The sequence below is a fragment of the Pleurodeles waltl genome, chromosome 11 (assembly GCF_031143425.1).
Source record: "Pleurodeles waltl isolate 20211129_DDA chromosome 11, aPleWal1.hap1.20221129, whole genome shotgun sequence".
Lineage (NCBI taxonomy): Eukaryota > Metazoa > Chordata > Amphibia > Caudata > Salamandridae > Pleurodeles > Pleurodeles waltl.
In genome coordinates, this window is record NC_090450.1 from 793139040 (window position 1) to 793211128 (window position 72089).

The following is a 72089-nucleotide window of genomic DNA, read 5'->3' on the forward strand; positions in this document are numbered from 1 at the left end:
ATGGAGATAGACAAAGGTAAGCTAGATAAAGAAAAACTTTTCTTCCCCAGGGACCTCTTAAAAGGTGAGGGCCCTGGACAAAGGCCCACATTTCACATGCCTTCAAATGTCTGAATGTGTGGCAAGGAATATGCTTTTTTGCTCGTGGATCCAGACGCAAGGACTCATTGAGTACCCAGTAGACAGGGATGCAAGCGGTGCTGGAGATGGGGAGGGCCACGGTGGTCAGGGCTGGACTGGGGAAACAAAAGCAGCTCTGACAAAAATGCTCAAACCAGCCCCACTCCCTTCCTCTCCTTGCTCCATCTCTTTTTTCCATCCATCAATTCTCTCTTTCCTTCTCTCTGCCCTCTCTGATTGCCACCTGTTTCTCCAGTTCTCTATTAACCTCTTTCTATCTTGAAGTTCTCCTGTGCCTGCTCTAATTAATCCAGGAAAAGTAGAAAGTGAGGGAGGTACCAGCAGCTGCCCTGTGCTTTCAGAATCAGACTCAACTGGCTTCAGACCAACGAGGAAATGCCTGATGGAATAAAAGGCCAATCCAGCTCTGACGGTGTTGCACGTCTCTGCTCACCCATGTTGTTCTCCCTCATGTCAAGAAAGAGGAGTGAAGAGTCTGAAGGTGAAGATAAATGGCATGTAGGTTAGGGATTTGGGGTGCAAAAACAATTGCTCTGATTAATCACTTCAAGCTCTCCTCAACTAATGGGAAGAAGAACTTAAGGTGGAGGGAGACAGATGGAACGGAACATGGTGAGCATATCAGTGCAAGGTGGGTCTAAGCTGTAAGGTGCTCTCGACCAGCAATCACTACATTCCAGATTCAGGCGCCAGCAAGTTACCATTTTTAATAACATGATTGATAGTGCATAATAAAAGCTTGTACAAAATGTTCAATATGCAGATATCATCCTGTGAAATTACTTTTTTCACATTACGCAAAAAGTGTTTGAGAATGTACCGTTCATGTGCTTTCTGCCCACAGGAGGCTGGTTTGAAGAGAAAATGTCTTACTGACTTTACTGACATTTTAGGGAAAAAGTACACTAGTTATACACAAGCCTAGTTAACTCCACTTTAGTGCATTTGTCAGCACTAGAAATGTTCTACTTGGCCTCCATTAGACTACGTACAAGATGGTTGTGCTCTCTTCGGTGAGGCCTAAGAATGGTCTGGCCATCTTTAAAAAACTTGAGGTCAGATATCACCACTTTAAAATTCAACTGCAGGGGACTCGTAAAACGTCCCTCCGACCTGCTGGGGTTCATATGCCATTTTATGCCACCTCCTATGGCGTTCCTTTCTTACTATTCTACACTGTTCTTACTACCACAATATCGTCCCTTTGTAGGGTACATACCTCATGCCATGGTTAGTTCAAGAAAAGGTATCAAGTCCTCCAAGGTACTAGAGTTCCGTGTGTTTCATTTTCTTCTGAAAATAACCCGGTGTGAACAGATCTCTGAAGTGGACAAAACATTACTGAAATTATCTCTCAGGCCCTAAAACAAGAGACAGAACAGTGCCTATTCATTCTGAAGGTGCAGGGAGAATGCCATACTTAGCTTAAAATGTCTAGAAATAGGCCCACAAAAAAACAAAAACAAAAGATGTCATTTTACATTAGGTACTACAGCAGTCATTCCCAAAGTTCAACCGCATCTAGGTTTATCTGTACGGTTTGGGAGCAGGGGGCAATTTAGTGGAAGTGTTTCCGTGAAGCGATAACAGAACATGAAAGATGAGATGACTTTGGAGACCTGCATTGGGAAAAATATAATTTAAAAAGGCCTGGTAAAGCAGATAAATCTGTCTGAGTCACTGGCAAGTAAATGCATTGCAGATTCCTTTTAGCATCACTAAAAATAAAAAGCCACGTTTTCCTGGCTTTGTATTTGTTATCCTTCCTTAACGCTTCGTTCCTTGACACTGCATACACCGATGCATACACTCAAATAGCTTTGTTTTTATGCTTTGTACAAATGTTCATGTTATCCAGATGTGTAACTTTCCTTGCTGATACCTAACAAATACTGTGGATTGTTACATCTGATAAGAATCATAGACATATGGGGCCTCATTCTGAGGCCGGCGGGCGGCGGCTGCCGCCCGCCTGGCGGGAACCGCCATATGGCCGCTCCGCGGTCGAAAGACCGCGGAGGCCATTCTGGCTTTCCCGCTGGGCTGGCGGGCAACCGCCAGAAGGCCGCCCGCCAGCCCAGCGGGAAACCCCTTCCCACGAGGAAGCCGGCTCCGAATGGAGCCGGCGGAGTGGGAAGGTGCGACGGGTGCAGTTGCACCCGTCGCGAATTTCAGTGTCTGCTAAGCAGACACTGAAATTCTTTGTGGGGCCCTCTTACGGGGGACCCTGCAGTGCCCATGCCATTGGCATGGGCACTGCAGGGGCCCCCAGGGGCCCCACGACACCCCATACCGCCATCCTGTTCCTGGCGGGCGAACCGCCAGGAACAGGATGGCGGTATGGGGTGTCGGAATCTCCATGGCGGCGCAGCAAGCTGCGCCACCATGGAGGATTCCTGAGGGCAGCGGAAAACTGGCGGGAGACCGCCGGTTTTCCCTTTCTGACCGCGGCCAAACCGGCGCAGTCAGAATGCCCTTGAGAGCACCGCCAGCCTGTTGGCGGTGCTCTCATGGTCGTTGACCCTGGCGGTCAATGACTGCCAGGGTCAGAATGACCCCCATGGTCTTTTCGGGATAGCACGTCAGGGTAGGTTCCCCTGCAGACTGCTGTCATCCACAAATAGTGACCGCTTTCGGCATGCTACGTCCCAAGGGGCCCCCAATGTACCAAGGGATGGGCGCCCATTAGAGGTTTCTGACAATTAGTGAACTTCAATGTAAGTGACTATATGATTTGTTTGACATTTTTACAAACTTTCGGTAATATAGACAGGAGAAGTCTTATTATGTATTGGTCCTGAAGAAGCGTCATAGGATCTTGTTAGACCACTGTACGCGAAACATGTTGACCATGTCCTAGGAGCCCGACGATAATCTCCTTAAGCTCCAGCACCATGCAGAAAGTGGTTGAGCATTATTCCTCATTTTACACTTTCCTTCTGTTTTTAATCTTGGTCCCGGTCTTATTCCATTGATAATTAAATTGACTCGCTCCTATTAAGACTGGGAACCAATTTTAGCTTTCACTCTCCTGCCAGGATTAGCGCCTGACCGAAACACCAGGTCTTGTAGTGTCCGCTACCACGGCTGCTACCTAAAAGATCTCCGGCAAAGAGCCCCCTTACGGGGAGCCCGTCAGACATTGCAGCGCCGGTCTGACGAGGAGCTACCCAATGATGAAGCATGACATCCTCTCGGATGTGTGAGGGCTCTTGCTCCTGAACTTTAATGTTCCCCTAGTGATTATATTTTTCCATTTGGAACAGTGTACACCTTTTTTGTAGAATCATAGACAATCAAGTCTGTCCTTCTAACTTTTTTACTCCATCCCCTCACGTGCCACAGTGATTCTTTTGTTACCTTTACTTTGTAATCTCTGTTGATTCTCACTCAACACTGCGATCTAACTAGAATCAAGTATTTGAATAAAGGCTGTGCGTTAATCCTCCCGCAGTGAATGAGAAGAACATTTTAAAAATTATAGCGTTGCATGAATTCTGCGCCAACATATCGCCAATACTAGAAAACAGAGGAAGAAAGTATAGAAGGTAAGGATATTGTTTTTTATGTATATAATATCGTTTTTAAAAATTGTGTTGTTTATAACATCGTTTATATGTTGTAGCTGCATTACATACCGTTTTTTATTGCCAATTAATGAAATATGTCTTAGGTGTGAGGATTATTCATATAATTTTTTTTTTTTTTTAGTATTGTTTGTAATTTTTAATGTGTAATTAAAATTTGTTTACATGCAACTAACAATTTCTAATTTAGTTTTGAGGTTTGTAGAAAAATAGGGTGGGAAGTTACTTAAATTACAAACGTTTTTTTGTGTTTTTTTTAATGCTTATCAACGATTTAATTGCTAATTAATTAAGTTAATTATTTCATCAAGTCATTGTCAAATATTGGAAATATATTGGTACATTTTATGATATAAAACTAAACATGGACCATTGGTGTTGCATATCAGTAGATGAATGACCCCACCCATTCAAGGATTCTCTGGAAGCAGTACAAATGTACAACAGTTTGTGGAGCAGCCGAGATACCTTCCAGCAACATGTGTGGTTACAAGTGACCCAGGTCGGTTGTCAACATTAAACAAAGGAAAGGAAACATAGATCAATTAGGGGTGGGCCCATGTCTGTTCCCATCCGATCCCGAAAACACAAAGACAGGGTAATCAGGTGCTCAACTGAGAGTATAATTGGAGTAAGGGGGGTGGTGAGTAAGCACCAGAGTGCATGGTCCAAGTTAGAGGTGGCTACGGGATGTGGCCCAAAGACTCTGTTGTTGGTGTCCGTATTAACCCATATGTCCCTGCAGCACATCTGTTGGGGTAAGAAGATCAGATAATCAAAAAGATCAGCGCCCCGAGCCTAGGGGGATTAAAGCATGAGAATCCCAGTTTTAAAAGATCTTCTATTAGAGGTTGCCATAGATAAGTACATTTATTTTCGGTGAATGAGAGGGTGTGGGTCATGAGTTCCATAGCCAATGTATGCCACAGTTTCTGGAACCATGACACTATAGGAGAGGTTTCAGCCTTCTTCCAGAAAATTACAATGAGTTGTTTTGCAGCTCTGGGTATGAGCTGGATCACTGCCCAGTCTGTGTGGGTGTGCCTTCAAGATTATGGTTCACGGATTAGGGTAGCAAGGTAGGCCGGCATGGGCACTGTACCTTTAAAGTGCCCCACAATCTCCTCCCAGTATATCTGGATTAGGGAGCAGGACCACCAAATACAGAGGAACATACCTGTAGCTTTGTGACAGCACCAGCATGTTGTGGGGCGAGTTGGTGTGCTAGGCACCATTGGCTGTTTCTCTGTGGGGAAGGCTTCTGTGCATTTGGGGATTGTAGGAAAGTTCTCCTTTTTGCCCTGTTCACTTCCAATTTTTTTTGACTGATACTGGTGGTTACTGACTCTGACTGTGCCCTGGGCACTGCTAACCAGTCCCTGGGCCAGTGCTCTGTGTAAAATGGATTATGCAAATTAGACTAATTTTAATTGGCTTTGCCTACCTACCTATAAGTCCCTAGCATACAGTAGGGCGTTTAGGGGCTCCAGCATAGGTAGTACACTCATAAGTGCACTGTTGTGGTGCCCAGTGTCATTTTAAAGGCAGTCCTGCCTTGCTGGCTGCTTTAAAGTTAGAGTTAACCCCAACTTTGAAATTAAAAGTACTTCCAAAGTTCTAAGCTACTTTATTTTTACACACGTCACCCCTAAGGTATGCCCTAAGTGCCCCGAGGATTGGGTACACTGTAAGTATAAGCAGAGACTTTATAGAAGGTATTTTATAAGCCCTGGTGAGGCACAAAATAGCCATATTAATTTTCCCCCATTGTACTGAACTGGCTTCATAGGCTAACATGGAAGTCTTTATTTTAAAATAATAAAGTCTTATTTTCAATTGGAAGGAGCTAAATATAGCAAATGTGGTATCAAATTAAAAGTTATAATACACCCAGCAACTTGCCACTGTTGCGTTTAATATTATCTTGAACACAGAAAGAGTTTTAGAACTCTTGCTAAAAGATACCAACTTCAGCCCAATAGTGCCCTTCTCCGATTGGTCAGCCTTTGGCAACATGAGTCAGACTGCCTTGATGAGATGTGAAGTGGCTTGGGCTGAAACAAAGGAAGCATATGGTGGGAGGAAATCTGCCTCAGCAGATGGTAGAACAGGATGGGGGAGATCAGCCAAACTGGACTTCAAAGGAGGAAAGGACATTTGGGATAGCGCCTGGACCTCCCCTATTTCTTGCAGCCCGGACAGCCAGGTGTCCCCTGATTAGATTAAGAGAGGGCTGGATAGGGTTGTCTAAAGGGAAATTTAGCCACAACAGTGGCTCCCTGGGATTGATTTTTGCCACCCTTCCCAGGAAGTGGTCACCCAAGAGAGCGGTGGCCTGCACGTGATTGGACAGGAGCACTCCCCTGCTTGCAACCCCAGGAGCAAGGATAAGTATGGCAGAGATGCCCCACACTTCAGATCCCTACTGGAAAAAGACAAGAAGAAGAGGACTGTCCTGCTGGACCCCTGGCCTGCACCTGGACACTGCACTCAGAAGGACTGTACTCGCTACATATTTTGGGCTTCACCAAGAAAAGGACATTGCCTTGCTTCTACAACTTTAGGAAGGGACTCCCTATAAGCTACACGTAGAAAGGAGCTGTCCAGAGACCTCTGCATCAAGTCCTGTAAAAATAGCCCAGCTGACCAGTGACCAATTGCCATTTAAGGATTTGAACGAGATGCATTCTGTGAGTTGAAGTCCCAACCCCCCAATGAGCAACTCAGAGCTTCCAGAACCTTGGGGTGAGTTGTGGACACATGAAGGACATTACAAATACTTCTGGAAAAAGATCCAGAAGTTTAGAGAAGTTTGGAGCAACTTTGGAAAAAAGCTCCATAAGTTGACCGACCTGACGGCAAGAGTCAAGCTGGCCAACATGTACTGTGACCCGGCCTGACTTGCAGGTTTGTCCCACTGAAAAGCTCCGGAGCCCCAGACTTCCAGGATTTGACTGGGGGTTAGTGAAAAGGCAATCTGACGATGTTGCATCGAAATCGGCTCTTACTGAGGAGGGTTGTCCGACATCAAGTAAGAAAAGCTCCAAAAAAGTTTCTAAGTCCGAAGGTAAAAGTTTGGCTGAGGCCTCCCGTGCAGTATATCCGAGGAGGGCTTCATCGTGGTCGGCCTCAACTATCAACTTGGTCCCAGTCAGAGGATTTCTTCCCCAAAATGTCTCTAAGTCCGAACATAGAAGTTTTGACCAAGGCCTCCCAAGCGGTGTATCCGAAGAGGGCTTTAGCACGGTCGGCCTCAACTTTTGACTTTGTCCCGGTCAGAGAGAAATCGTCAAGAATTTTTCGAAGTGTGAAGGTAAAACTTTAATTGAGGCCTCCGTTCAGTGCAGCTGAGCAGGGCTCCATCGCGGTCAGCCTCAAATTTTGACTTTGCCCCGGTCATGTGCGACCAGATATCCAGAGTGGCACTTTTGATTTCTAGGCGCTAGAAAACATTAAGGTCCTAATTACAACCCTGGTGGCCGGTGATAAAGCGGCGGTAACACCGCCAATAGGCCGGTGGTATAAAAATTGAACTATGACCACGGCGGAAACCGCTCAGACAGACAGCCATTTTAACACACTGACCGCCACGGCGGTAGCAACAAGCACCACAGCGGTAACCGCCAACAGACAGGCGGAAGACAAGGTTCCGTTCACTGTATTACGAGACACCAATCTGCCAGCTTTTCCAGGGCGGTACCAACGCCATCAAACTCACGGTGGAAACATTACACAGAAGGGAAACAACTCACCTCTGGATACTCAAGGAAGACGACGCCATGGAACCCGAACTTAAGGTGTTACCCATGCTGGTTTACCTCCTCAACGGCGGCGAAGATGACCACAGTGAGTACCGCACCTAGCACACAAGGGAGGGGGGGAGGAAAGAGAGAGTGACACACACATGTAACACGCAACAACCCCACCCCCAACAACATACACACAAACAGATGCAACAACATTACATATCCACCCCGTACCCCTCTGGAATAATGCAAGGACAAAAGGAAGTGTGTAAAGTCAGTGTAGTAATATAAAGTTCTAGAAATATGTCCTCAAAGCACAAAACAGTATCTACAATATATACAAATGGAGGGACACTGCCCAGTCCATAATGACTGTGGGCCACAGGGCCATACCATGTAGGACAAGGCCCCACTTGACTCCTGCCTCAATACGGAGAGAACACTGCTGGTGCATCAGGTCAAAAATATACAGGCACTTCAGGGGGAAGGGGAAGGGAGGCACCTCAGCCGGAAAATGGTACAATGCCACTGCTCCTGGAGGGGGCCACATGCTCATCACTCTGTCCTGGGGAGTGCAAAGCTACAGTCTCTCTAGTGGGTGGTCTGCCCACTGCCTGGTCCTGGGGAGTGCAAAGCCACAATATCTCTAGCAGGTGGTCTGCCCACAGCTTGGTCCTGGGGAGTGCAAGGCCACAGTCTCTCTAGTGGGTGGTCTGCCCACTGCCTGGTCCTGGGGAGTGCAAGGCCACAGTCTCTCTAGTGGGTGGTCTGCCCACTGCCTGGTCCTGGGAAGTGCAAAGCCACAGTCTCTCTAGTGGGTGGTCTGCCCACTGCTTGGTCCTCGGGAGTGCAAAGCCACAGTCTCTCTAGTGGGTGGTCTGCTCCCTTCTTGGTCCTGTGGAGTGTAAGGCTACAGTCTCTCAAGTGGATGGCTTCTGGAGGGGGCTTTGTTTCCAGTGTGTTTCATCCTGGCAAGGAGGGGGTGAGTGGATGTCTTGTTCCACTGGTTCTGGACGGGGCTTTGTGCCCAGTGTGGTTCATCCTGGCAAGGAGGAGGTGGGTGGATGCCTTCTTCCACTGGTTCTGGAGGGGTCTTTGTGCCCAGTGTGCTTCATCCTGGCAAGGAGGAGGTAAGTGGATGCCTTCTTCCACTGGTTCCGGAGGGGGCTTTGTGGCCTGTGATGCAAATCTTGGGGAGTGCAAGGTCACAGTCTCTCCTGGGTGTCACGCCTACAGTTTTTGCAGGGGCCAGGACGCACTACAGCACATGGCGGCATGACTACTCACTGCCCACCGGTGGTGATGGCTGCTCAGTGGTGGCAGTGGCGGGGCTGGCGGCGGTTCTGCCAGTGGTGGGGGGAGGCACCAGCCCCTTCCCTGCAGCCTTGGACAGCTGCCCACTGGGGCTGCTGCTGCTGGCAGTGGTGCTGGTGGCAGTGCAGGTGGTGGTGCTGGCAGCGGTGCAGGTGGCAGTGCAGGTGGTGGTGCTGGCGGCGGTGTTGGAGGCAATGCTGTCAGTGGTGGAAGGAGGCTCCAGACCTTCCCCTGCAGCCTCGGACGGCTGCCCACTAAGGCTACTGCTGCTGGCAGTGGTGCTGGTGGCAGTGCAGGTGGCAGTGCTGGCAGTGCTGGGGGGAGGCTCCAGCCCATCCCTTGCAGCCACGGATTGCTGAAGTGCCATGGCTGGTGTTGTTTGCTCAGATGCTGCTCCAGCACCAGGCTCCATATCCATCCTGCCTGCGGCATCTGTGCCTTTGTCATTGCCCTTGGCAGCTGGTGGCCCCTTCTTGCCTTTGCCAGCTGGTAGTGCCTCCTTGCCTTTGCCAGCTGGTGGTGTCTCCTTGCTTTTGCCAGCTGGTGGTGCCTCCATGCTTTTGCCAGCTGGTGGTGCCTCCTTGCTTTTGCCAGCTGGTGGTGCCTCCTTGCTTTTGCCAGTTGGCGGTGCCTCCTTGCATTTTCCAGCTTGTGCTCCCTTTTTGGCTTTGCCAGCTGGTGCTCACTTTTTGCCCTTGGCAGCTGGTGCAGGCACACTGGCTGTGTGGACGGGTGTCTCCTCAGATCGTCTCACAACTGCAGTGGCTGCAGAAACGACAGTGGTCGTGGACTGGGTGGCTGAGGTGCCAGCCTGGGTCCTGACCACCCTAGCTCGAAGTGAAGGACGGGGGAAGGGGCAGGGAATAAGTCAAGGGTGGAGAGGTAAAGCTTTTTAGGGACACTGGGGCTGGAAGAGGGTGAAGGTTTGGGAGTGGAGGAAGAGGGAGTGATGGTAGGATGTGTCTGCTCTGTTTGGGTGAAGGTGCATGGGCTGACTGCTGTTGTGAGGTGGATGGCTGTTGGGTGTCTGAGAGCTTTTGTTTGTGTACTTTGGGAGGAGGGGGCACAGACACAGTGGGAGAGGACACAGGGGACGTGTGCATAGATGTGGGGGTGGTGACTGCCAGTGAGGGGCGTGTAGTGATAGGCCTGATGGTGATGGGGATAGCGGATGAGGACATAGTGCATGCAGGTATGAGGGAGGTGGACGATGAGGAGGAGGGGGACACAGTGGAGGCAGTGGATGTTGATATGTCTGCATCTGAAGGGTGCTTGTGAGTGCCTGTGGGATGAAGTGTGGTGCTTGTGTTTGCCTGAGCCACCTCTGTGTGTTGATTTGGGTGCATGCTGGTCTGGTGGTGTGCTTGGGATAGGCTGGGGTTGAGGGGAATGGGACTGGGTAGAGGAAGATAGAGGGGGGAGGCTAGAGAGAGGCACAATGGCTGCCATCAGGGAGGAGGCCAGAGCCTGGAATGATCTATATTGGGCCGCCACGCCATAGTGAATGCCCTCCAGGAATGCATTTGTTTGTTGCAAATGCCCTGCCAGACCCTGTATGGCATTCACTATGGTTGACTGCCCAACAGAGACGGATCTCAGGAGGTCAATAGACTCCTCACTGAGGGCAGCAGGGCTACCAGGGGCAGGGCCTGAGGTGCCTGGGGCGAAAGAGATGCCAACCCTCCTGGGTGAACGGGCACGGGAAACATGCTGAGGGGCTGTTGGGAGGGCGGTGCTGGTACGGGGGTGGCGGCTGTACCTGTAGTTGGGATGGCCACAGAGCTGTCCACCACCACCAGAGAGCTTCCATCAGAGGAGGTGTCACTGTCTGAATGTCCCCTCCAGTCTCTGACATGGTGCTCCCCTCGCCCTCCGTCCCACTGGTGCCCTCACCGTCTGTGGATTCGGCCTCATGGGCCATGTGGGATGCAGCTCCCTCCGTCGCCGATGCCTCTGCTCCTCCGCCAGATGATGCTAATGCACAGAAGGACAGGGTGACACAACAAAAAGAGGGGGAAGAGACAGAGGATACACTTGGTCAATCCCAGCAACAACACCACTGTTGGTGTACACAACACACAGGGAACAGCCCTATGCAGTAGGCCATGCTCTACCAGTTACAATTCTAGTCACCAGGCCATGGAGGACAATATCTAATGCCAACAGCAGCACACCTGAAACCCACTAGACCCTGCCCAGTAGGAGATGGCCACTAGTCTATTTGGGGCTGGAGTGCATCAGAGCCCAACATGGAACTTACCCTGCCATGTTCGTCCTGGCCTAGGGGCACCCACAGGCCCACATCCCCCACCCAGATAACACCCCATCACGCACAATTTTCTAATTCTGAAACTGTACTCTCCCCCTTATGGCTGCTGTGATGCCTTCAAGCACCCATCTAACTCCGGATAGGCCACCGCCAGGATGCGGAACATCAGGGGCGTCAGGGTTCGATGGGCACCCCTTCCTCGTTGGGAGGCAATCCCCAGCTGGGCCTCCGCCGTCTTCCTTGCCCAGCGGTGCAGGTCCTCCCACCGTTTGCGACAGTGGGTGCTCCACCTGTCAAAGACCCCCCAGGGTCTGCATGTCCTTGGCGATGGCACGCCAAATACTCTTTTTCTGATGTGCGCTGACCTACAGACAATGATACCTAGGAAATGGGATCAGCCATACCGTCTGGCCTCTAATACTCATGGGCCACCATATCCCTCCCATCCCCTTACACACAGACATTGGCCACCATACATGCAGCACTCTGCCCAGGACCCTTCAGCCACCCCACCTTACACGAGGCTTACACAAACAGCACTCCATGCATTCATTCCCCATGCAGCGTACTCACAGTGTACTCACCTGTTGGTCTAGAGGACCATAAAGTAAACGGTTCTGGGGTAGGACCCCATCCACTAGTATCTCCAACTCCTCCAAAGTGAAGGCAGGGGCCCTTTCCACAGACACTCGAGCCATGGTCGCTTCAAGACACAGGTCACAGCAACACTTGCAGTGTAGGTCCTCTCCTGTTGAAGGTCAGGTAGCAAGTGAGTGAACAGATAGAGAATGGCCGTCATATCCGCGGCGGTGCATGCCGTCACTGGCGGCGTACATCACCATTGGCTGCTGGAACCCATAGAGCCCAATGATAACAAGTGAGGTGTTGCACGGCGGTCCTCAACGCCTCCCGCAACGGGCACAACGTCAGCAGAATTACCTCATTTTCACTTGTCCCTCCACACAGGTCAGGCGGCCGCCATTTCATGGGGGAGGAGGCCATGGCACCTAACTGCATCACAGCAGACATAGGCACATTTACGGGACTACACATTAGCATACTGTTTCTGTCACAACATGCAAGGCATTTTACTCTGAGGATATGTTTGAATATGACCATCTGCTCACTTTTTTTCACCCTAGAGTTCAACCGCTGAGGATGATTAGGAGATGGAGACATACCCTTGTGTACAGACCCCTGGTGGACCTCGTAACAATGGAGGACAGGCACATTATCCTCACCTACAGACCTGATACGGACACAATCCAAGAGCTGTGTGCCCCATTGGAGCCCGACCTGATATCTGCTATCCGTCACCCCACTGGGATCCCCCCTCTTGTGCAAGTCCTATCAGTGCTCCATTTCTTGGCAAGTGGCTCTTTCCAAGCGACAGTAGGCATGGCAGCAGGGATGTCACAGCCTATGTTCTCAAACATGCTGACCAGAGTGTTGTCTGCCCTGATGAAACACATGCGCAGCTACATCGTTTTTCCCCAGGTGGAGAATTTGGCTACAGTGAAGGCTGACTTCTATGCAATGGGACACATCCCGAACATCATTGGTGCTATTGATGGTACACATATTGCCTTTGTCTCCCCAGAGAAATGAACAGGTGTACAGATATCGAAAGAGCTTTCACTCTATGAATGTGCAGATAGTGTGCCTGGCGGACCAGTACATCTCCCATGTGAATGCAAAGTATCCTGGGTCTGTGCATGATGCCTATATCCTGAGGAATAGCAGCATCCCATATGTGATGGCTCAACTCCAGAGGCACTGAGTGTGCCTAATAGGTGAGCCCATGGTACCCACCCAGTGTATGTTGGTATATGGGTGTGGGGTTGGCCCTAAGGGTGAGTGTCTGGCTAACAGGTATCCCTCGATATTTGCAGGTGATTCTGGTTATCCCAACCTCTCGTGGCTACTGACCCCAGTGAGGAATGCCAGGACAAGGGCAGAGGAACGTTACAATGAGGCACAGGGGCGAACAAGGAGGATCATTGAGCGCACCTTTGGCCTCCTGAAGGCCAGGTTCAGGTGCCTCCATCTGACAGGTGAATCCCTGTGCTACTAACAGAAGAAGGTCTGCCAGATCATTGTTGCATGTTGCATGTTGCACAACCTAGCCTTGATACGCCAGGTGCCTTTTCTTCAGGAGGATGAAACTGGAGATGGTCGTGTGGCAGTGGTGGAGCCTGTGGACAGTGACGAAGAGGAGGCAGAGGAAGAGGATGTGGACACAAAACAACTATAATACAACAGTACTTCCAGTGATACACAGGTAAGACACTGTAACCTCACCTTCCATTTCTGTTTTGTGAAGTGAACTTTCTCTGGCTGGCTGCTGTTCCCACTACAAAGGCCACTTATTGTACCCTTTAACATGTCTATTTTCAGATATTTGTGCCCTCCTGTGGCTCCTGGTGTATTGACTGCAGCACATTATAGGTCATATCTATGTATACATCACTGTACAGTCTATTTGCACTGACTACAGATTGGTAAACAAACAACAACATCCTTGATTCATTTGACATACTCATAACTTGTTTTTTATCAACAATGTTTATTTTAGTGCTGAGAAGTAAATGGGGATGTGCAATGGGCTTGGGTGATGGTGGAGGAAAGTCCAGGATAGAGTCCAATCTATTGGTATCACAGGTGCATTTTCCAAGGGGGCATAGGAAGGGGAGCAATGTCAGTTCAAGGTGGATAGGGTGACAGAGTGGGACACAAGGGTGACAATCAGGAGAGTCTTATTTCCTGGCGGGGGACTTGGCAATGTTCTCTGGCTTCTGCCTGGATTGCTGGGACTGTTTGTGGGGTGGTGTGCTGGTGGCCTGTTGTTCCTGTGGGGGGGGGCTCCTCTCCACTAGCGTCAGGGGAGGTGGAAGGCTGTTCCTCAGTGTGACTAGTGTCAGGGGCTCGTTGGTGTGCCACCACCTCCCTCATGGTGTTAGCCATGTCTGTCAGCACCCCTGCAAGGGTGACCAGGGTGGTGTGGATGTCCCTCGGGTCCTCCCTGATCCCCAGGTGCTGTCCCTCCCGCAGCCACTGGGTCTCCTGCAACCTGGCCAGTATCTGGGCCATGGTCTCCTGGGAATGGTGGTATGCTCCCAGGATGTTGGTGAGTGCCGCATGGAGAGTCGGTTCCCTGGGCCTGTCCTCCCCCTGTCGCACAGCAGTCCTCCCAGCTTCCTGTTGTCCTGTGCCTCTGTCCCCTGAATCGCGTGCCCACTGCCACTGACACCATGTCCCTGATCGACCTATGTTTGTGGGGTTGCCTGGAGTCCCTGTAGTGGTGGACACACTGCTGATTGACGTGTCCTGGGGACAGTGGTATGGTCCCGCTGGGTGGGTGCTGTGCTGGTGTTTCGTGAGTGGGGAGGCTCTGTGGTGATATGGGACTGGGCCTGGGTAACCGACTGTCCAGAGGTCCCTGATGGGCCAGGTTGGTCATCCTGATCCAGGCATGCTGTCATCACTGTGGGCCTCTTATGTGGGGGGGACTGGATGTTGCTGGCACCTCCTCTCCGGTGACGTTTTGTGGGGGTCCTGTGGGGATGCAAATGCAGTGATATTGTTTCTGTGTATGACATTATCTGCATGGGTATGTTTCCCTCTATTGCTGTTATTACCAAGGCAGCTTTGGCTTGTGTGAATTGTTATTTGGTTGGCTAAGTGATTGTCACTATAGTGTGCATGCTGTGGTGATGGGTGTCCATGCAGGGCTGTGAGTGGTGTCCATGCATTGTTGTTGCATGGAGTGCTGGGTACTGGGATGGGTGGGTTGTGATGGTGGGGTGTATTTGAGGTGGTGGGGTGATGAGGTGAGGGTAGGGGTGAAGGTATGTGATGGCATGCAGTTAGGGGGGGGTGAAAGTAGTAAAGATTTGACTTACCAGAGTCCAGTCCTCCTGCTTCTCCTGACTGACCCTCAGGACGCATGATTGCCACGACTTGCTTCTCCCATGTTGTTAGTTGTGGGGGAGGAGGTGTGGGTCCACCGCCAGTCCTCTGTACAGCTATCTGGTGTCTTGCAACCACGGAATGCCCCTTCCCCCATAGGTCGTTCCACCTCTTCCTGATGTCATCCCTTGTTCTTCGGTGCTGTCCCACGGTGTTGACCCTGTCCACGATCCTCCACCATAGCTCTATCTTCCTTGCAATGGATGTTTGCTGCACTAGTGATCCGAATAGCTGTGGCTCGACCCGGATGATTTCCTCCACCATGACCCCTAGCTCCTCCTCTGAGAACCTGGGGTGTCTTCGTGGTGCCATCGGTGTAGTGTGTGTGGTGTGTGTGAGTGTGTGTGGGGTGATGTGTTGAGGTGTGTGCTGTGAGGTGTGTAAATGGTGTATGAGTGATGGTGTTCTATGGCTCTGGTTATGTGGGTGCTCCTGGTGTGTCTCTCGCTCTCTGTTGTAAATTGTTTGTAGTAGTAAAGGGCTCTGGGTAATGTGTGTGTGTCTGTTTTATAGTGGTGTACGGGTGTGGTGTGTGTATGTGTGATAGGTGTGTGTAGTTTGACTTGTCCAATGTGGTGTTGTTTTGTTAGTGTGTGGGTATTTTGAGCACGGCGGTATGTACCGCCAATGGTTTACCGCGGTTGAATGTCCACTGCGGTGATTCATGGGTCATAATGCTGTGGGCGTAGTTCTGTTGGTGTAACAGTGTGGGTTTTGCTACCGCCAGTTTATCACTGATCTTTGGTCTGGCGGACTTGTGTGTGTCTGTATAGTGGTGGATTTGTATGTGTGGGTCATAATATGGGTAGGGGTATACCAACGCAGTAGTGGTATGTTGGCGGCAGTCAGAATGGCGGTAAGCGGCACTTACCGCCGCTGTCATAATGAGGCCCTTAATCTTTAAAAATTCATATCTCCGATTCCCTATATTGGATGTTTGTCATTTTGGTGTCATTTTAAATATAACAATATAATCTATTGTTATCAATTGGTGTTGGATTTTTATTGTGTTTTGTGTTTTACTTATTAACTATTTTGTTGATATTAAATGCTTAACACATCTGTCTCCTAAGTTAAGCCTTACTGCTCGTGGCCAAGTATCAAAGAGTTGATCTAGAATTAATTTATTTAGAGCTTGACTGGACTTAGTGGGGGTTTGTGACCTATTGCTAAGTGTAGGTACTTACCTGCTCTTACCAATAATCCACTTCCCAATCTGGGATCTACCTCCAGAGACACTCCCCCTGTTTCTCCAGGATTGTTTGTCCCAGATCGTTCTCCCACCGTGTTTGGTATGGGTGTCAGGAATGCAGCTTAGTATAGGTTCTTGAGCTCAATCCTTTTTTGCTCTCAAAAGAGCACATCAGGGATTCGAACAAGGGGAAGGGCATGTGATGCAGCAGCAGAGTTTGCAGTGTACAGCGCCCAGTGATGCAGCTGGCAGCATTGAAGCATGAGATTTCTGAGTCAGTATTGGTACATGCATTGCTCAAAACTTTTGATAGTGGGGACTTGAAAGCAGTTGCTCAGAGATCTACTCAGAGTTCTACAGTCTCTCTAGGTCTACTCAAAGGAAGCTTTGGGGCCAAGAGCTGGTGAAATGTCTTGGTTGTAACCAGGGGACTGTTAGGTGAGGGGAAAATGGTGAAGCCCCTATTAATTGTGATCTAGTCCCAAACATTTGGGACAGTCTTCATGGGGGTGGCTAGGTATGCATTGTTGGGCGACTGTGTTGGGGGAGAGAAACCAAGTCACACAATGATCTGCATGCCACAGCTCAGTCCATGTGTAATCACGTCTTTGCGCTCTCCCAAACCACCTACTCCAAAATGTAATGAAGGTGCACTGCCCAATAGTATTCCACTATATTGGGCAGGGCAGGCCTCCCTGGGAAACCTGCAGCATCAGGAGCCTATCCAACCTACAAGGTTTCATGTCTCACATCCCCCAGATTAAGGTGGATAGTTTAATTTGGAGGGTACTATGGTCAGATTCAGGACTTGGGATAGGCAAATATTAACAGAGATAGTGGATTCGGTGGAGTATATTCATTTTCACAACATTAATTAGCCCTAACTAAGAATGATACAGTGGTCTCCATCTCTAGATCTTCTAGGATGTTGTGGTGAAGAGCTGGCCAGTTGCCTTGGTCCAATCCTTCAAGTGGGTTTAAATTTAAATGGGGCATAACTTCGGGGAGGGGGTGTTTGGGGTGTTACCCCACCCAATAATTGTATTTTATGATAATTAGTTGGGTGCAGGGCTTTCCGTTGGGTATGGTGAGGTGTCTGTTGGATTTCACCAGGAAGTTTTACATACTCACAGACAAAAATGCACACATCCTCTCCCTGTTTTGAATGACTTAAAAAATGCTAGTTATTTTACAAAATATTATGTTTTCTATCACTTACTACTCTGCTCTCCACTCCATCTACACTGCCCCTTAGGCCCTTTTCATGCAGCCTGCTTGTCGCATAAGATATTTCAACATTATATGCCAGTGTGATTGTTAGAAAATCTGATGTTCAGCCCCCCCCAATCTTACTTAAGTTATGCCCTTAGGTCTACATTTTGGATGGAGCAAGGGGCCCAATGGAAGTATGCAAGGGATCTGAGGTGAGGGACCAGGTCCTCAAATATGTAAAGTTAAAAGCCTGAGATTTTGTCTTTGTTGACCTTAAAACCTGCTCAGACTCATCAAGTAGTGTGACCACCTCGGGTAGGGAGTCTGAGGGATTCTTCAGAGTGAGGAGGAGGTCAATGATGAAGAGGATCACCTTAAGAGTGTGGTCACCAAGTGGGATCACTTCAATTCCTGTCAAGGTTCTGCTGCACCACTGCTCCACCAGCAGGAGCGAGAGGAGGGGATACGGGGGCAACACTGTCAGGTATCTCTCTTGATCCTTATGGGTCATTGAGCCATATAAAGGCGGCCAGGAATGGCAGCCTGCCATTATCTTCAAGATCATTTTAGGGCCCACTCCTATCTTGCCCAATACTTCTGTAAGTAAGGCTCAACTAACTGTATCAATTGAATTCTCTGCATCCAATGAGAGGAGCAGATAAGGAATGTAATACATATGTGCCTTTTTTACCAAATATGTAAGGGGTCTGATGCTGTCTTCCCCTTGGCGATTACAAATGAAGCCAACTTGTTTCGGTCAATCAGGCTCAGGAGTAGGTATTCTATTTGCTGCACCAAGTCTTTAGTGTATAATTTAGCATCTGTGTTCAATAGTGTTATGGGGCGGTAAGACACACATTGGGTAGGATCTTTCCCTGATTAAGGGATGAGCATATTTTCTCTTTCGGACATGGTGGGGGTTATTTTCATGTCAGAGGGGAAGTAGTTGAATAGTGTGGAGAGCTGGTCCAGGAATAGTGGCAAGAAAATTGAATAGAAAGTGACCGGTAGGCCATCAGGCTTCGTCCCAAGGGCTTTTTGAAATTCCTCAGGTTAAATTGAGGCTTCTAGGGATTTGCTAAGTGCTGATGAAAGGTGTGCCCAATCTCAATAGGTATCGGTAGGCTGGGATGTCAGTTATGTGTTCATTACCGTGTTTCTATCATGTTTGGTAAAACTTATGGAACACTCTATGGCCCGTATTTATACTCCGTTTGCGCCGAATTAGCGTCGTTTTTTTCAACGCAAATTCGGCGCAAAACTAACGCCATATTTATACTTTGGCGTTAGACGCGTCTAGCGCCAAAGTATGGGCAAATAGCGTCATTTTTTTGCGTGAACGCCTTCCTTACGTTAATGAGATGCAAGGAAGGCGTTCCCGTCTAAAAAAATGACGGCGACGCAAATGCGTCGTATTTATACTCCCGGGCAAAAATCACGCCCGGGAGTGGGCGGGGCAAAAAAAAACCCGCATTTGCGCCACTTTTTAACGCCTGGGTCAGGGTAGGCGTTAAGGGGCCTGTGGGCTCAAAATGAGCCCACAGGTGCCCTCCCCTGCCCCCAGGGACCCCCCCTGCCACCCTTGCCCACCCCAGGAGGACACCCAAGGATGGAGGGACCCATCCCAGGGACATTCAGGTAAGTTCAGGTAAGTATAATTTTTTATTTTTTTTTAATTTTTTTGGTGGCATAGGGGGGCCTTATTTGTGCCCCCCTACATGCCACTATGCCCAATGACCATGCCCAGGGGACATAAGTCCCCTGGGCATGGCCATTGGGCAAGGGGGCATGACTCCTGTCTTTACTAAGACAGGAGTCATTTAAATGGCGTCTGGGCGTCGAAAAAAATGGCGCAAATCGGGTTGAGGCGATTTTTTTGCCTCAACCTGACTTGCCCCATTTTAAGACGCCCTAACGCCATTTTCCCCCTACGCCGGCGCTGCCTGGTCTACGTGGTTTTTTTCCACGCACACCAGGCAGCGCCGGTCTGCTAGCGTCGGCTAACGCCATTCCATAAATACGGCGCCCGCATGGCGCTTCAGAATGGCGTTAGACGGCGCTAAATTTTTTGACGCTAAACTGCGTTAGCGCAGTTTAGCGTCAAAAAGTATAAATATGGGCCTATATTTGTGTAATTCCTTTGTTGCCCATGAGCTGTCCCAGAACTTAACTTGCAAGATAAATGTCTTGGCCTTCTGAGTTAGACTTTACAAGCAAGTATGGTCCCCACCTTGTCTCCCTTATCATTAAAGTGCTGTTTCAGGTATAACAATAAGCATTAAGCACAATTTGACCTGTGTACTTGGAGCAGGCTAAGCAATATGGCTGACTTCTTCTGGATGGTTTAGGAGGGGTCTTCTCATCCTGACTTTACACTGCTTCTATTTTGGTAGTGTTTCTGTGCTCAAGAAGGCAGAATTCCTCTGCTCTTTTTAATTCCAGGGTGAAAAGGGAACCCCTAGTCGTGGTCTTAAATGCATCCATAATGTGTGAGGTGCATTGTCAGACTGGGAGTTCATCAGGAAGTATTCTGAGATGGCAGCGGCTATGGTGTCCCTGTTCACTGTATCCCTTAAGATGTTTTGTTTCAGGCACGAGAGGGAGGTACAAGTGGGCAGTTGGGGGCCATCAGAACAGGGGCCCGATTCACAAAGTAAACTTAGGGGCTGATTTAAGGATAGTGATGCTGCACCCAGTACAGTGCCACTTTCCTTGCACCACTTAGCGCCCCCTACTGCCACTATGGGTGCTCTGTATTTAATATACTGAGCACCTTGGCGCAGGGAAGGAGGCAATAGCATCATTGTTTTTGACGCTATTGATGTTCTCTGCAGGAGTAGTGCCAAAGTGTTGGCGTTACTCCTGCAGAGTACATAGAAGCCCATTGTATGCAATAGCATGCCCCATTTTAACTCCTGCTCTGAGCAGGCATTAAAAGTGCCAAAACAATGGTGCAAGGAAATCTCTTAGATTTTCTTCTGCCATTTTTTTAGCCCCCCCCCCTCCTTAACGGGGGAACGCCCCTTTTCATACATTATGCCTGGCACAGGCATAATGTAGCACAAAGGATTACAAAGCGGCGCAATGCACGCATTGTGCCACTTTGCAAATGTGGAGCAGCATTTTTGGCTATCTAACGCCACATTAGCATAAAAAACAATGACAGTAATGTGTTGTTAGAATGGCGCTACGGGCTCTTAAATCAACCCCTTAGACTTTTGGTCTAATTTTATGAGCTTTCACTAGTCACAAAGGTAAGTTATGAGTAGTATCTTTATGTCCACACTCGGGGCAGATCATTTGCACTCAGAGCAGATTATCTACACTCACGGCAGATTATACACACTTGAGGCAGATCATTCACACTAGGGGCGCATAGTCCGCACTTGTGCCAGAGGACGGTATATTTCATACTGATACAACTGTGTCAGTGCCTACCATCCCGCATCCAGCTCCGGTTGAAACACCTTTGACCCAACAGCCAATCCTAGCTTTGCTGCATTCATAAAAGCAGAGCTGCCACACACAAACCCTTTCAGACCTTTCCACATGTCACTGATGTGTTTGTTGGTTTGCCCCTTGCTGTGCGACAGGGCGATTTGAGGAGAAGGAAAAGGAGGAGGAGGAGAGTAAAGAGGATTTTCAGACAAAGGATAAACCTCTTTGGGATGTTCAGCCAAGATGTCATGGCCAGATACCTGTTTCCCCCTGATGTCATCTTGGAGATGGTTTGTGAGTAGGAGCAGGATCCTCACTCTGCGAATTGCTGTTCCCATGCCATCCCAGTCTATGTCAACATCCTAGCAGCACTCTATTTTTTGCTACAAGGTCTTTCTAGAGGGTCTCCGGTGATCTTGTGGGCATCTCCCAGGCAACCTAGTCCCAATGCCTGCATCAAGTACTGAGCTTCATCAATAGGAGAGTACATCTCCACATAGAGATGCCCCATACACTGGCCAGAAGGCACAGGGTAGCTAGGGATTTCTATCTTATGTCCCGCTTCCCAGGTGTGCTGGGTGAAACTGATAGCACTCGTGGCTTTTCAGCCACCTTACCGCAATACACACATCTTCTGCAGCAGACACCGCTGGCACTCTATCAACGGTAGGGTGTCTGTGATGCCAGTGGTAGCTTTATGGATATGCATTCAGTGTTCCCAGCCAATACCCATGACAGCTATGTAATTCGCAGGTCACCTTTTTCCCAGCGGATGGCAGCAGGAGAATTTGGCAACATATAGAAACTGGGTAAGTACCAAGCACCATACAAGTATGATGTGTATAATTGTTTTTCAATACACACAACCATCATACAGTACTAGTCCTTATGCCACCTACATGCCCCCAACAGCCACAGCATGTACCATTTCATACATCATGTATTGTACAGATGCAAAAGGGACATGTACAAATATTACTCTCTTTCCCTCCTCAGGTCATGCTGCACATGCACTCTACCCTCATCTCCTCACACCATATAGACGTGAAACCACAGTACCTCAGCAGGGGTACAATAGGGCACACAGACATACACAAGCTATCATTGAGCTCAGTTTTGGTTTTCTGACACCAAGATTCAGATGTCTTGACCATACAAGGGAAGTGCTGCTGTACTCCTCTCCAGGTGTGTGAAAAATTATAGTAGCCTGCTGTGTTTTGCACAACATAACATTAAATCATGACTTCCACATACGTCTGGACCCTCATTCAGGTCTGAATCTGGACAGCCAGGCTGTTGTACAAAACAGAAGGCAGGGTATGAAGGCCTGTGACCAGCTGCTGACACTTTTTTCACCTGAGCAACCTCTTGTGTCATGCCCTTCATGTGGTTTGCAGTCTGTTATCAATGAGAATAGTTGGACTTTTAACACTCTGTTCACAAATTCCATCATGAGGCTACTTTGTAAGACATACATGATGTCTGTAAAAAACAGCCGTAGACAAGCGTCAAAAGATCGGTTACATGCACATATCAGGGATTAGTGTTCACAATGTCTCTAACGGCTCCATTGACTCAGGGGATTTAATGTCTGCATGTGTGAGACCTCCCTGGACAGTTTCACAAGAGGGGTCTTATTCAAAAAGGACCTCTGTCCTCGGGGCAGAAGAGCTACATCAGAGAATGAGTTTCTGTACACAAGCGAAATCGCTGCAATGAGATTTAGCAGTGCAGAGAGTGCGTAAAGCCCCCCATAACTGTGGGGCCTCTGTCATGAGAGCAGAGGCACTTTGTGAAACAGGCCCCTTGTATGCGTGTGCTGCAAATAATGTGGCAGTGTGGCCATATGTCTGTCATAAGGGCACCATGATACAAGTGGACCAGTATAAAGATCTGGATAGTGCATGGGCATGGCTGCCATGATTGGCAGCTGCTCATGTGATGTGCCACTCCAGGCCTGTGGTTAAATATAGTGGAATCTGGGACTTTTGGTCCTGTTTTACTATGGAATGACGAAGACTACAAGTGCCACAATTCATCCTGATCACCTGGCCTGGATCAGCACATCATGAATGGACCTGGGAAACTTGTCAGGGCTATGTGATTAGAAAGGGTCTTCCTCGTGAATCAGACTAACACCTACTGGTCACATTCAAAATGGCTAGCCATTTTGTATTGTGTAGAATGGAGAATGCATCACACATGCAGCTCTAATGTACCCCCTATGATGACATGTCACTCTCTTTTGTTAACAGGTACCTTGCGAGATATATGATGGAGTGTCTGAGCTGGTATTGTTGTACTAACACACATCCTGCTTTAATGGCACATCTATACCAATCAAAGACACACTACCCTGCAGCATGCAGTAAATAAACCCCATTGGCAGTAGTCTAAAAAGTGCCCCTGGTTAGCAACGTGAATGTGCACCTGCTCTGCGCACCGACTGAGGGATCTCCACCACTAGTTCAGAGGCCATTTTCAGGGTGGACTGGCCATTGTGTATACCAGGCATTCACCCAGGGAAATGGAGGGGGGCAGTTTTGTTACTGAGGGTTGGTTCTGAAATGGTGCTGAAATATCAACCCCCAGTAACAAAAGCAGCAATCCTGCAAAATCTTTACATTCTCGGTCCTGCCTCTGTGTGGGGACTGGTCTGACAAAATTGCCAGTGCTGCTCTGGTTTCCCAGTATGGCACTACCTGTTTGTGAATCAGCCCCTGTGTGTCCAGGAATAAACATCACTACCTGCCCCAACTTTGGTGAAACACTACAGTCTACTTTGGTGTAAGTGCCAAATGTTGACCGCATGTACCATAATGCAAAGGGCCAAACTGTGCTGTGATATAATGTAGTGTGTACCTACACACTCTTCCCTTCCTGAATTGAACTTCCTACCTTTCTTTCACATGTTTTCATATTTGAAGCTTCTTAGAACTTGTTTTCCATCCCAAGTGTGGAATCTCTGCCCCAAGTACAGAATCTCTCCCCCAAGTGTAGAGTCTAGGCCTCTGGTATGGAGAGTACGTCCTGAGGGCAGGTACTTCGCACTCAGGGCGGAGATTCTGAAAACGGGCCGGAACCCAATGCTTTTATCAAGAAAATGATACAGAGGAAAAACAGGGCAAGAAGTTCATGACAGGAAGTTGCAGGCAGCCATTTTATGGTCATTCTGAGCTATTCCCACCTCCATATAACATCCTCTGCCATCCTGCTGCTCTGTTTCTCCAAACCGCCCCAGCATGGCTGAGGGATCTGATGAGAGGCCACTCCCATTTTAGTGAAGCTGAATTGGAAATATTAGCTGTGGGGGTGCTTAAAAATTACCCTCAGCTTTATGGGATCCAGAAGACCATCTGCACAATGCAGCACATGCCTGCCTCTGGACCAACGTTGTGCAGAGGTACAGTGAAGTTGGCCAGGACATGCCACAAGCGCTTGAAGGACCTGAAACGCTGGGCCCATCTTAGGGCCCAGAAATTATTGGGATAGTTCTCCCCACCCTAACTGCACAGGCCCCACCTTACGTGTCCTGAGGGCAGCCTGACTGACCCTCCATGCCCAGCCTGAGGAGTTTCAGCAGCAGAGACCTGGTAAGTGCATGGCTTTCAATATGTGTCTGGTAGTATGATGTGAGTAGTGACAGAGCTGTACCATCTTGTGTCTAGTGTTACCGTTCATATAATCTGAGCAATTTCTGCAGTAGTCAGAAGGCCAATGCCTCATTGGAGTAATTGGATGCACTAACCAGAAGGCATCCTGGAACTTGTAGTGTTCTGAACACTACTGGGGAAACGAGCCTCACACTTGCGTTTGAATAAATAAATGTAATGCCAACACCATGAGTGGTGAACCAAGGGCCTTATAACTGCTGTGTGCAATGGCAAAGGAATGGGCAAGACAATGCCCAGTGCAAGAAGCCTGTGGGTGTTGGATGCTGCATCATGCATGCTTTTTGTGTGTGGTTTATCAATGTAAAATATTTTTTTAATATGCCTTGGAGTAAAGGCTGATACTTGCCTCACACAAAATGGTACCGACATTTCCAAGGGGGACTAAGTGCACACATCTTCCCAACAGGGGATTGCATGTCATTTGTAATGTATAGCTAGCTGTATTAACTATGCACACATACCTACTAGTGTACAGCTCTAACAAGCAGTCTTGACATGCCAAATGTGGCACTTGACATTATAGATTGTCTGATGTTGTCTGGGTATTCCAATACATAGATTCACATCTTAGCAAAGGTCATATGGCTTGATTTGTATATGTACAACCAATCCAGCATTTGTTATCAGACCATGCTAGACATCAGATGACATTTGACAGTAATTGTAAAACTATCAAGACTGCACATTGCAGGATTATCATAGATATATGCTAATGTGTGGACTCATCCATCCAGGCTGTGTCCCATCTCCACTTGTAGACTGATGTTGGAAGAGGACTGTGTAACACGGACAGGAAACGCTGGGCCCAAATCACAAAGGGTAAACTTAGACATTTGGTTTCAATTTAGAACAAACATCTACGTTTATCTTTGTGAGTTGGGGCCAATGATTACATTAATGCTAAAGGTGAGGGTTTGTCACTACAGAAGTGTGTACTTCCCACAGTTGTGACAGACGTCAATGTGTGAGTTATCACACAGTGATAGCACACATACATTTTTGCTCCGTCACATCTATTTTGTTAATGAGATCAAAGGAGAACAAAGTCAGCACTTGCTTCATGTACTTATGTGCTTTGTCCTGAATTGTACACCAACTATATAATGTTCTTGCTTCTATTTCAGTTCACCCAGCTGGCCAGGAACACCAGGGACAGGACCAGGGGCAGAGCAGGGCATCCTTACGACGCCGGTAGACACTACCTCTTTCATCTACTGAAGAGGAGGAGGAGGGACTTGGTACATCATCAGGCAGCGGTAGTGCGCCCACCCAGACAGATGCTACAACGTCTGCTACAGACTGGGTGGAGGGTGAAGGCACTGTAGAAGTAGTAACAAACTAGACAACTCTGGTCGGGGGAGGGGAGAATGTGAATCTCCCCCTAATATGCAAGAATGAGACACCACTGAGGTGTCCGCAAAGCAGGCCCAATCAACACCTGGGCCTGCCACAGACCCCTCCCTACCTCTTGAGCACCCCAGTCCTTTGTTGCCCACGGCTACACCCCCTGCCACTGGTCCCCCTGCAATGTGCCTGCCCAGTTGACTCTAAGAACATTCCTGTTCCTAACACCCTACACCCCTCATGTGCGGCCCAAACCCCTCCCTATATTGTCACCCCGGTGGATGCATCCCAGGAAGTGATGATGGCATCTGAGGGGGAGGCAGATGTGTCCTCTCAGATTCTACCGTAAATCCATGATGAACTGAGCAGGTTCTAAAAAAAACATACTTGAGACATGGCCACCCTCAATGCCAACCTCACTTCCTTGGGTGCATCGATGTTGTCTGCCCTGTCCCAGCATTCATCCCATGCCACCCTCCATGCCTCTCCTTGTACATCTACCCACACTGTTTCTTCTTGTAACCCTCATGCCCCTGGTACTCCTAATGTGTCAAATTCCCATGGGGTGTATGGTCCTACACTGGTCAGCCAGGAGGAGGCCATAGAGGCAGAGGATATAATCGTCATGCAAAAGGAGGATGACCAGAATGATGAGTGAAAGGACTTTGGTTGGACATAGGACATCTGTTTTACCCATTGTGTATGAACTGATTCCCCTGACGTTTCTTGACGAGTATAATTTATTTTGTCCAACACTCTCCAGGTCCCCGTGCCCATTCTGAATGATAACCACTAATTATTTCCTTTCTCCCTTGCCAATGGATGGTTATTTTATGGCATTATTTTTCTCCATGTTATATAAGAAATAATTTCTTGAATCAAAACTCACTGTCTTGTGTAGTTCATTGTAGTTGCTGGAATCAAAGTATGAGCAATATGTCTGGAGTGGTTTACCAATACTTTCAACATGATACTTTTGCGCATCGATGGTTCTACTAATAAACATGTCTTACCCATGTTCATCAACACATATATGGCCTACAAACACATTAAGCAATTGACCGTCATCAACTATTCCTCAACTCAATTTAAACTAAAGGTGGGTGAAGCTCACAGAGTTCTACTCTGTGGAATTCCGCAGAGTTAGCTAAAAACTCAGCAAAATTCCGCAGTGTTCCGCATGTAGCGGAACAACGTCTGCCCTACATGACATATGCAAATAAATAATGTCCAGGCCCAGTGCCCCCATCCCCCATGCCCATAGGTGAGACTCTTGTCTCAGTTTCTCATCTATGGGCATGGGGTGGGGACACTGGGCCTGGACATTATTTATTTGCATATGTGGGGGGGTGGGTGGATCTGTGCTTTGGAAAAATGAATCTTGCAGTCAGAGCTCCAAGGAAAAGAACTTAACTTCCTTTTCCGTGGAGCTCTGCCTGTTTCCTTTTTTCCGAGCACAGCCACATACCACCCCCTCATATGCAAATTCTGTCCAGGCCCAGTCCCGGCTCCTGGATGCACAAAGAAGAGAAAGCAAAATTAGGGACTGAATGCTGTCTGGGTCCAGGGTCCCTGTTGCCAGCCTGGCTCTCTGCCTCCCTCTGCCCCCTGCCCCCCGGACTGCTGAGGACAGTGAAAGAGGGAGGCCTGGGTCCGGAGCTGGCACTGATGCAGCCCCTCAGCACCAGCTTGCAGCAGCTCCACACCGACCGGCAGAAAGCAAAGCCTTAGCTAGGGGTCCCCATTTCAGGCCTCTTGTGCTAACATAGCCCACCGGCCTGAAGCCTGCTGCTATCAACCACACCTGCACACTTCCATTCATCAACTGCCTTCCTACACAAACTTGCTATGGAGGGCCAAGCACACCCCCGTCTTGCACCAGCCTTGCATTCGCTTCCTCTTCACTTACACACAGGCTCAGACTGCCCTTTCTTTAGGGTCCAGCACTAGCAGCAGCTAACCAGCTCACCATCATCAGCCTGGTATTTTCACAAAATGCCTACATGTGCTTGCCACTGGGCACTAAGGCATGTGGATTGGGGCTACCAGACTACCACTCAGCAGCTAATGCTCCCTGGTTCCTAGCTTTCCCTGCTGGCCTCAGCACCGTATACCATGATACCACTCCCTTTCCCAGGGACTCTGGGAAGACAGGTTTTTTTCAAGTGGAGCTCTGACTACATGTTTCCTTTTTTCCAAGCACAGACCCACCTCATTTGCAAATCCTGTCCATGCCCAGTGCTGAACCACATGTGCACTTAGAAGAGAAAGTGAAATGAGGGTCTGAATGCTGTCTCGGTCCAAGGTCCCAGTTGCCAGTGGCCTGGCTCTCTGCTTCCCTCTGCCCCCTGCTCCCAGGCTGTTGAGGGCAGTGAAAAGTGGAAGGCCTGGATCTAGAGCTGGTGCCTCAGAACTGTCAGCAGCTACTTGCAGCAGCTCCACGTCATCTCCTTGCCTGTTGGAGGGCAAACATTGTCGTCATTTTGGGCTGAGTGTAAAGTGCAGCCCAGTTATGGGCCACACAGTGGCAGTGAGCTCCACTCTACTGCCGGGCTCGCAGAGTATTTTGCTGAACTCTACGCTCTGTTAATTCCTCCAGCGGAACCGAGCTCACCACCAACGCCTAATTTAAATGTGGAATACGTCTGTTATTTGAAATGTTTTGTGAAAACATATTTTACAGGGCTCCTGGGGGATCTCTCTTGCGACTTCTCAATTTTGGTGGTGAGGATCGCTGTGAGTATGTATGTTTTCTGGGTTTCTGAGGTGCAGGTGGGTGTGGTGTCTGTCCCTGTAGATGTGGGGGAGGTGCCTGGACAGTGGATGGTGGCGCCTTTGATCACTTGGTGTCATTGTTAGGATCATCACATATTACCTGGTACTACATTGAGGTCATCACTCACAGGCAGCCCATGGAGTAGGTGGGGGTCTACGGTGGAGAGGACATCCCTCTCAAGTGGGGTAAGTTGGAGGCGGGGTCTGGTTTGTACACCTAGAAGTGCTCTGGCCACCTCTATCCTGCTGTATTTCTCCTTCACCCACCTCTTCACATCCTGCCACTTCTTTTTAATCTTAATATCTGTCACTGTATGGATATCCTCCCCCAGTGCAGTGACAGCCATGGCCAACTGCTGTCACAGGCCTACCTTCTGAGGCACTGCTGCTGTAGGGGGGAAACCAGGCATCTTCTGTAGTGTCTCTGTGTGAATTTGAGGATCATGTTGGTGTCCTCCTGCGTGTTTCTTTCCTCCTGAGGGGTAGTATGTCTTCAGAGCAGAGAGGTGCAGTGTTGATGTGAACAAAACAGAGCCTTGGATGTGTGCTGCTTTTATATGCTTTTTGGTTCAGGGTTGCAGGTAGTATTGATAGTGTGTAGGTGTATGTAATTACAGTGATTACAGCCGGAAGTCAGATTATCCACCCTGAGTGCTGATGATCCACTCTGAGTGCGGATGATGGGCCCTGAGTGCGTTTTCCACCCCGAGTGCGGATAATGCACCCCGAGTGCGGATGATCTGCCCCGAGTGCAGACATAAAGATAGTACCAGTAACTTACCTTTGCCAATACTTAAAAGTCGTAAACTTTGACTTTTGGTCTAAACTTCGACCTAAAATCTAAGTTTACCTTTGTGAAGCAGGCCCATGGTGTGATCTAAGTGACTATGGATAGAGATAAAGATGTCTGAGATCTCTGTCAAGATCACCTGTCTAAAAAGTGAGTGGGGATGAGAATAAAGTCAATTCTAGAACAAGATTGGTGATCACATAATGGGAGTAGTCCCTATGATCTGGGGTGAGGTGGCGCCAGATATCTACCAGGCCTAGCTCGGCTATCTCTTTCTTTAGTAACTCTGACATCACTCCCAGGCCCTGGAATGATCTGCGGCTTAAAGAAGCATCCCTCCCCGTACTTAGACACCAATGACTGTTGCTGGGCTATCGGGTTGTGCACCAGATGGTGACTCTTGCTGTTTTCCCTGTGGTGGAGACCTGAAATTGTAGGGGATATCTCAGGTGGTGCATGTGAGGTGATCCTTCCAAAGAAGGTATGTCTCTGCACAAAAATGATTTTGAGTCATGATGTAATAAAGACCCAGAAGGTTTAGGGGAAACAGTTTAATAAATCATGTCTCCCATCAGCTAAGTCAAGCGGAAAAAGAGGAAGTATTGTAGGACACAGATCCTTGGAAACCTACCCCCCCCATAAAGAGGTTGTGAGGAGTCAGGGGCATAAGGAGAGAAAAATTAAAATCCCAAGTGTGCCAATAGACTCCGTCACTCAACCCAGCCTGGATCAAAGCCCCAATTGGGAAAGAGAATTCCAGTGCTAATGTGTTAATTCAAATGGACAAGAGTCTGGGGACCAAGGGCGAGTTCAGTCTTTATGTTCTAGAGGTGTGCAATAACATTTGCCTTCACTTCCTCAGTTGACCTGGAAGTGGTTTAAATGGAATCTAGAGCAGCGATGTACTGCTTGCCATCCATTGTGCAGATCAGCATGCTCATGGAAGACCAGTTTTGTAGGAGGCCCTCTGCTAGGGAATGATTAGATCTGTTTTTTTTATTCCAGGAGAAGATGAGGCTGAAGGGATGACCCCATTAGTATTGCACATTGTGCTTTCTTACATAGTTTGTGATAGGTCTGAAATCTCTGCTTTTTTGTAAGTGCTATGGTGACTATGGTGATAGGTCTTGGAATAGTTAAATGGTCAAGCCTAGGAAAATAAGATCAGCTTTTCCCCTGTGGCATTGTGCGTTATCATTTACTTGTCCTCAAAGAAATGGACCTTGGCAAGAATGTGGGCATCTCTCTCAAAGCAGAGGGTCTGATTACTAGTGTGGCGAGTGTGGCGGTCCTACGGCAGATGAGGTGGTCCAACTGCTACATAACAACCCTGGCTGTCTGACTGCCAGCTCTGCCAAGGATCTTGGATCAGCTTTCCCCCATGGCAATGTGCACTATCAATTACTTGTCTTCAAAGAAATGGACCTGGGTGAGAATGTGGGCAGCTCTCTCAACGCAGAGGGCCTGATTATGAGTGTGGCGAGTGTGGTGGTCCTACGGCAGATGAGGTGGTCCAACTGCTACATAACAACCCTGGAAGTCCTACTGCCAGCTCCGCCAAGGATCTTGGATCCTGGTGATCTGGTGGTGGTGGAGATCCTAATCCAACTCGTTCTCTGCCAGCCTTTTCATGGCAGTAACACAGCCAAGAAGAGGCTGGTGCAGAACAGGTGCAGGGGCCCCTACTGCCCAGCACCATTGAATGTTCACTGTCTGATTTGCAGACACTGAAAATTACACTTTGCTGGCTACAGCATTGCCACTGGCTTGATTACAAGCCGGAGACAATGCTGTAGCCTGTTTCCCACTAGGCCAGTGGGTGGAAACTTAGGTTTCTGACCACTGACCTAGTGGGAAACCCTTAATAACTCTGGTGAGGAGGTCACCACGTAGGTAGGCGACCACCCTGTCAGTAATTTGGTGGACTGAGGTTTCCATTCGCCAAACTCAAAATGACCCCCAGAGTGTGCTAAACATGATTCCGTGAGCTCTGTCTTCCAGGGGGTCATCCGGTAGACCCCTAATTGTCTGGAGTAGCTCACATGAGCATCTCCTGTTTTAAAGATTATTCTACTTCATCTACTCTATTGCCAAGTTCAGTGACTTCTTTACAGACTTTATGGAGGCAAGATTTAAATTCAGAATTAAGTGAGCCAATCTCAGTCCATATCTCTCTATAATTGTCTCATATACTCTTGAGTAATTGGAGGGTGGACACGGTCTCTTGGGTCTTGGACTGTGTCTCATACTGTTTGGAGGCTGCCCCTGTGGCCCTGCACATCCTGAAATTGGCTACAGAGCCTTCTTTGTGTTGTTTGCCCTTGACCATGTTTTCTTCTAGGCCTTGGTGCTGAGTCGTATCCAAGGATCAGAAATGCAGGGAGAGAAGAGATCCGTAGGTGGGCAGTCAGTGGTCACACCTCCCAAGTCTTGGTCAGGGCAGTGATATGATGCACTACTGGGGTCTAGAATGTTCATTGAGAGGGCAAGACCCTCATGTGTGCAGTATGATAGCGGTCTAAGCTGTGCCCCTCGCCCTGCTGGTAGTTGTAAAGGTGCAAGGGCTGTTCTTGAACTTTTGAGTAGGCTGGGCGGTGGTGTTTGAGGGCTGCTGTGGATGGCAAGGCACTTCAGAGGGGGTCTGTTGTAGTCTGTCAAAACCAGGGCATAGAGAAAGCCCAATCCTGAGGAAATTACTGCTGTGCATAGATAGTTTGGTCTCCCCAAGTCTCTCCTCACCTCTTTTTTGAGGCCACAACGGTCCACCACATGTGCGGGCAGAGCTTGATCTCTATCTGCTGCATCAACCCAGCAGATGGTAGGGAAGAGATGGCCGCAGCTCAGCTGGTGGGGACATTGGCTGTGCTAGTGCCAGGCTTCAAGGCCTGGAGGGGTTAAGACTTGCTCTCTTACCCAACTATCCGTGCCCCAGGCGGTGCAGAGTGGAGGCCCACAAGCTTGGGTAGTTGGGGAACTGGGGCAACCACGGGTTGGGTCCCCGCAATGGCTGGATCCAAGCTCCAGTTGCGTGCCTCCAGGGAAATGCTGTGAGTGCCATTCCATGCCACTGTCAATGTTTTTGGCCCCCAAGTTTATGGGGCCTCGTAATTCCCCAATGTGTCCTCCAGCCCAATCGAGTTACTCCTATCCATTCACTCCTCTCCAGATGGACCTCACTCAGCCAGGCTCGTAGGGTGGGAGCAGAGGATGAAAGATGCCAGCTCAATGGTTTCAACCTTTCTGGCTTCAAGGGAGGTGATGTGTGTCCCTTCAAGTGCCTCCTGCAGGTGGAAAGAGCTTGGATTTATGGGAGCCGGGTTAGCTTCAGTGCCATTAGGTGGCCCGGACCCAAGGAGGGGGTCCGGATTGAGGTGCTTTTTATTGCAAAATGGCTGGGATGGAGTGGAAATGCAAGAGCTTGCAAACTACTCCATTCTCAGCTAGGACACAGTGCTGTAATTTGTGATTTTTAATTTGCAATCTTATTTTTCTATAGTTTAATTACTGGTTTATAATTTAGTAACAAGTTGTACATGTTGTAGAGGAAATAGGATGAGAAGTTATTTAAATTACACATTTTTTGAATTTTAAAATTATTTTAATGTTACTTAAATATTTAATTAGTAATTAATGGTTTACAGTTTATATTGAATACGTGTTATTTTATTTATTTAATTTATTTTCTGATTTTTAAAATATATCTTATTTTTCTATAGTTTAATTACTTATTTATTATTATTTGGCAGCTGGTTTTGAGTTTTATAGGGCAATAGGGTGGGAAGTTATTTACATTATAAATGTTCTTTGGAAAATATTTTTTATGTAAGATAAGTATTTAATTGGCAATTAATTGTGTGAAATTGATTATTTAATATGTAACTTCAGTGGTATGTTTTAAGTTATATTTACTTTATTGATATGTGTATATATTATTAAACTTAGCAAAATGTATTTTATATTTATTATTGTTTTTATTTTAATTGTTTTATTTAATTACTATTTCAATGTTATTATTGTTTTATTTGTAGTTTAGTTTTTTTTGGGGGGGTTGGTAATTTCCTGGGTAGTAGAGACATACAGTCTTTATTGGAAATGCATTTATTTTGTTTCTGTTCATTAAATCATTTTTGTATTACTATTGTTTAAATTACATTTGTGTATTTATTCACAAAGCACTATTTTTTGTTTTGAATATTTTATAATAATTTGATGTTATTAGGTATTTACATTTTTTTTTTAAGTATTAGGAATAGGAATGGTATATCTAACCCTTCCTAACTACAATGCTTTGCCTACTTTTGCTTACATTTGAGTGGACTCTCACTCCTCCAAAGTCTACCAGGTTCCCTCCTGTTGCTTAGGTTTAAGTAGGTATAGTAAATCTAACCCTTAAAAAGTCCAGCATTTTCCCTGATTTTGCATATGTTGTAGTGGGAACTGCAATTCTAACCCCTGAAAAGCCTGACACTTTCCCTACTGGTGTTTAGATTGAAGTGGGACTAGTGAACATAATCTCTCCAAAGTCCAACACTTTCCCTACTGTTGCACAGATTGTAATAAGAAGAGTAACTCTAGCTCATCCAAAGTCAAAAAACTTTTCCTGTATTAGTTTGCATTAGAAGTTGAAATGATAGATGCTAACCCCTTCAAAGTCCAACACTTTTCCTACTTTTGCTTAAATGGGAGTTAGAATAATAGATCTGTCTAGGGCAGGCCTCACTAACCTGATGTGCTTGTTCCATTGGTGCAAGATGGCTTCACAGATGCTAGTTCCCAGATCCCTTTCTGAATTCAGGCCATTGCAGACCCTAAAGTAACAGAAATCACACCAATCCAACAAGAGAAAGGGGAATGATATTGGTATGTCTGCCTTAGGGACTAGTTGGTAGTGCCAGGAAACAAGGCGAGATTTTAAGAAATGCCTGAAAACATATCTGCCCTTCTCTTACTCTTACTTTATTCCCTCTTGTCCACTGTAGAATAGGGTGGGTGTGGTTCAATTTTCAGGGTTTAAGACTATACATATCAGGTAGTGCACAAAATGCAAGACATATGCTTTTATGGAGTTTTGTTTGACAGCTCACACCAAGCAAAAGCACACATAACCACGCTTTTTGCAAGTGGGAGCTGTCAAACAGCTCCTGCTTGCAAAAAGCACAGTTTTCATCTGTTCCCTGCATGCAAATATATGGCATGGTTGCAAAGCGCTTGGACTGTCACTCTGTAGGTTGAAAATTCAAATCCTGGTATCTCATGGAAGTGCCTCTTTTTATTTAGTGATTTTTTAGTATTAAGCATTCCTAGTGATGGAACATTTATGTCTTTTTCCCATAGAAAATCTTTGGTTCGAATGTCATAGTTATGTCCCAAAACTTCATGGTAGGGTGTCACCTGTGACCTAGAGATTTAGGTCTCTGACCTTCACACTAAAGATTGAGGGTTCAAGTATAGGTGTGTCACTTGTCATTACCCTGTGTTCATTTCTTTTCACTCTTTTTACTTGACAATTGTATTTTTCTTTTCAATTTGTCCTAAAATATATCATTCTAACTATATAATCTATTAAAGTTTAGAAAAACTCTCTTGTGGCCAACCCCTGCTGTCCATGGCCGAGGGCTGTGGGCAGCATGGGGCTGGGTGGTTATAGGAGTTGGCCACAAGGCCTAGCCATTGGCTGGCTGCCAGAGGCTGTGCACAGCACAGGGTTGTGTGGTTATAGGGGCCATGTAGCCAATCCCCACTGCACACGGCCAAAGGCAGTGCACAGTGTAGGGTTGGGTGGTTATAGGGGTTGGCCATTATAGTTAGATTTTGAATTTACTCACACAAAACCATACAAATTCCACAGTTATAGTTATGGTTAGTTCAAGTAACTATAACTCGCGCCCGAAAGTAACTCTTACTCGCGCCCCTGCCATGTAGTTTTCATCTCAATAATTTTACTGCACATTTTACATTGATAGTATCAATGAGGTTTTCAAAGATGTCATGAGTGATGTAATTAGCAGTGCATGGTTTGGCAGCAAATAGCTACCTCCAAAGGGTAGGCACCTCCGGAGGTAGCAGGAGCCGCCCCTGAGGTTTGGTGGTCCCCAGGGTCATGCATGGCTCCATGAGAGGGACTGCGCAGCCCCTCTCCATCTTTTAAATTTGGCCCCAGGGAGATGGTGGCCCCAGAGTCCACAACAGAACCCCTCCTTTAATGTTATTGTAGCTCCAGAGAGGTGGCAGTCCCCATTATGTTTTTCCATATATTGCCTACGGGAGGTGGTGATCCCTGGGGTGCGGGGAGCCCACTATGCCACCCGAATATTTTGAACACATAGCCCTGGGGATGTGGTGGTCCATGGGGCCAGGGGGATCCGCTGGACATTCTCTATTATGTTTATATGCTGCACTGGGGAGGTGGTGGTCCCTGGGGTATGAAGGGGCTGCATGGACACCCTGCATACTTTATTAAAAAAGCTCCGGGGAGGTGGTGGTCCCGTGGGCCTGGTGGGGTCCACAGGACCCCTCATTATATTAATATAAATGTAGCCCGAGGGGGGTGGTGGTCATTGAGGAGCAGGGGGCCATGCAGCAACCCGCATATTTTTTGTGCAGAACCCCAGGGAGGTGGTGATCCTGGGGCTTCTATATGCCCTAAAGTCATAGGAAGGGCCCCGTGCAACCACTCCTATTTTTTCCTGCAATGACCCCAGGACCTGGCCCACCCAGGGGGCCAAAGCAAAACGCAGGGGACTGAGGTTTTTTATAAAAATCATGGCAAACTCTGTGGTACCAGCTGCAGATTTCTTTGTGATTTTAAAAATGCTTTTAAGCCTTGGTGGGATTCCAGGGGGACTCCTGGACCAAGGCTAGGGAGGTAGTGCATATATACCGTGCCCCCTTTTCTTTTTTTCTTTTTTTGTGGGACTTGGCTGAAGCCGAGTCCCAAAATGGGTGCCAACAATTCTTGTTTGAAGTGTTAACACCAATATGATCTCAGCAGGAGGTCTCTGTGGATCAGCAGCCCTAGATATACAAATTTCCTTTCCCTTTAATATTTCAAAAACTACTGAACAGATTTACACCAAATAAAAAAAGGATGATCTGTGGACCAAAAGCGACTGTGGTGTAACTCTGTCCAGTGGTTTGGGCTTGTTAGAAATTGGGTCTCTAGTTGGCAGAGTGTTGTAAAGTGCCACTTTTTGGATGGTCACCCCTCATGTTTTTGCTGTCAGAGGCTGTTGTTTTTGACCTGTCAGAGTACTGAGGGCTGCTAACCAGGCCCAATACCAATGCTTGGTCCCTTAAATTTGTATGTCGAATTGCATAGGCCAATTGGCAAGGACCTTACCACCCTGTAAATCTCTAGTAAATGGTACCCAGGGCAAGGGTGGTAAAAGGGAACCTCAGGTCTGTAGCACTGCATGTGCCACCCTGAGTACCCCAAGTAAAGGAGTGCAATGTCAGCCTGTATGACCAGCCTATTGTTCAAGTGAGACTCTGCCCACACCAGGTGCAGGCAGAGTCCCTGTTACTGCCCATGGACAGGTCAGTCACCTTAAGGCCGGCACCCTCTAGCTTAGGGGGCAAAGTATACTGTCCCATGAGTGAGGACGTATGTGCCCCTGGGCTGGCAGATAAAATGTGATGCCACCCAGAGTAACCGGCAGCTCATTAGTTAACATGGGTTGGCATCTGACCACTGCTCAGATGTCTAGGTTTGCAATGGCCCAGCGGAATCCATCATGTTTGGTATCAAACACTGTGCTTTTTAACTCTGAACACGATGCCCATGTTTAAGATTAAAAAGCAGATGCCAAGTTACAGAGTCCTGTACTGTGTAGCCACTACCACCACAGACAAGAGTCTGACCTCCTGCTGGTGGTGCCAGCACCTTGGCAGGATGTAAGGCAAAGGGCTTAAGCAGGAAAGAGGTCACATCTCCTCCCACCCAGGCTGGCTATTGAGAAAATTTGAGGGCGGCGAGCTTCAAGGCTTCACCCATGTTTGATGTATAAGTAGCTGCCCCCCAGTGGTGGACAAAGCCCTTTACGAAATTAGCTATGCAGGAGGCGTGTACCCTCATTGGACTAACCACAACTTGAGGGTGGGCTAGGAGGTCTGCACAGTTGAGGGAGGGTTCTGCCATCTTTGCAGACCCTAAGAATAGTGGGTTCTGGGTAGAAAGTGACACACTTCCACAGGAAGTCATCACTGCAGGGGCAAACGAGCTGCAGGGACTAGTAGTCCATTGGCCACTGTCCCTCACACCCATAAATGCCCCCTAAACCAGGATTTAAGGGGCTCCCCTGGCACCAGAGCTTAGATCTTACCTGGAAAGACATCTGCACCAACAAGAACGACAGGACCTGGACTTCATCCCCAGCACAAAGAAGAAGACACAGAGTGACCTAAGGAGAAAAGTACTGGACATGCATGCCCGGCGTGTGCCCGAGGTGAAGACTCATTGGTTCCAGTAGTGGGACCCCAGTGGACACCGAAACTCAAGGAAGACTCCCCTGAGTGATGGTACCAATCCCCTGTAAACTGCAAGAGTAAAGGTGGGCTGAGATCGAAGAACTGAGATCTGACAGACTTTGCATATCTGAACCTAAAGAAACTCAGTGCCCAGCATCTTAAGAAGGGGAGTGAGGTTTGTGCCAAGTTTCAAGCCTCTACTCCCCACCAAATGACCGCCAGCTGCCAGAAAGCCCATGGACCACCCTTGCAGCTACCAAGGCTTGTCTGTCGCCTGCTCGGAAACCGACAGCCACACGACGTTCACTGACTCTAGGGCTCTCTCCAGCATCCAGAATAGAGCAGCAAAGCATTTTTGGCACGACCAGCCCAGTGATAGACTACTAGTAGCCACCTCTGCTCCTGGAGCTACAGGATGAGGTCATGAAGATCCAAGTGTTGATTACTGGTCCTGGCCCCCCAAAGACCTCTACATCCGAAGGCTAGAGTGTGAGTCCACCCCCAAGTCCAGTTTTACAATAGGGTGCAAAACGCACCAGCCACTGTGAACCGTTCAGCACCATGGTCAGCCAAGTCACCTTTGCAACTGGACTCCCTTGGCAAGGGAACAAAAGTCTGACTGTTGAAACTTGGTCTAGGTCCCCAAAGAACCTTAGGTTCCTGTGAGATCGCCGGAACTAAACATACAAGTGCCGGAGTACACACTGCTATTTTCCCCATTGACTTCAATGGAGGCCCTTTCAACCTGCAAAGTACTCTATTTTCGAAAGACGTTAAAACTCACAACTCCGGTTGTACAAAAGCTACAAAGTTTGTTTAGGTGTCTAAATTAAGATAAAAATCCAATCTATTCATCCAAATTGGTGTCGGATTTCTGTCAAGTTTTGTCATTTACTTATCGTCCATGTTGGTAATGTGAAATGATTCACATATGTTCTTCTAAGTAGCCTGACTGCTACCAGGACTGAGCTAGGGTTTGCTGAGAGTGAATCTGAGGTCCACTACTGGGTGTTGTTGGTTTTCCATGGTAAGACTACCTAGTTACAACATATAACATCTTTACCTTGCTAAACAGAAGTATGCACCCTGTCCAAGTAGGGGCCACAATCCTAGTAAGGGTAAGTCACTACACAACCTAAATTATCCTGTGCTCACCCCCTTGGAACAAGGCACAGAGCAGGCAGGCTTAACTTCGAAGGCAATGTATAAAGTATTTGTGCAATAATTCATACAGTAACACAGTGAAAACACCACAAAATGTGCTCCACACCAGTTTAGAAAAATAGGTATTATGTATCTGAATAAAATAAGACTAAAATGACAAGAATCCAATATGCACAAGTCAAGATATCACTTTTCGGAAGTTTAGGTAAGTCTTAATCCATAGAAATCAATGGGTGTATCTTTTAAGTGCAAAGTACCTGTGATGCATCAAAACTAACGAGGCAGAGGACTGCAGAGGAAGTGATGCGTCAGAAAGTAAATCGATGAATTGATTATTCAGGTGCGGCAGAAGTGATGCATCTTTCCTTTATTTGCGGGCAAAGTGATGTGTCGATTTCTGGGTGATCAGCCTTGTCTCCTTACTGCAGTTTTGGGATATTTTGACAACAAGGGAAGATGCGTTGAAAATCCAAAACATGTTATGATGATAAAACAGACAATACCTTGATTCAGGAGGCGCTGCAGCAATTTTTAAGCCCTTGAGACAGGTGCTGAACAATTCTACAGACGATGCGTTGATTTTTGCAAGCATTGCGTTGGTTTTCTGGTGCGATGGATTTTCTCCCTCTGGTGAAGTCTTTGATGGCCCTTAGACTTCTTAACTGGAGGCAAGCTCAGTCCAAGCCCCTGAAGGACACTTGTAGGGAAAGGCAATGTCCTTCCAGCAGAGTCAGGGATCAGGAGGCAACAGGGTAACAAGCAGGAGAGCAGTCCTTCCAGAAAAACAGTCCAGATGACTCCTTTGGGCAGCAAAGCAGTCCTTCTGGCAGAGTCCAGTTGTAGGTCCAGAAGTGTCTGATTTGAGGAGGTCACAGACCCAGTATATTTATCCAAAGGTGCCTTTGAAGTGAGGTAAACTTCAAAGAAGGGTTTTGAAGTACACCAGTTTTCCTTTCAACCCAGTCCTGTCAACCAGGAATTTTTTGTAGGGATTTCAGTCCTTTGTGTGAGGTCAGGCCACTAGCCTTTGAAGTGTAGATGGGAGTCCCTCCACCCTTCCTGCCCAGGAAGACCCAACAGTATGCAGATGAATACAGTTGCAGCTGAGTGCCCTGTGTTTATGGCCTTCTGGGTGGAATGCACAAGGGGAGATGTCAACCAGCACAGATTAAAAGAGATAGGCTATAAGGCGCAGAGATCAGTGAGTGAAGGCCAGCATTTTTCTCATGATGTACCTGCCTTAATATAGGAGGGTCTCTCGCCAAGTGTGGCATTTTTTGCATAGCCGTTCATGTAAGTTTCTTTTTTGTTTTTTGAGTAGCTGAGGTTTTTTTCGGTCCTGACGAAACGTCATTGATCCTTAGAGATGCTTGAGGCGTGAAACATGTCGACCTAATAGGTAGAGCTGAAGTTAATGTCCTTTGCTCTATGTGTGTTTTGCTAGAGTAGGGGAACATTATTTCTCAGACACTTGTTTTTAACCTTGACCGAGATCCACCATTCACAACAACAACTGGTTGTAGGGCGGCTCCCCAGACAATTTTAGTTTTTTCTAGCTCTCTGTCTCACTTAGTGGGTCTGAATTCTTTCCCACTCTCCTTGATGGCACGCACTCCTTAAAGATCTTTGGCATAGAGCCCCCTCACAAGGGCCCATTGGGCATTGCAATGCCAGTCCGACTAGGAGCAAACCCGAGGTTGAAGCATGACATCCAATGGATGTGTGAGGGTTTTAGCTTCTCAAGCTAGAAGTGTCCTATATATTCTCTCTACTTGTAATTTAGGAACAGTGTGCCCACTTATTTTCATGCCAATTGTCTAGGGAGATTGCACACTGGACCTGTTCTAATCCTCCCTGTCCCTCATATATTGATATTGACAGGTGAGACCCTGTTGTCAATCTGGGCTGCATGCCGGTGTTTAGATTAACGCATAAATTAAAATTGTTTTACATTTAAAAAAATTGAAATTCACAAAAAAAAAACAAAGATTACAGGGGCGTTATAGTTAGGAAATAGAATTGAAAATGCCTTAGAAATTCACTGGAAAAAACAAAGGTTACAGAAATGTTTAGTTAGGTTCTGAATTTACTCATACAAAACCTTAGAAATCCACCAGTTATGGTTATGGATATTTCAAGTAACTATAACTCATGCCCTGGTGGGGATTGGCTGCACAAAGAGATAGAGAAAGAGAGAGAGAGAGAGAGAGAGAGAGAGAGAGAGAGAGAGAGAGAGAGAGAGAGAGAGAGAGAGAGAGAGAGAGAGATGTTTTTAGGCTTTGATAAATTATGTACTTAGAATAAGATATTTTAGGAAAATGGAAAAGAAAAATGAATTTGATAATTGGAAAGAGTGAAATTACCTTTCACTATATACCTTAAGCATTTAAAGTTTAAAATAAATTAAAGTAGGCAAATGACCAGAGACACACTTAGACTAGAACCCTCAACATTTATTGTGAAGGTCAGAGACATTAACCACTAGTCCACTATTTTCTTTTTAACTTAGAGGCCTGCAGGGAGGCATTAAGTCTCTTGCAGTCCTATCTCTCAACTCCTGCAGGAGCTGCATTGCGTCCCGCAGGCAGAGAACAGCTTGAAATAGCAGCTCCATGCTTGAAGGAGCAATGTTTTCATCTGTTTCCCTGCAGGAATATTTGTGTGCAAGGAAGCAGATGAAAACTCTGCAGGAGTTGTTTGACAGCTCCTTCTTGCAGAAAGTGGAGTTTGATTGCTTTTGCTTGGTGGGAGCTGTCAGCTACCACCAAGCAAAAGCAAACAGCTATGTCTGGGGCACCCTGTGACATAGCAGGAGGCAGCCCTGGGGGGGATGGCGGTCCCCTGGGCCAACATTGGCTCCTTGATGGAGGCTATGTGCCTCCCCCTCCAATGTGAACTAGCCTCAGGGAGGTGGAGGCCCCCAGGGCCACACCTGTGTCTGTGATGGACCCCCTTCCTATTTCAAATTCAGCCCCAGTGAGGTGTGGTCCCCAGGGCTGTGGGGGAGGCTGCACACCCCCCACATTCATTTTACTTGAAGGCCCTGAAGAGGTGGCAGTCCCTGGGGCTACAGGGGTGTAGTTTGACCCCACACTCATTTTACTTTAAATCCCTATGGAGGTAGTGGTCCCTTGGACTGGGGGGGCGCAAGCCCCCCCACACTCATTTAAGTTTGAAGCCCTAGAGAGGTGGCGGTCCCAGGGCTGGGGGGCTGGGCACCCCCAGCATTTAATTATGTGTTCAGCACCAGGAAGGTACACAGGGCTTCAGCAGGCCCAGGGGGGGCATGCTCCCCCTTCTTATTCTTGACATGCCCGCAGGACCTGGCCCACCCAGAGGCTTCATTGCATAGGATTTGTGGATCCACCGTGAATTTGCAGCACATTTTTTTAAAAATATGTTTTTTTGTCCTGCGAGGGTCCCTCTGGGATCCCAGCACTGGAGCAAAGGGGTCAGGGTGTCCCTATCATGGCCCCTTTTCTTTTTTTGGTGGGACTTGACTGAAGCCGAATCCCAAGATGGCTGCCAACACTTCCTGGTTGGAATGTTAACAGCCAATCAGAACTTTCTATTTCCAAGCTCATTATCGTTTGAGAACCCTTTGCACCTCTAGATACCTAAATTTATTTTTATTTTAATATCTCAAAAACTACTGAACTGATTTCCACCAAATAACAAAAAGCACTCTTTCTAGATCAAGAGCTACCTTTCTGCCAAATATGATGCAATCCAGTCCTGCATTTTGGGCTGTAGTAGTGTCTAAAATCCCTACAGGAATAGTAACAGGAAAAGCACTTTTTATAATCCTCCCCTTTTTCTCAGCCCCCGCTAAACAGATCACCCCAAAACTTCCCATGTACAACAAGATTCTCGGGAAAACTACTTTTGCAAATTTTGTGAAGATTCGTCAAACAGCGTCAAAGAGATAGGCAAGTCAGAAGATGCTTTTTCAATGGTAACATGGTCCTAATTATAACTACCTACTGGAGGATGCCAATATATATATATACACATACGCACATATATATATATATATATATATATATATATATATATATGTGTGTTTATATATATATATGTGTGTTTATATATATATATATATATATATATATATATATATATATATATATGTTTTACACACACCTAACTATAACGTCCCTGTAACCTTTGGTACATATGCATACAGCCAACCCCCCACTGCGCATGCCCGAAACCCATGTGTTGTGGCACGTGGATTAACGTATGGGAATTAAATATACCTTTATGTTAAAAAATCCTGGGAATTCACTGAGAAAACCAACGGTTACAGGGCCGAAATAGAACTAAAAAAAAACTTAGAACTTCACTACAAAAAGAAAGGTTACAGGGACATTATAGTTAGGTGTGTGTAAAATCTGAACCCCACTGACCACTCTTAGTTTTTTTTAGCGAATTTGCCACAGTTTTTCATACTATAACTAATATTTAATTACCTTACGTTAATCCAACCCCTGCCGTGCATGCCCCTGCGGTCAACCCCTTGCAGGCATCCAACCTCACACCATGTTCAGCACGGAGGGGATCTGGTTGCAGTTGCAGCCCCCCTCCCCTGGCCAATATTGGCCTTGGAGACCCCATCCCCCGGTGCCTGGCCAATTAAAAATGGGGGGAAGAGGGTTACACCACACTCCCTATCCCAGCAATGACATCCAAAAGGATTCTGCATGATAATCAATCTAGCTTCAGATCACACTGAGGCATGTAGATAGATGCCTCACAAATCATTTTGTCCTAGCCTCAGATAAAGATAAGTCCTGTTGTCTAATGCATGACGTCTCAAATGGAATTTAGTGGAAACCTTCTTCCCTGGCTTTCTTCTCTATCCAATTAACACAATTTCATTCACATGCGCACCTCCAGATCCTAAAACTCCCATTCACAAGTGGAATTCCACAGGGTTCCATCTTGTCCCTTGTCATTTTCAACATCCACATGGAGCCCCATGGGGTCTACTCCCAGAGGACCAAGGACACCCAACTGCATTTGTAGGCCTCCTGTGCTTCAGACATCCAATCCATCAACACTGCTTACACCTCATTCAGACTTGGTTGACTCCCAAAACACAATTCCTGCTGTTTGCCAAGAACAACAAAAGAACTAGTTTGAATCTGGCTCAACAACATACAACTAGATAGAGACATACTGACAGATTCAAACTCCAGTTCCACTCAATGCCAAGTCTCTTAGGTTTAACTGGGACAGCAATCTCACCCTCAAAGACACTTTATCAAGAAAACTAAGATGGTCCGTGCCAGCTCTGTCTGCTAAAGAAAGGGAAAACATTCTTCCCAGTAAGCGACTTCAGAACTGCTGATCAAGTCCATAGGGTTTTGCAACTGGATGTGGGCAATGCCCTGCCCTACTACCTCCCAAACTCCTCATTGACCCCCATGAGCATGTTAATTGCAGTACGATTCATCAAGGGTCGTAAGAAATGTGACCACATCAACCCACCTTGATGGAACTCCACTTGCTGCACACCATCTTCAATGCCAGATGCATCATGAATAAAGCCATTACTATTGGAACTCTTGCCTATCCAACTGACAAGTTCACCATCTCCTGTGGCTCTCAGTACACATGAAGCCAGGATACTATTAGACTGGAGATGAAAAAGCTTAAGATCTCAGCAAATAGCCACTCTCGACAAAGTGCTAACTCCCTCATGAGATTCAGAAAAAAAGTGCTTTCTGTTACAGGGCTTTATGCCTCAAGCACACTATCTTCATATGGAACCCTGCTGGAACCTTGCTTCAGCTGGTAGCCAGCTGATGCTTTTTAAAATGGGTTGGATGTGGTTCAAGTGTCTAATTCCTGTTATTAGTCTTGCCCCTATATTCCGATTTGCCTTGAGTGGTGCTGTGCTTGATTTCAGTAAACATGTTAAGGTTGCACTCCTGTATTCCAGTCTGGATATGACTAGTTATTGGAATGCAATCTTGAAGTCTAGTGGCCAGATGAAGGGTTTCACCTTCATGAGGGTGTTAAGATGGAGAAGGCACTGTGCCTGGATGTGCTGATGTGTGAATGCATGTTAAAATGTTAGTGCAGGGTTATCCAGAGAGATTTTGTTGCATTTGCAAGCAACCAGTTGTTTTACCCATTGTGGTATTGTGTGGGAGTCAAGGGTTGGGGAGAACAGTAGGAATTCAGTTTTTGTGACATTTAGATTGTGGTAGCTTTGTGACAGCCAGGCCTGAGTTTTCATAAGAGTGCACTTGAGTCTAGTGATAGCTCCCATGGAGGAACTCTTCAAGAATAGCTGAGTGTCATTTGTGTGCATGTGGTATGCCAGGTTCGCTTATTTGAGGATTTCTGTCAATGGTTCCATGGAAAGGTAGAAAAGTGTGGGGTAGATAGCGGCTCCTTGAGGAACGCCCCCACTGACCAGGAACTCTTTAGATACGGATCCTCTTAGTCTATGTTGTTGTTGGTTTTGAAGAAAAAATGTGAACCATTTTAGTAGCTTTCCAGAAAGCTGCAATCTGTGTTCAAGTCACTTTAGCAGACAGTTGTGGTTGGCTGTGCCGAATGTCGACGATAGGTCGAGTAGAAGGAGAAGGCAGGAATCTTTCTGCAATCAGACCAAAACTTGTGTAATAAGTTGAACTACTCGATGTGTTGACATAAATGGGTATGTATACATTTCTACAACACTTTTATGGGGAATGGGATATTTGATACTGGGCAGAAGTTATTTAGATCTGTCGAATTGGCTCCTATTTGTTTAGACGAGGTGTCACTTTTACTTTCATTAAACATTCTGGTATGGTTCCATTGAGTTAGTGATGACTTTACTATTTTTGGCCGGAGTGGGGAGATCAAATGAATTATGTCAGAATCTTGCTGATCTCGTCGACAGTAAAGGTATCGAACTAACTCCATGTGGCCCCATTATTGATCTCAGTGGACATGATGTGGGTCTGGAGTTTGTCCATGTTTGTGGATCCCTATTGATTGTGAAGTATATTGATCATCTGGTTACATAATCGTTCTTTGTCCAAAGCAATTGCTTTTTACATTTTCAGTATTTTCTCCTTGAAGAAGGTCATGAAGGCTGTATAGTTTTGCTGGGCGGTGTTATTGATCATTGTTGTACTGCAGGACCCTGCTTGTTGCATGACAATTTCGAAGAGTTTTTCTGGTCTATATTTGGCTCAGTCCATTTGGGATCTGAAAAAAGGATGAATTTGCATTTCATAGGGACTTTTTGAAGGCATTTCTTAGTTTCTGTAGCTGTTTTAGATGGCCAGCTGAGGGTTCTTGTTTCCATAATCTTTCTACTAATATTAATCTCCTCTGTTTTTCATGTAGGTTATGGTTGAAACAAGGATGGGAGAATTTGTTTTTGTGTCTCTTAGGTGCAATGAAACAACCACCTCTAATATACTTGATAGTTTTTGGTTGTAGTGCCCAGTAAACTGTTCTTTTCTTAGTGCACTTGGTGGTAGAAGATTTCCCTGGAATACGGTAGTGAGGTCATGCCACTCATGTTTCTAGTGTCTCTCATTCAGTGTTTTGATTTGATCTCTTGGCTTTTTGATTTCTGTGTGCATGAGGTAATACAGAATATGATTTGGAGAAGGTCTGGCCAGTCAGTTGGGATAATAGAGTCAATGTTAATGGTACCTTTCTTTAAAATGATTAGATTACGCGTAACCCTAGTGGTGTGTGTTACACTTGTGTACTCTCATTCCAGGCTGTGATCAGTAAGGACGTTTTTTTAGAGTAGCGACCTGTAAGCCTTCCTCGTCATTCCAGTGGATTTTGAAGTCTCACAGAAAGATGGGGTTCAGGTTTAGTAGGGAGTGTACTGTAATAGTTACCATTTGTTGTCCGATGGAAAATAGGTTGGCCCCAGGTAGGTGGTAGAGGAGTGCATTGTGGCTCGGCCTTCTGTGTGTATTTCAACTCTCATGTATTTGCAGGAGGACACATTTTCCAACAGGAATGATGTTGCGGATGATCAAGGCATTTGATGAAGAAATTAGAAGGTGCAAGCAAATCCATCAATGGGTGTGCGTAACTGATTGAATGAAATCTCAGGAACATCACATCAATCTCATGAAGCAAAATAGATTTGTCTATGTCTGTCACATGTTTAGCCACTGATCTGCAATTGTATAACATACACTTTAGTGTTGTTTCTGATTCATGGGACTTGTTTTCATGGTCGAGGATAGGTGTATTTAGGTCAAGTTTTTGAGGTATGTCATAGATTGTCGAAGTGAGTGTTTGTGTATATACTTTGTAGGTTTGTAATAATTCTGAAATGCCAACCTCAGATAGATGTCTGAGAGCTCTCATTCGTCTGTGGGAGGTATTAGCTAGTGGTATGGCTGGCCCTTTTTGTGTGGTATTGTATGGGTGTGTGGGAGGGTAACTGTTGTAGATGTGCGAAAGCCTCTGTTGAATACGTGTTTTTATCCAATGTGTGGCTAATGAGTTTGAATTTTAGTTGGTAATGAGGCCTTTTAGATTCTTGCTAAGAAGGTTGATTTTGTGTTCCAGCCTATTGAAACTATTTTGCCATGGTGATGTGGGGGTCACATAGGGGATTAGGAATGTTCTCAAGGGTTGCCCCCTCACATCGGTTTAAATGATGTTCTGTCTGGTGGTCTGCTCCTTGTGTGTACACTTAGGGTCGTAACTTTAGGGGGATGTTTGGGATGCTACACCACCCAATAAATGTATTTTCTGGTGAAAAGTTGGGAACAGGTGTTTTCAGTCAGGAATTGTGCTGAATTCTCAGGGACATACCTAAACACGTACACACTCTCTGCTTTGAAAGTCTTTAAAAATGTTGGTTATTTTACAAAATATTGAGTTGTCTCTCAATCAGTACCCCTACAAATGTACATTCATCTCTCTTTTCACTGCCTTCTTAGCTGCTCTCATATGCTTTGCTTGTCATGTAATATATTTTAACATATGATAGTTGGAAAATCTGAAGCTCACACTCCCTAAATCTTATTGACCAAGCTACACCCCTGTGTATACTCTAGACTTTCTGGTGCTGAGGTCTGTGTACTCTGTTGCATGGTAGTCAATCTAGTTAGTGTGTTGTGTGTATGCCACAAGCTTTCTGTGCGTGCTCATTGGCCCTCCAGGTGCATAAGTCAGGTCTGTTCTGGAGTGGGAGTGTCCAGCTGCTGGGAGAGAGTATGGATGACTTCACTGTAGGGGGATGTAATGCAGGGCTCTGACCTCCCGCTAATGTTTGGTAGCAACCTTTCTCTCACTCTCTCTCTCTCTCTCTTACTGTTCACTGGGTACTTATAGTTCGGTCCAGGTTTCCACATGAGAGAATTTTACCATTCCAGTTACAGTATTACAACTTTGGATTGGTAAGCTCTCCCTGCTTCCATTTTTTTAGAATGTATGCAGCACTCTAAACCTGAAAGGGTATTGTCTAAAACTATACTAGGTGCTCCCTTGTGTCTGGGCAAAGCTATAGCTATTTGATAAGCTCTAACTAGAGTGAAACATGTATCATGGGTTGCTTTTATTCATTCGAGGTTAGCTTGGGTGGTAATTTATCAATCCAAAGCTGTAATACTGTGCCTGGAAAAGTAAAATGCTTTTGTCATTTTTCAGCTCAATGTTGATAACACTTGCGAATCCGATGCTTTAAGACTTTGCTATAAAAATTACAAAAGTATTTGTCACTCTCTAGTTCAGCGTGGATGGCACTGCTCTAAACCTACGCTTAAAAACTCTGCTGTAAAAATAGACTTTTGAGGTGAGCAGATTCACAGTGTTGGTGTTGTAGGTTGATGCACCTAAACTTAGAAACTACCCAGAGTTCCCTGCTTCCATTTGTGCAGAATGTATGCTCAACTCTAAGACCAAAAGGGTATGGTCTTGACTTAAACTGGGTACTCCCTTGTGTCTGGACAAAGCTATACTTCCCTGGTGAACTCTAACTAGAGAAAAATACATGTGCCATTGATTGGTTTTATTAATTCCAGGTTGGCTTGGATGGTATTTTATGAATTCATAGCTATAATACTGTGCCAGGAGTGGTAAAAGGCATTTGACATTTTTCAGCTTGGCGTGGATGACACTTGGTAAAAGGCTTTGTCACTCTCTAGCTCAGTGTGGATGGCACTGTGCTAATTGTATGCTTAAGCACTCTGTTGTAGATTCAAATGATTGAGGTGAGCAGATGCACAATGTTTTTTTTTTTAGGGTATCCATTTTGTGGGTTTCTGCATATAAATGAGTTGCTCTCCACTTAAATGTAGGAAAAAGCATAATTGTAAAGGTTATTATCCATTCTGCCCACACCCTAGCACTAACGTAACCCCAGTATGTATATATTTACTGAAAAAAACAAAGGTTAAAGTAATGTTACAGTTAGGCGTGTTAATAGAATTTTTTTCTTTCAAAAAACTTGGAAATTGACTAAAAACACCAAAGCTTAAAGTAACTTTTTCTTCAGGTTAGTTTAGTGTGAACATTAACATTTTGAAAAAAAAAAAGAAATTTACAAGTTATAGTTAGCACCGCTAACTATAACTTATGCCCCTCCCATTCACTGTTTAAGACCTCACATGTGACATAACTCATGACATTCTATGACATCATTTATGACATCACTAATGACATCTCAATTGACTCATTGATGACATTACTGGGCAGAAGCATTTTTAAAGCTCCAACCAGCTGGGAGTGGACTTGATGCCTGCTCCCACTTGACTGGAGATTTAAAATGCTCCCGCCAAGGGAGAGCAAGCACAGGTTTCAGTGCAGGCAAGAAAACCATCATGCCTCCAGGTGGGCACCCTGGGACATAGCTGCTGATCCGGCACTGGGGGTGGGCTCCTTGTGGCCACTATTAGCTTAGAGAATGTAGGAGGCTTGCCTGGTTTGTAATGGGTACCTTGGGTACTTTCACCTTATACCAGGTCCAGTTATCCCTTATTAGTGAAATGTAGTAGTGTTCTAGCAGCGTAGGCTGATAGAGGTAACTATAGCAGAGCAGCCTTGGCTGAACTAGGAGACATGCAAAGCTCATGCAATACCGCTTATAGTTACACAGTAAAGACAATACTCAGTGTTACCAAACATAAAGGTATTTATTTGGGTGACACAGTACCAAAAATATCTTAGAGGCAATACTCCTTCTGGAGGTAAGTATTATACACAATATATACACTAGACACCAAAACTAGACAAGCAAATAGTCATAGAACAATGCAAACAATAGGAAATGCTATAGAATGCAATGGGAGAAAATGGGTCTAGGGGCAACACAAACCACATACTAAGAAAGTGGAATGTGAATCTCAAATTCCCCCCTAGACAAGTGTAGTGTGTGCAGAATCACTGGGAGAGTAGGAATACAGTAAAGGTAAGTAAATTACCCCACCCAGAGCCCAGAAAAGCAAGAGTAAAGTACTGCCAGTTTCCTTATGACACACTACACCTCGTTTTGGGGATTTTGCAGCAGCCAACCAAGTCTGCACAGAACAACTGCTGGATTATTGGACGTGAAGACCTGCAAAGAAAGAGGACCAAGTCCAGAAGTCAAAAGAAGTTCCAGGAAGGATCGGAGCCCCTGCCAACCCAGAAGAGAGCGCAAAAGAAGAGTACCTGCTTAGTAGAAGACTGCAGAAATGCAACCTAGGAAGATGCCAGTGGATTCCTGCATGATGCAAAAGATTTCACACGATGTGAAGGTTGTTGCAGATAATATTTCATGTTGGAAGGTGCCAACAAGCCTTGGCTACGACAAAAGAGCATTTTTCATCAAAATGGCGCTGGATGGACCCAGGAGTGACCTGGGGGCCTCAACTCTGTGTGAGGAGGAGGAGGGAGCTCTCAGTACTTTAGAGAGCCCTCAGAATAACAGCCAGCTCCCCCAGGAGTCGCAGAATCCAGGTTCAAAGAGGTGCAAAATGCAGTTGATGTAGCACAACAAAAGAAGGTCCCACACCACCGGAGAACAACTCAGCAAGCTGTGCGTCACAGGATGGAGTGCTGGGGACTTGGGACAGGCCGTGTACAGAGGAATTTAGCAAAGAGTGCACAGAGGCCTCAGGAGGCGAAGAAGACACAGTACACAGGGTACCATTGTTTCAGGGAAGGCAAGATCTTACCTCCTCCAAATTGCGTCAGCGGGACCTCAGGACAGTCTATGTCGATGATGTCCACCCTCTGTGTCCTTAGGAGCATGCTCGTCATTGAGTCCCAGGGTACCAGTTGTCATCTTGGAAGGTGCCTGTTTGGAGCAGGGGAGTGACTCTGTCACTCCACTGGAGATTTATTCGGTTCTTCTGGTGCAGGATGAAGACAGAGAGTCCCCAGAGCATTCACACCATGGAAACTGTTGCAGTTGCTGACTTGGAGCTGAGGTTGCTGAAGAAAAGTGTCTCTTGTAGACACTTTGTTGCAGTTACAGCGTTTCTTGGAGCAGGCTGCGGTTGATCCGGGGTCAGAAGAATCTGAAATTGTTGCAGAGGATTCCTGAAGGAAACTTGCAAGCAGAATCTGAGGAGAACCCACAGGAGAGATCCTAAATAGCCCTGAGAGAGGGATCAGCTAAGGTCCTATCAGGAGGGTTCTCTGACGTCAGTTGCTGGCACTGGCCACTCAGAGGCCTCCAGAGGGTCCCCACACCTTGCAAAGCAAGATGGCTGAAGTCTGGGACACACTGGTGGAGATCTGAGCACCACCCCTAGGGTGGTGAGGGACAGGGGAGTGGTCACTCCCATTTCCTTTGTCCAGTTTTGCGTCAGAGCAGGGAAGAAGGGGTCCCTGAACCGGTGTAGACTGGCTTATTTAAGGAGGGCACCATCTGTGCCCTTCAAAGCATTTCCAGAGGCTCGGGGAGGCTACCACTCCCCACCCTGTAAAACATATTTCCAAAGGGAGAGGGTGTAACACCCTGCTCTCAGAGGAAATGCTTTGTTCTGCTTTCCTGGGACTGGGCTGCTCAGACCCTAGGAGAACAGAACCCTGTCTGTGAGGTGGCAGCAGCTGTAGCCACAGTGCAAGCCTCAGAGAGCAGCTGTGGCAGTACTGGGGGTCCAAGGTGGAGCCCCCAGGATGCATGGAATTGGCTCCCCAATACCATATTTGGAATGGGGACATAATTCCATCATGATCTTAGACATGTTACATTGCCATATTCGGAGTTACCACTGTGAAGCTACATATAGGTATTGACCTATATGTAGTGCACACGTGTAATGGCATCCCTGCACTCACAAAGTCTGGGGAAATGGCCCTGAACTATGTGGGGGCACATTTGCTAGTGCAAGGGTGACCTCACACTTAGTATCTTTGCACCTAACTTTCAGCAAGTGAAGGTTAGACATATAGGTGACTTATAAGTTACTTAAGTGCAGTGAAAAATGGCTGGGAAATAGTGTGTGCACTATTTCACACAGGCTGTAATGGCAGTCCTGTATAAGGGTTTGTCTGAGCTCCCTATGGGTGGCAAAAGAAATGCTGCAGCCCATATGGATCTCCTGGAACCCCAATGCCCTGGGTACCTAGGTACCATATACTAGAGACTTATAAGGGGGGTCTAGTGTGCCAATTGAAATTGGTAAATGAAGTCACTGGCCAACAGTGACAAATTTAAAAGCAGAGAGAGCATAAGCACTGATGTTCTGATTAGCAGAGCCTCAGTGACACAGTTAGGCACTACACAGGCATAAACATTAGGTCATAAATTATGAGCATTGGGGTCCTGGCTAGCAAGATCCCAGTGAAACAGTAAAAACACACTGACACACACTCACAAACAGGCCAAAAGTGGGAGTAACCATGCTAGAAATAGGCTACTTTCCTCCAAAAGGGGTCTGTGTGGCCCCACTCCCCTAAAGCAATTGTCCCAGGGATGGGCTCACTGTGCCTTTTCAGGCTCGGGAGGGGAGGGCATGGCCCTTTACCTCAGGGGGGACTTCTTGGGGCCTCTTCAGGTATGGGAAGGTGGGGACTCTAATAGCTCAGGGAGCGGGACCAGTGTCCCCCCTCCACATAAAAAATGTTTTTTTGCTCCAGGGGTAGGCTCCCCAGGACTTTTATTTAAAAAATGCACCCCGGTTGCCATTTTCATTTAATTCCACGTGATTATTTTGCATTCTGTTTTCTTTTTCAGCCCCAAGTTGACGCCCCTATGGGGCTTTGAGGGGCAGCAAATCCCTACCTTGCCCCTATATATCTTTGCAAACCAAAAAATGCTCTTTCTATAGAAAAGTAGACAACTGTAACTTAGGGTAACCAGAATTTTAAAGCAAAAAATTGGGACATTTCACAAAAATAGAACAAGGACTGCAATTTAAGGTCAACCGAGCGCATAGAATGACAGCATTCATTGGCAGAGAATTGCAAAAGGGGCACTAAGAACATAAATAAAATGCTATTTTTATGTATCGTACCTGTTAATTAAATTGCTTTCTTATAACAACTGCTAGCTATCCCTGCTTTGGAAAACATAAAAAGGTATCTCCCACTCTTTTCAGTCGACCCGCTCTAAAAACTGTGACATGAGCTAAATTACCCAAAATGTGCCTGAACAGCTGGTGAAAAACCAGGACTGCCCTGGCAAATCCAGGACGCCTGCACACCCTACTATAATTACCCACTGGGTGATGTATATATTTGTATATATACATATACATATGTGTGTGTGTGTGGATAAATATGTTAATTTATATCATTCACCAAAAGAAAATTACACTGCACTCCAGGAGATTGTGTTCTTGATTTATTCAACAGGTAAGCATCCACCACATATTAACCACTACGATACATTTCGAATAACTATTCTTGCTCACGGTTTGTGAGTACATCTACTATCTCTACTACTTATAGTATCATATATAAGCCAAGAGGCAATATGGTACTTCTAGAACTACATTCAATTCAAAGTGCTAAAAAACATGTAATTAATCAGCATTGAAAAGATAAAAGCTGATTTAAAATGCCTATTCACAATCTATTTCTTTTTTAAAAGTCGGATTAAAAAATTATTTGTGTATTTACTATGACAATTGCAGAAAAGTGTGATGTGCAGCAGAGATTGACCAGACTTGCCATCACAAGAGCAGGGAATATCATCTAAATTGCTCATGTGTCCTAATGGAAAACACAACAAAAAGTTGACGGCATCTGCTCAAAATCCAAATAATAATGAGTGCTCCCAGCATCATGCATGCACGCCAGTGATAATTTGTGTTGGAGTTAGATAAAGAGAGACTCTGGTAAGCTGTGGAACTTGGTTTACCCATTTCCCTAGTGAATCTTTGGGAGCCCTCAAAATCATACAAGGCTCGGCTAACATTCGTTTTATTTAAGGTTTCCCAGGATCCCGGCTCAGCAAAAGCAAGCTACAGACCAATTTTAAAATAATCAGACTAAACATACAATAACCATGGGATATGCAGCCCTCTGTCACATTAGAGGCAGTCCAAAACTATGCTTCTATATAGTCTAGCCTCCTCATATTTCCAGCTCGCTAGCCAAAGTAATGCTGACCAGTTACTGATACATTATTATTCTAGATAGTATAAGCCCAGCTTCGCATTACAGATTGTAATAGAGGTAGATATAGGGGCTGAGGAAGTCTCCTGAAAAAATGATGTTCTGCCTGCTGAATGGCTCCACATTTTGAAATAACCCATACCTCAGTCCCATGTGTTTCAATCACAACACATTGTGACTTATAGGTCTGCAATAGCAGGCCAAGCGGGTCCCTTCGAACTCATGGTAGGGATTGTTACTGATGTGGCCAAGGCAACAGGAGGCAATCGGCCTCCTGTTAAGTATACAACCAATGTTGGTCTCACCAAGTGTGACAACACCCCTAATGAGGTCATACTGAATTCACATCCTGCAGCTTGCCCGTATCTCTTAGTTTTAGCTGGTGTTCCCCCTATGAAGCCTGAGCAATGGGAGACTTGGGGTCAGTTACGTAATAAAACGGTTCACAGGCTACGTAGGCATGAACAATTTAATGCAAGGGGCTCTAATGAGATTATCATAGTGAGGATGGTGAGATGGGTAGGTCAGTCATGGAAACCATAATGGGAGATTGCATTCTGATAAACTTTCAGAATACCATGTGTGTTCAGATTATACTGGTTATGAAGGAATTTAGTTGTCATTTTGAAAGTAGTATTGCTGCTCTCCCTTTAGGATATTTCTATAGGCCAGTATCTCCCTCCCTGCACTCCTGTGTCCTTAGACCCTGCTTTGCACTAATAGGTTTGCAGAATTGGGTGACTTAGAAGACATAGAATGACTAGCTGGGAGGGCACTAGAGGTGTCACTGGTAATTCAGCACCTAACCTTTAACCTTGCTGGATCTCTCTCTTGGTCTAATATTGATTATCCCACTGTTGCTTCAACTGTCCTCCGGGAGTCCTCATTAAAGGTGCTAAATTGGAATATAGCACGGTTGCGATTGAAGATTGGCCTGTCTGATTGGCTAATTTTATAAAGGGTTGTGATGTCATTATGCTTTAGGAGAGCTGATATACCCTGCTAGCTGTGGTTGATGGATTCCAGTGTAAAAGCATCCAAGCTTACCATCTCAGCATGGCTGAGATTTTGGGGGTTTCACTGTCTGGATTAGCATAGTTGTTTGGAGCCATGTTAAAACTTTTGAACAAGTCAAACAATGTTTATAAATGTTGATTGCAAAAAATGTTTAATAAAGTTTTTATTAAAAAACATGTATGTGACTCTCTTTTTACGTAGGTTTTATTATTACATGTTGTAGGTGAAAAATGTGAAAGTAAAGAGAGACATATTGTTTACGGTATTTTAAAATGAGACAAACATGTTTCTGAGTCTTTTAAAAAATTTCAGCCCAAGAAAGCAATCACACTTGTGCTGCTGCAGGGAGGGACTCCATGTCCCAGGAACCAACGAGGAGGCCGAGGGGCGGAGCCAGACACTGCCCTGAGTGCTTCACAAGCACTGCCGGTCTCCCGCATTGGGGACGCTTGTGCTACCGCTGGGAGGTACTTCAAGTCCCAGGAACCAACGAGGAGGACAGGGGTGAAGCCAGACACTGCCCTGAGTGCTTCAAAAGCACTGCCGGTCTCCTGCATCGCGGGACACTTGTGCTGCGGTTGGGAGGGACTCCAAGTCCCAGGAACCAACGAGGAGGCCAGGGGGCAGAGCCAGACACTGCCCTGAGCGCTTCAAAAGCGCTGCCGGTCTCCCGCATCGCGGGATGCTTGTGCTGCTGCTGGGAGGGACTCAAGGTCCCAGGAACCAATGAGAAGGCCAGGGGGTGGACCCAGACACTGCCCTTAGCGCTTCAAAAGCGCTGCCGGTCTCCCACATCGTGGGACAATTGTTCTGCTGCTGGGAGGGACTCCAAGTCCCAGGAACCAACTAGGAGGCCAGGGGGCAGAGCCAGACACTGCCCTGAGCACTTCAAAAGTGCTCCCAGTCTCCTGCATCGCAGGACGCATGCCATCCACGCCTCCGTCGTAGCCCGAAGGAGTCTGGGCAGGGCACCCCCGTAACAACAACTACCCGTGTTAATGAGACTTTGAAGGAAGGCTCGCGATCCTGATGTGAGAGAGTCTCATATCCTTTAAACACCCAGTCAATGGTCTTTCATTGAAAATTGCTTATTTAGAATTGGAGCAATTAGTCAGTACATTGGGTGAGGACCCAGTATTATCACTGTATAGGGGACGTGTGAGATAGAGAATCACATTGTATAAACCTACCGATTAGTACAAAAGTAAAGGAATATAGATCTATAGATCCCACTTTTTCCTTTATAAGGTATACTTAGCTATTGTAAATATGTGTAAGAGAAAGCACTTAATGATGAATCCTACCTCTAACACAGAGGATAGAACCTCCATATTAAAATATATTTCAGGAGCAATGGGGATGATTGATCAGCAAATTTCTAGCGTTGAAGAGCAACTGTTGACATCTGGTGATTGTATTCCACTTCGCCAAAGAATTTGGAAAAACAGGCTGAGCTTAGCGATCCTGAAAGTGGCAGAGATGGGCGAAAATCAGGAAAGGAAGAATGTTAAAAACAGCTGTGTCCAAAATAATTTGGACATAATATCAGTTCAACAAGTGTCCCCGCCTTCACCTAAGCATTCAAGGAAACCTGTGATGGGAAGGGCAGATAATTGCTCTGTTATCAATTTAAAGAAGGATGATCCAGTGAATACTTTGGGAAGGCATTTGTCAAAAAATGTAACCCGGAGGAAAACTTTAAATAAACCAGTTGAAGCAACCTCAAATTCCCTTATTAATATTTATGAAGCAATAAATGATCTGAAATCACTAGTTCATACTTCACTGGACTCTTTTTCAGATCGATTAAGAACAGTAGAGAGTAATCTTGAAGAAGGTTTAGTTGTGAAGAAATCCATACAGCTTGGGGAATTGCAACCCTCTAGAAAAGTTCCTACTGTATCATACCCATTCCAAAATACTGTGAGTAACCTACAATCTCAAACTCACATCAGGAAAGCTTCTACTGTTTCACATCTATCTTCAAGCTCTACGTGTGACACACAACCCCCAACACAAGTGGTGATCACTGTGATCACTAGTCAACCACAGGCTAAGATATTAAATAGAAAGTTGTCCTCAGATAGGGTGATTCAACCTGTTGCAAATGTTAATGGGGAGGAGCATACATGAGGGACAACATCGTAATATTCTTACACACCAAGTGATTTTTTACATCCCCCCCAGAAGTGACACCATACGTAGTGATCCTGGCTAATGTTCCTACCCTGGGTAACCAGTATCGGGAAACATGGACAAGTTTGAGAAATAAGTCCCTTAATTGGATTGGAACTCATCTGGATCCTGGTATGGTGGGCCCCCTCTTTGATAAATGTGAGGAGAATTAAATGGATAGGTACTAGTCAGAAAACGTTGGATGGAGATTGTGTGGTACTTACATTTAAATCCCCTGATCTAGTAGAGAGAGTTATTTATGAACTTGGGGCAAGGCATGTCACTGACCAGGGTATTTCATTATTACCTCTGGGCTGTTTTTATCAAAGCCCTGTGGGTCAAAGCCTTAATAGAGGTCAACCAAGTCATTTTACAGATCTAATAAATGTGGATCCCACCTTTACTAGCAACAGGTTCCAAGTCTTGTCGACCCTCAAAGACCAGGATTGACACAGTAGGGATGAGACCGAAATCTTTAACAAGACGGTACTAGTGACAAATGTGGAATGGGGAGAGACAAGGCAGGAAGATCCATACAGGGTATTAACCCCTATAGCCCATGGTGGTCTAAACTCTCTGACCATAAATAATTCTCAGGACCAGAGTCAACAGAAATTAGAAATAGCCTTACTTTTCTGGAATGTGGCTGGCCTAAGTAATAAGCTTAATAATGAGGAATGGACGAATTTCATTGGAGATTTTTCTTTTGTATGTTTACAGGAAACTTGGCTTTTAAATCCCATACACATACATGGGCATAAAACATATCACACCTCAGCAGTACCTTCAGGACATGGACGCCCTAAAGGGGGTCTATGCACGTACATTTCAAATAAGCTTACCCTAACAAATCTAAAGATGCAAATCTCAAATGTACATTGTCAAGTGATTGTATGTGACCCTGACCAGATGATCCAATTAGTGGTCATCATTTTGTATAGTAACATACCTACGGGAGGGGTCTCTATTGTCCTAATACAATTGGGGGAGGATTTAGAGGAAGTTTGTGTAGAATCCAGGAGAGAAAGCTTAATCTTATGGGGTGGTGACTTTAATACCCATCTTTGTAAGGAACCCTCCACTAAGATATGTGGATTGTATGAAGAAGATATGGGTCTCTGGGTTCACTTCACCCATAATTCTCAAGGCGACGCTATGAATGTATTGGTGTATAAATTTAACTTGTCTTCTATAAATGAAATTTATTTTGATGAGCCGCAATTTAGGCCAACCTTTAATGGTAGGGGAGCAGATACAGTGATTGATTATGTCTTAATGTCTACCCATTTTGCACATTATCTTTCTAAATATTCACTTCATGATATAGCAATAAGTGATCACTTTCCCCAGAGCTTACAGATTTCATAAACATCTAACTTACAGCCCCAGAAGGACAAAGATGCGATATTGAATTGGCTTCGCGCAATGGCTACTCATTGCGATGTTCCCAAATAGAGCCACAGGGTCTTTTAAAATAGTTTATCTGTGAACATATGTCCGATTTTGTAGACTGCCTTACTGAAGACATAGGCCCTCATTACAACATTGGCGGTAAATCCCACTTACCGCCGTGCAGAAGACCGCCAACACACCGCTGAGGCGGCGGAATTCCGCTACAGATATTATGACCCACAGCTTGGAATCCGCCATCATCCAGACACCCACACAAGCCCACCACACCAAGGGTCAGAGATAAACTGGCGATAACAAAACCGACACCATCACACCAGCAGGAATACGTCCACACTATCACGACCCACAAATTCACGCAGCGGTCTTTCAACCGCGGTATTCCATTGGTGGTACACACCGTCGCGCTCAAAATACACACACATTTACAAAACACAACCACATTGGACAATTCGAAATACACACACCTGATACAGATATACACAACACTCCTACACACCCAATCCAATAGAAAACACACACCCACATCACCCACAAACCCTTACTACCAAAATTTTGAAAGAAGGCCAGAGAGAGACACCACTAGAAACAACACTAGCATCCACAAACACACAACATCATCACTCACACAACATCCACGCACCTCAAACAACACACAACACATCCCCTCACACATCACAACACACACCACCTCACATATCACTCACACCACATCATGGCACCTCAACAACACCCCAGGTTCTCTGAGGAGGAGCTCAGGGTCATGGTGGAGGAAATCATCCGGGTTGAGCCACATCTATTTGGATCACAGGTGCAGCACACCTCCATTGCTAGGAAGATGGAGCTATGGCGCAGAATCGTCGACAGGGTCAACACAGTGGGACAGCATCCAAGAACTAGGGATGACATCAGGAAGAGGTGGAACGACCTATGGGGGAAGGTGCATGCCGTGGTCTCCAGACACCAGATTCCAGTACAGAGGACTGGCGGTGGACCCCCACCTCCTCCCCCACAACTAACAAAATGGGAGGAGCAAGTCTTGGCAATACTGCATCCTGAGGGCCTTGCAGGAGTAGCAGGAGGAATGGACTCTGGTAAGTCAACTCTTAACTATTATATCTCCCACCCTACCTGCATGCCATCACATACCCCAACACTCACCCTCACCCCCATCACTCCAACACCTCACATATGTCCCACTATCACAACCCACCCATCTCAACATCAAGCCCTGCATGCAACACCAAAGCATGGACACCCATCACCAAAGTATGTCCACTACAGATACCCACACAGACCCCAAACAAAATATCACACAAGGACCTAGACAAGAATGCAAGCACTGGAGTACAGGGTCACTCACCCATTGCACACAATGGCACACACAGATGCAATAATCATGCCTTTACACCCCTGCAGGACCCCTACCCAACATCACCGGACTGGAGGTTCCAGACATATCCAGTCCCTCCACAGAAAGGCCCACAGTGATGACAGCAGCTCTGCACAACTGGATCAAGATGACCACCCCAGTCCATCTGGGACCTCGGGGCAGTCGGTTCTCCTGACACTGGCACAAGCCACCACAGAGCCTCCCCCCTCAGGAAACACCACCACAGCACCCATCCAGCGGGCCCATCCCTCTGTCCCCAGGATACATCAAGCAGCAGTGTGTCCACCACTACAGGGAACCCAGGCAAACCCACCCCCCCAAGAAAATCATGGACCTGGGGGCAGTGGCAGTGGGCACACGGTTCAGAGGACAGAGGAACAGGAAAACAGGGGAACTGGGAGGACTGCTGTGCGACAGGGGGAGGACAAGACCAGGGAACCCACTCTCCAGGAGGCCCTCTCCAACATCATGGGAGGGTACCATCATTCCCAGGAGACGATGGCAACGGTACTGGCCAACTTTCAGGAGACCCCGCGGCTGCAGGAGGAACACTATCTGGGGATCAGGGAGGAACTGAAGTCCATTAACACCATCCTGGTCACCATTGTAGGGGTGTTGCAGGACCTTGTCAACACCAGGAGGGACACTGTGGCACATCAAGGGGCCCCTGACACTAGCCTGGATGATGAACAGCCCTCCACCTCCACCGGTGCTAGTGGACAGGAGGCACCGCCACAGGACCACAACACCAGTACCCCACCCCCTGCAGATGGAGAGCCAGCCCGCAAACGGTCCCTGAGATCCAGGAACAAGACAGAGAACATAGTCAAGAGCCCCGCCAGGAAATGAGACCCCCCTGAATGTCACCCTCCTGTCCCACTTTGTCACCCTGTCCATCCTTCAACTGCCCTTGCTCCACTTCCTATGCCCCTTTGGACAATGCACCTGTGAAACAAATAGACTGGACTCTGCCATGGACCATCCTCCACCATCACCCCTGCCCATTTTACAACCCCCTCCACCTATTTGCACAGAAATAAACACACATCAATCACAAAACAATCTGGAGTCAGTCTGTGCTTTCACAAATGTGTAATTGCAATAACTATGGAATATAGCAATGCCAATTTAATTGTCCACATACCGATGAAACACAGCTGTAGGGCTGGAGGAAATATAGCAGAGGTCACAAAGTGGGACCCACATCTGTTAAATGGAAAGGCAAAGTGACAAGTCAGGGTCCATACACTGAGTGAAAATGACAGACTTATGATAGCTCAAACAATAGTATGAGATGTGTGAGGCAGTGACATCTTCTGAACTGTGTCTCCCTGGAAGTATTGCTGGATAACATTGTTTCTGTTGTCAATATCCTCTTCTTCTGCCTCCTCTTCTTCACTGTCCACAGGCTCCACAGCTGCCACAAGACCTCCAGCTGGACCATCCTCCTGCAGAAAAGGCACCTGTCGTCGCAAAGCCAGGTTGTGCAGCATACTGCAGGCCACAATGATCTGGCACACCTTCTTTGGTGAGTAGTAGAGAGAGCCACCTGTCATATGGAGGCACCGGAACCTGGCCTTCAGGAGGCCGAAGGTCCATTCGAACACCCTCCTAGTTTACCCATGTGCCTCATTGTAGCGTTCCTCTGCCCTTGTCCTGAGATTTCTCACTGGGGTCAGTAGCCATGACAGGTTGGGGTAGCCAGAGTCACCTGCAAATTTCGAGGGACAACTGTTAGACACACACTAACCCGTAGGGACAACCCCATACCCAGACAACTATTCACACTGTATAGGGTGCTTGCCCTCACCTATTAGCCACACACGGTGCCTCTGGAGTTGCCCCATCACATAAGGGATGCTGCTATTCCTCAGAATGTAAGCGCCATGCACTGAGCCAGGAAATTTGGCATTCACATGGGAGATGTACTGGTCGGCCAAACACACCATCTGCACATTCATCGAATGGTAGCTCTTCCGGTTTCTGTACACCTGTTCACTCATGCGTGGGGGTACCAAGGCCACATGTGTCCCATCAATGGCACCTATGATGTTGGGTATATGGCCCAGGGCATAGAAGTCACCTTTCACTGTAGGCAAATCCTCCACCTGAGGGAAAACGATGTAGCTGCGCATGTGTTTCAGCAGGGCAGACAACACTCTGGACAGCACGTTAGAGAACATTAGCTGGGACATCCCTGATGCAATGGCCACTGTTGTTTAAAAAGACTCACTTGCCAGGAAATGGAGTACTGACAGGACCTGCACTAGAGGGGGTATCCCTGTGGGATGGCGGATAGCTAACATCAGGTCTGGCTCCAACTGGGCACACAGTTCATGGATTGTTGCACAATCAAGTCTGTAGGTGATTATTACGTGTCTCTCTTCCATTGTCGAAAGGTCCACCAGCGGTCTGTACACAGGAGGATGCCGCCATCTCATCATCTGCCCCAGCGGACGTACCCTATGGAGGAGAACAGCGAGCAGAGAGTCAGCCAACACTGAGGTATCACAAAATGACATTTGCACACATTTAGTAATCCGCAATGTGCCTGTTACTGTGTGTATGCAAGGCTTAGATAGGTGTGACACAGTTATTATTAATGCCATGTGGCCCCCTGAAATGCCGCTGCCTGACCTGTAAGGTGGGACAAGGGCTTTGGCGTGCCATAGCCAAGGACGTCCGGATCCTAGGGGTCCACCACAGATGGAGCACCCACTGCCAGAAAAGATGGGAGGACCTTCGCCGCTGGAGTAAGAAGACGGCGGAGGCCCAGCTTGGGATGGCCTCCCAACGTGGGAGGGGTGCCCATTGCACCATGACCCCCCTGATGTTCCAGATCCTGGCGGTGGCATATCCGGAGTTGGATGGGCACTTGAAGGCATCACAACAGCTACAAGGGGGTGAGTACAGTCACATTCATCTGACTCTGCGTGCATTACGAGGTGTCTGGGTGGGGAGGTGGGCAGTGGGTTTTCCTAGGCCAGGGCGAGCTTGGTAGGCAAGATCCCTTGTGAGGCAGGTTCAGTGGAACCGCAACCCCACTAGTGGTTAGTGCCATCTACACCTAGTCAGGCTCCTGTGACTTTAATGTGGGCAGCAATGGGGCTTAGGCCTTGTACCCCATGGGCATGTGAATAATCTAGGAACTATAAGTGTATGGCGTAGTGCAGAGGGCTGCTGTGTCTGTAGTGTCCGCCAACGGTAGTGGTGTTGCATGCACTGAACATGTCTTTCTTCTGTCTCCCCCCCCCTTTTTGTGGTCTCCCTGTTCTTGTGTGCAACAGCATCATCAGGCGGAGGAGCACTGGCACCGGAGCAGAAGGGAGCTGCATCCCACTTGGCACTGGAGGGCTAAACAACTGAGTCTGAAGCCACCAGTGGGACAGAGGGCGAGGGGAGCTCCACGGCGGGGACAGGAGGTGACAGCAGTGACAGCGACTCCTCCTCTGATGGGAGCTCCCTTGTGGTGGCGGGCCCCTCTATGCCCCCGCATCAACAGGTACAGCCGCCACCCCCCTTCCAGCACTGCCCTCCCAGCAGCCCCTCAGCGTGTGTCCCATGCCTGCTCACCAAGGAGGGTGGGCATCTCCTTCGCCCCAGGCACCTCAGGTCCTGCCCCAGTCATCCCTGCTGCCCTCAGTGAGGAGGCTATTGACCTCCTGAGATCCCTCACTGTTGGGCAGTCTACCATTCTGAATGCCATCCAGGGTGTTGAGAGGCATTTGCAACAAACAAATGCATGCCTGGAGGGCATTCATTCTGGCCAGGCAGCCCAACAGAGAGCATTTCAGGCTCTGGCCTCAGCATTGATGGCAGCCATTGTCCCTGTGTCCAACCTCCCCGCTCCAACTTCCTCCACCCAGACTCAATCCCCTGTACCTCAGCCTATCCCAAGCACACCATCAGACCAGCATGCACACACCTCAACACACAAAAGTGGCTCAGGCAAGCATCATACCCATGCAGACATACCAACATCCACGGCCTCCACTGTGTCCCCCTTCTAAACGTCTCCCTCCTCCCTCCCAGCCTCGTCTCCACTCACACCTGCATGCACTACATCTTCAGCCACTACCTCCATCACCAGCATGCCCATCACCACACACCGATCACGTGCACTCACCACCCCCACTACCATCATTCACACATCCCCTGTGTCCTCTCCCAGTGTGTCAGTGAGCCTTCCTCCCAAAGTACACAAATGCACGCACACACCCACCCAACAGCCATCCACCTCACAACAGCCTCCGGCCCATGCACCTTCACCCAAATTCAGCAGACGTACACCTCCTACAACCACTACCTCTTCCTCCACTCCCAAACCCCCTCCATCTACCCGTCCCAGTGTGTCTAAAAAACTTTTCCTGGCTAATATTGACCTCTTCCCTACACCTCCCCCCCATCCGCCTCCTAGAGCCAGGCTTTCCAGGTCCCAACCCAGCACCTCAGCCACCACCTCCCTAGCCACAGTGGTGCCAGCAACTGCGGGCTATTGGAGTGAGCCAACCATCAGGGATGCCAGTGTGCCACAGAGCGAGGGCAAGGACATTCCGCCACCTGCCAAGCTAAAAAAGTTGCCCACATCCCGGAGGGAGAAGCAGAAAACACCTGCCACCAAGGGGTCAGGGAAAACAAAAGGGGACAGTGGCAAGACAGCTGCGCCACCATCAAAGGTGGGGAAGGGCCAGAAACTGAGGGGCAGGTCAGGAGAGGGCAGGGTGGTACTGACTGAGGGACCAGTGTCACACCTTCTTTCCACATCGACGCCAACCTGTACGGCGGAGAACACTGCCACCTGCACCGCCACCTGCACCGCCACAGACCCCGCCGCCAGCAGCGCTGTCACAGACCTCGCCGCCAGCCAGCTGTCACAGACCCCGCAACTAGCACCGCCGCCACAGACCGCGCCATCAGCACCGCCGCCACAGAGCCCCCCGCCAGCGCCAGCGACGCTGCCACAGACCCCGCCGCAAGCACCGCTGCCACAGAGCCCGCCGCAAGCACCGCTGTCACTGAGCCCGCCACAAGCACCGCTGCCACAGAGGCTGCCGCAAGCACCGCTGCCACAGAGCCCGCTGCAAGCACCGCTGTCACAGAGCCCCCCGCCAGCACCGCTGCCACAGAGCCCGCAACCAGCACCGCTGTCACAGAGCCCGCCACCAGCACCGCTGCCACAGAACCCGCAACCAGCACGGCCGCCACAGAGTCCGCCGCGACTGACACTGCCGCAAGCAGCGCCAGCGGGCCCGCGACATCCTGAGCCAGTGGCACCACCCCAGACATGGCTGCCATCGACAGTGGTCAGTCGTCTGAGGCTGGTGGTGAGTTCCAGGAGCCTGGGCTGCTTCCATGAAGCATCACTTTCAGTGGAGAAAGGCATCCACTACCTCAGTCCTTGGCAGGATGAAGCACTCTCGGCACCAAGCCCCCTCCAGAACCAGTGGAGAGATACATCCACTACCTCAGTCCTTGGCAGGATGAAGCACTCTGGGCACCAAGCACCCCCCCCCCCCAGAACCAGTGGAGAGATACATCCACTACCTCCGTCCTTGGCAGGATGAAGCACTCTGGGCACCAAGCCCCCTCCAGAACCAGGGGAGAGATACATCCACTACCTCAGTCCTTGGCAGGATGAAGCACTCTGGGCACAAAGCCCCCTCCAGAACCAGTAGAGAAAGGCATCCACTTGAGAGACTGTGGCTTTGCACTCCCAAGGATGCAGCAGTGGGCAAACCACCCACCGGAGAGACTTGAGAGACTGTAGCTTTGCACTCCCCAGGATAAAGCAGTGGGCAAACCACCCACTGGAGAGACTTGAGAGACTGTGGCTTTGCACTCCCCAGAATAAAGCAGTGGGCAAACCACCCACTGTAATGACTTGTCAGACTGTGGCTTTGCACTTCCCAGGATAAAGCAGTGGGCAAACCACCCACTGTAAAGACTTGAGAGACTGTGGCTTTGTACTCCCCAGGATACATCAATGGGCATGGAACCCCCTCATGTAGCAGTGGTATCGTGCACTCATCAGGCTGAGGTGCCCCCCACCCTCTCCCCCTGAGGTGCCTGTAGATTTTCTATGTGATGCCCCTCCAGTGTTCTCTACGTTTGGAGTCAGGTATCTAGTGTGAGCATCGCCCGTGAATTTTTAACCCAGTGGTCCACGGACAATGATTGTTGCACTATCCGGACTTGTGTAGTTGGTGTACATAATTGTATATACTGGATTTTGAGTTTTGACCGATGGATTTTATTTTTATTACAAATGTTCAAATCATTTCCTTTTGTCCTTGCGTTATTCAAGGGGGGTGGGGAGATGTATATGTAATGCTGCAGCATGTATTTGTGTGTGTCGTGTTGTGGGTGAGGGTGGGGGTGTTGCGTGTTGCATGTGTGTGTGTCACTCTCTTTTCCCTCCCCCCTCCCCTGTGTTGTAGGTGCAGTACTCACCGTGGTCGTCGCCACCGTCGTTGGAGCTCCTGATAGAGGAGCAGGAAGACCATCTCCAGCAGGATCTGCAGTTCTGCCTCCATGGTGTCCTGGTGCCTCGTGGGATGTGGAGAGGTGAATGTTTTCCCTTCTGTGTACTGTTTCCGCCGTGTTTTTATTCCCGTTGGTTCCGCCCCGGAAAAGGTGGCGGATAGCTGTGTTTTGATAGGGTGGGCGGTACATTGTCTTCCGTCTGTCTGTTGGCGGTGTCCACTGTGCTGTTTGTTTGTACCACCGCGGCAGACAGAGTGTTAAAGTGGCTGTCTATGTTTTGGTGGTTTCTGCCACAGTCGTAATCCCATTTTTTTTCCAGCCGGCTTGTTTGCGGTATTACTGCCGCTTTAACACCGACCGCCAGGGTTGTAATGAGCGCCATAGACCCAGTTAAATGTATTACTGCTTTTTCTTCGATGTTGAAACGTGCGAAAAAAGCTTTGACTAACAAAAGAGGAAAGGTGGGACAACAGGATAAAATGGGATAGTTTGATTCGGAATGTACGAAAGCACATAAAAAACGAAAAAGGGCGCAAAGTACCACACCAAGATGCCCAAGTGAGGTACGGATCCGAAGATATAAATATAAGGAGGCCATTAGGAAAAGGAAAATTAATTTGAAGGAGGAAACTTGAGAATCCCTTCATAATTTTAGTCTTATGAAAGATGATATACTCTTCTGGAAAATAATTAATTCTCCTCACTCAAGGGTTAGACAAGACCCCGGAATGGATATTGCAATAGCAGAAGAGGATTGGATTGGCCACTTTTCCGAGATACATGGCCCGGTTCCTGAGCTAGATTTATTCGATCCCTTAACTAGCGATTCTACTCAAAACAATTTACCTATGATCGTAACACCCCACTTCGGATTAGAGGAAGTATTAGAAGCCATTAATTCAAGTAAAGCCGGAAAAGCTTCGGGCCCTGATGGTGTCCCGGTAGACTAATATAAGGCCAGCGTACAATTATGGGGCCCCTTATTGTCCCAGGTGTTGAGGGCCTGTTGTACCTTAGGTCCTTTACCATCATGGCATGACTCTATTATTGTCCCCATATTTAAAAAAAGGCGATTGTCTTAACCCAACCCGTTATAGACCCATCTCATTATTGATTCATTAGCTAAAATAGCAGGGAGAATCATTCTAAATAGACTACAAGAGTGGGCTGAAAAAAATAACATCTTGTCTGAATTACAGCATGGATTTCGTTCAGGAATAGGCACTGTCGAACTGGGACTGAATCTAAATATTATAATTGGAAAGTACACAAAGATTAGAGAAGGTAATTTGTATCTGGCCTTCATAGATTTGTCCTCAGCATTCGACTGTGTAGCTCATGATAAACTATGGAAAATCCTGAATGAAATGGGGGTAGAAATGACAATAACCCAGTTTATATGGGAATTGTATTCAGGAAGTAGGGCAAGGGTGAGATAGGGATGGGGGAATGTACTAGACCATTTGGTATACATAGAGGTGTACGCCAAGGTTGCGTATCAGCACCCTTCCTATTCTCATTATATATAAATAAACTGGAATTAGAACTAATAAGTAAATGTGAAGATGTCCCGCAAATAGGTCATCGCCCGATTCTGGCTTTACTTTATGCTGATGACGCAGTTCTCATGGCCCGGACTCGATAGCTCTACAAAGACTCTTAACAACTTGTGTAACTCACATGTCAGAATTGGGCTTATTTGGGAATAATGTTTGATAAAGATAAGTCATGAGCTCATTGTGTAAAGGCTAAGAAATTACAGTTTATTAAGACAACTATGTCCCTGAAGAATTTCTCTAAGCGGTTAGGGACGATTACACCACAGAACATGCCAAAAGTATATAGAGTTAAATGTATCCCTTCTGTCACCTATGGAGCAGGTGTATGGGGATATATTAATTGTAATGCGATTCAAACTGTGGAAAATTATTTTCTGTGATATTTATTAATGGTACCAAAGGGCACTTCATCATATATTAGTCACGCTGAACTAGGGGCTTTTTATTTGGTGGATTTAATAAAGATACAACCCATATTGTTATGGCAGAAAATCTGGACCTCAGAACACGCTGGCCTAAATATATCAGTCTTACGGGATTCTATGGCTTTGACATATTCTTTAAGAGTTCCATGGCTCAACTATATCAGGAATTTTTTCAAAAATATGGGGCATAAAGAATATTATGATAAGCCAGAATTATTGGAGACCTTAAGTAGGAAAGAGCTGAGGTCCCTGTCCATGAAGTATTTAGAAGATTTGAGGTGGTTAGTATAGTTTGAAAAAAGTAGTGTCATGATCAATCAATTGATTTTGACCACGGACCTAATGCTATTTTATTTGATGCATGTAGTAAAACCTAGACATCGTTTTTTTCTTACCCGGTTGAGGCTGGACACGTTTCATCGTCTGGTAGCTTTTCCTCTTATGAATGATTGGAGTCCAACATTAGGGGTCTGTCCTTGTGACTTAATGTCAGCACAAAGTACAATACATGTGGTTCTCTTTTGTAAATTTTATAAAAAACAGAGAAAGAGTCTTTTAATTCCTTTTTTAAGATCTTTACACATTCAACAATGCCGTCTCGTCTATTTATACCTCCAGATGTTACCCTCTATTATAATATTTGGTATTTTAGTTAACTTTTTAAGCTCCATAATCTTTCCGAGAAAGTGTATGGACAGAGCAGTAATATGAAATGTAAGGTTTTTATTTTTTTGTAATTGATTAACATGTTAGTAATGTATAATCTATGCTTATGCATTTCCAAATGTTAAATAACTGTTTATTGGCCTAGAAATGGTGAGGAGCTCTTTTTATAGTAGTATGAAATATCTTGTTTAATAGGTAAGCATATTTTAAAAGGATTTTTAACCATGAATTATGACATGTAAAGTGTATTTTAGATAAGCTATTGATTGAATGGGAACTTATCTAGGGCCCTAATAGTGTCTTTTATACATTAGTGACTATGAAATGATTTTATATTGATTGTAATGGAAATGTATGCTTTTGCTTTTATGGTCCATGGAGACCGAATAAAGAATTTATGACTACATAAGCAATCATAAGACAAACACAGGAGTGCCTTATGCCTTTTTTTAAATATCTTCAAGCCACATAAAATACAATCATATGAGGAACTCTTGGATAACACTGCATTCCTAGCTGTAGATCATACGCTTCACCCTGGGAGATGTTTTAAAAACTATGGTAAATTCTCCTTGGAATCATGGATTCAATGGCCCAGGAGCCTTACTGTTTTTTTTCCTAATGTTGCTGGGGGGATGTCGAACTCCCTGCAGCCCCCCACAACATTAAGAACTAATTGATGGTACACCTGCCCCTTCTAGAGACATCAAAATATGTCAATAGTCCTCACAGGGCATTATGGGGTGCTCCTTGAAGGAACAGTAAATAATAAATAAGCATCTGTGGCTGCTTATTTATAAGCAGCCACATTTAATGAGGCTGCGCTGGAGTGTGCAATTTCTTTAAATGTATATTTGTAAGAGTTGCTCTTGTACCTACTCTGGTCACCCCACACCATTATTTTTGTTAGGGGCTATGTGGGTTCTCTGGCCCCTGCAGCTCTGGTGGCTCCCTGCTCTTGCAGGACCTGTTTCTATTCATTTTAAAGTGGGGAGCCCCGGTGCCCCTGACCCCACAGTTTGTCCCTCTTTGGAGGCTGCAGGGGAGGCCCAGGTCCCCTGCAGCCTCTCTGGCTACCCTGCTTGCGTTCATTGCAGGTGGAGCAGGAGTCATCATTGCTCCCACACCGCAGGAGCAGATTTCGTTTGCTCCCACTGAGAGATTGAGATAAATTCTGCAATTTTCTCTGCCCAAGAGTGCAGGCAGGGTACAGTTTTATGCTCGTTCTGGGTGGGAGAACACTCCACTTTCCCTGCCCACACTCTTGGGCAGGGAAATAGATGGTGGTCTGGGTTTCAGGACACTGTAGCTGAGGCAGCCCCGGGGGATGTTTTCTCCAGGGCCATTCTATGCCTCTGAGCAGGGGGCCATGCAACCCTCCCACCACATTTGGAAAGTTTTGGCCCCGGGGGATGGGGCTTCTGGGGCTTGCTCAGACTCACTGAAGGGGGGATTGTGTGGTTTCTAGAAGCTTCCTTTAGAAGGTACCTTCAATATTAAAAGCTAGATTTCCTGAGACAAATAATGAATGAAAGAAAGCCATTGCTTAGACCTATGCAGTTTGAGGCATTAAATAAACGGGATCAAAGGGCCACAGAGAAGGAAATAAAGACACAGATAAAGCAAGGGAAGGGTTCATTTAGACAATGGTTATAGAACAAGTGGGATCGTTGAGAGAAATGCTGGATGAGGAATATGATGGACAGTGAGAGTTTGCCCTGTAATATTTAAAGAAACTGATGACAGAAAGAAAGCTAAGAAGGAAAGAGAACAGGATCAAGATGTAGACAAGAAATATTAATGATCTTTAAAACATCAGACCTCCTCCATGTACTGACAGGAGACAGGGAACTAGTACAAATTCTGATAGAGTAGCCAATAGGGATGCAGCAGGAGATAATGCAGCAGTACAGATACAGAGCCCCATTTACCACTGTGGTTGTTAGCACAATAGCAAGCACGCCACCTGAAAATCAAATGACACCATTTCCAAGTAGAAGAAGAGATACTCCAGTTGTTTCACAAATTCAAATCAATCCACCTGTTACTATTGTCGTTGAAGAAATTCTAAAAGAGAGGCCTATCAATGTTGGCCTTTTGAAAATTTAATTTGGAGAAATGTCACAATGGACAATTGATTTAAATAGACTATTGTCATGCAATGTTGATGCAATGAGGTACTTCATCAAAAAATCAGCCACATGTGCAAATAAGGCACATGATAAATTAGATGAATTAGCTGATGAATGTGAAGCTGACATCAGTAAGATGAAGAGTGTGAGAAGAAAATAACAAAAAGGGATTTGACCTATTATGAAATAAAGGGATTAGATTTGACGACTT